The sequence below is a fragment of the Nicotiana tabacum genome, chromosome 22, assembly GCF_000715075.1.
Source record: "Nicotiana tabacum cultivar K326 chromosome 22, ASM71507v2, whole genome shotgun sequence".
NCBI lineage: Eukaryota > Viridiplantae > Streptophyta > Magnoliopsida > Solanales > Solanaceae > Nicotiana > Nicotiana tabacum.
Genome location: NC_134101.1, coordinates 187553201 through 187625289, shown reverse-complemented (window position 1 = coordinate 187625289; position 72089 = coordinate 187553201). Strand labels below are relative to the sequence as shown.

General features: G+C 38.8%; 3 protein-coding genes across 8 annotated transcripts; 1 reads left to right on the top strand and 2 right to left on the bottom strand.

The window, feature by feature from the left end:
- Positions 1 to 13269: 13269 nt before the first annotated feature.
- On the top strand, positions 13270 to 16434 carry LOC107765952 (putative protein FAR1-RELATED SEQUENCE 10). Of its 3 annotated transcripts, none has more exons than XM_016584648.2 (3): positions 13270 to 13391; positions 14916 to 15506; positions 16040 to 16434. In XM_016584648.2, the coding sequence occupies exons 2-3, from the start codon at positions 14928 to 14930 to the stop codon at positions 16247 to 16249; spliced, it is 789 nt and encodes a 262-aa protein (XP_016440134.1). In that variant the 5' UTR covers positions 13270 to 13391; positions 14916 to 14927; the 3' UTR covers positions 16250 to 16434. The 3 variants fall into 3 exon arrangements, with proteins under 3 accessions (XP_016440134.1, XP_016440133.1, XP_016440135.1); XM_016584647.2 differs by having other exon boundaries at positions 13381 to 14001; XM_016584649.2 differs by lacking the exon at positions 13270 to 13391 and adding an exon at positions 13481 to 13617.
- Positions 16435 to 16682: 248 nt separating this feature from the next.
- Positions 16683 to 25998, bottom strand: LOC107765953 (putative CRM domain-containing protein At3g25440, chloroplastic). 4 transcript variants are annotated; one of them, XM_075243460.1, is made up of 5 exons: positions 25672 to 25998; positions 25299 to 25571; positions 18159 to 18566; positions 17467 to 18017; positions 16683 to 17333 (listed from the first exon to the last, which is right to left on the bottom strand). In XM_075243460.1, exons 1-4 carry the CDS (start codon positions 25981 to 25983, stop codon positions 17481 to 17483), a joined length of 1530 nt encoding a protein of 509 aa, XP_075099561.1. In that variant the 5' UTR covers positions 25984 to 25998; the 3' UTR covers positions 16683 to 17333; positions 17467 to 17480. The 4 variants fall into 4 exon arrangements, with proteins under 4 accessions (XP_075099561.1, XP_075099563.1, XP_016440138.2 ...); XM_075243462.1 differs by having other exon boundaries at positions 25299 to 25593; positions 25672 to 25920; XM_016584652.2 differs by having other exon boundaries at positions 16683 to 18017.
- A 34603-nt stretch (positions 25999 to 60601) lies between these two features.
- On the bottom strand, positions 60602 to 61842 carry LOC107765954 (calmodulin-like protein 3). The gene has a single exon (XM_016584653.2). The coding sequence runs from the start codon at positions 61553 to 61555 to the stop codon at positions 61097 to 61099; it is 459 nt and encodes a 152-aa protein (XP_016440139.1). The 5' UTR covers positions 61556 to 61842; the 3' UTR covers positions 60602 to 61096.
- Positions 61843 to 72089: the final 10247 nt, after the last annotated feature.

Sequence of the window (72089 nt, the reverse complement as noted above, 5' to 3'; positions counted from 1 at the left end):
GGAGCACACTTAGAATCAATAAAGCAGAGGAGTCCAACAGAATCCCCAGCAAGAAACAACAAGAGTTCCAAGAGGAATACGAAATAAGCCAAATGCCCAAGATTCGCCAAGATATCAAGACAACAAGAAATGCAAGGGCATGATCTAGATAAGATTTTTATAATTCCTGTACCATAATTTAGCTTTTTGTATTTTCTTTAAAGTAAGGTGTAATAAGGAGGTCAGCAAGCAGTAAAAACAGCATGAAGCAGCAGTAACATCACAGTACCACGGTAGTCCCAGCTACCCAAAAATTCCCGAACTACATTGACCTGATTCCTTTATAGCCAAGGATATGTAGGAAACCTTTGAAGCAGAGGTTCGGTCAAATCTTTCAAAAAATGCTTCCCACGGAGTATTCGAACGGGCAAAAATCGCTCGTGTCCGCTCACTTTATCTTTGTACGAAAACTCTTCAAGTTTCCGCACAAAGAGGGGCAGCTGTGAGCACGTAATTTTTGCCTTACGAAAACTACTCCTAAAATAAATCAAAAAATAAAATAAATTTCTTTTACTATGTAATTTTTTTTTTTGAATTTGCGTGGTGTTAAATATTTGTGTTATGTCCGTAAATGTTTATTTTATCATAATAAAATGAAAAAATACATGTTTCATATATATCTAGGATTTAAGTACGCATTTAAGAGATAATTTAAATAAAATCACAAAAAATATGCATTCATTCTATTTTTAAATGTGTTACTGTGTGATTAATGTTTTGACTATGTGTTAAATAGTTGTTATAGATTAATCAATATATTTTTGTGAAGTTAAAATTGTTTTATAATTAAAATTGAAATTTAAATTAGAAAAATAAATTAGTTGAAAAAGGAATAAAAAATCGGACCTGGATTTAAATCTAGGCCCAATTACCCCAACAGCCCAATCCAACATCCCCTGTCCGGTCCAATTTAGACCAGACCAAACGACGTCGCTTCTGGATTTTTAATCTGGGCCGTTGATTCATGTCAATCAAACGGTCCAGTTCAGCCCCTTCACAAAAGGAACGACGACGTTTAGGGCAATCAAATCTGAACCGTTCATCCACCCTGATCCTACGGCCTCAAAAACTCACCGAGACCCGATCCATTTCACCCCCGGGTTGACCCCTTTCCCCAACTTAAACCAAACGATGTCGTTTGGTTAAGTGGATTGATCCTAGCCATCCATTCTACTTGATCCAACGGACGATACTAACCCACCCCACCCCTATATAAGTCCCCAAGCCTTACCCGGCCCCCAACTGAACACCCCCCCTCCTACACTGTTCATCATCGTCCCCCAGACCCCCCACTCCTAACCCTAGCCGCCTTAGGATTCCACCGCCTGAAACCCGGCGGTATCAACGCCGTCGGTCACCACCTTGACACCCCAGAACCCTCTGAACACCCTCTATCCGTATATGTTACCTGCTTGGTTCGAATCTCCCTGGAGGTTCTCGAATCTTCATTTGAAGATTCGAGCCAAGTTCAGACTTGAACCAATCAACTCCAAATTAACACCATGGCTTCCCCTAACAACCCTTGTTATGGATCTGAAGATAGTTTGGCTCGAATCACTTCAGAGCTTCTCGAATCTTCTTTTGAAGATTCGAGTCAAACAAAAATTACCCAGATCTGTTCCAAAGTGACACCAAATAACCCCTAGGCTTCCCTCACCCTTGTGTCGTACTTGGTTTCTCTCGAATCTAACCAGAAATGATTAGATTCCAAATCGAGCCTTCAGGAAACCTAGAAATACCAAATTTCTGGATTTTTTGTCCAAATTGATTAAAGGATTGAGGTTTAATCGACCTTAGTCGAAGTATTTTCAGTGGAAAATACTTCGACTAAGGTCTGTTTGATTTCAAACAAAAATCCGAAGCTGAATCGAGATCGAGTCTGATTAAAATTCAGAGGTATTTTTCTATTATTTTTGTGTATTCTAAGTATATTGTTGTCTGTGTCAATAGCTTTTTGATTTTTCATATTTGTTTTGATCAATTCTGTCATTTCTGTCTCCTACCTATTTACTTGATCCGAATGTGAATAGTTTCTATTGTTTGTGATTGTTTACAATGTGTGTAATCGACTCGATTAAGTTCGTCGATTAGTTATATTACGAATTTTTCATTTCTGAAAATGTTGACTTAAACAGTCTGATTCTATTGTTTGGACTAATTATTGACAAATGTTGTAAATAGTCAATTGATTAGTATTCGTCAATTAAATCATGTTTGTTTATGAATTAGTGAATTCAAATGTATGCTGTATTGTTGTTTTCTAAACGGGACATTGTCAGTATATTGACAATGCTCCTGTATTTGTTTGCTTTTAATTCAGTTTTGAATTCCAGTTGAAAGAATCCTGCATGTTCTGTATAATGTTAAGTTTGTTTTTATTCAGTTGATAATTCCCTGTTTTAATTCAGTTTTTGTCAGTCAGCTATTAGAGATGTAATATACTGTTTCAAAATCATAGGATTGGTTATAGCTGTAAATCAGGAGATAGCTAAGTTTGTACAGATTTTAGAAACTGTTTTGCTATAGGTTCTGATTTTTCAGTAATAACATCAAGATTTCAGGGGCATTTCTGGGAATGAGCAGTAAAAAACAGGGTGTTAGTACTAGTATATTATAATGTAATGTTAGTGGCTATTAGTTAATGATACTAATGGGGAACAAGGGATAATGGGCTGCTGAAAATCAGGGAAAAGGTTTTACATAATGGGATTTTCTGTTTTTTTAAAAGAAGAAGGGGGTCCAAGAAACACTTAAATTGCCTAGGACCAGCCCTGTATAAATACAGGAGCTGGACAGACAGTTCAAGGACAGAATTTTGAGTGAGAAAGAGAGAATTTGAAGAGAGAAAAAACAGAATTTTGAAGAAAAAACAGAATTTTCATAGAGAACTTCTAAGGGCAGAATTTTTCAGAAGGAAGATTCTAAGAAAGAAAAAGAAAGGCAGAGAGAATTTTTAAGAGAGAATCTTTAAGAGATTTTGAGGGCTGAGATTTTAAAGAAAGGAAACCGAAAATAGAACACTCACATATACACTCACACACAGATACAGCAGCAGAAACAGAAAATCAGAAACAAACTGAATTTGTAACTGAATAAAGGCTGAAATCTGAAATATTGTTCTTGTGTTGAATATGTTCAATTTTGTGTGATTCCACTGTTCAGTTAAAATCTGAAGTGTCTTTCAAAGTATCTTACTGTGCATCTGGGCTCTTCGAATCCTATTCTTGATCAGATTTACTGTGTTATCAGTATATTCTACTGAGTGTGTTACTGCTGTAACTGCTGAAACTTACTTCTTCTACCTCCATTTTCAGGTATATGTCCTTTAAATTTTAAGTTGGAAAGAGATTTCAGCATGACCCATCAATGAAGTTTGAATTGAAATGCTATTGCCAATTGTCCAAGTTCATTATTTTCATTTCTTTTATGATTAATTAGTAGTGAACTCAATTTGATAGCCATAGGTTAAATTGTCTTATTTTGAAGTTCATATAAAACTTTGTAATAATGTTATCCATGTCAATTTTCATTAGTTAAGTTATCTATGAGTTATGTAAATAAGAAGCATGGTAGAAGGTTGGTTTTATTTACACTTCATGGTGTTGTTAGATAGATATAGCATAATATAGCATTATCAAAGAAAATATGCTATAAGTTTATCTTGTTAGTTAATTAGTTGTTGTTTAAAGCTATATGATGATTAGCTGCAATTTGTCATCTTTTGGCATAATATTGGTAGTGTTCATAATTTATAGTTGAAGGATGTATTAGTATAATCCGTATGTTCAAGAGTGTCAAATATAGTAAATAATATTGTATGCAATATCATTTTATTAAGTCAACATTATTCTCTTTCTTAGTAATAAAAGGCTTAGGAACTTATACAATGCGAAAATTAATATAGTTAGTAATAATTCACATAGATTGAGAATCAAATTGGTTTGATTATATCTATATCTATCCTAACTCAGTCATAGGCATAACTAAGTAAGTTAATTTCATCTATTAAGATTAAAACGAGTATGTGAAAATAAGTTGAGTTGTATATATACAAATGGCAACATTTTAAATCAATGGTAATTAAAAATAGAATTTGTATTAAGTAATCATGAAAATTCCCGGAAAATATTTCCTTCCTTTATGAATCATTTATTTTCGGTTTCAAATGCAATTTATTCTTTGGCATATTTATATATGTCACATTTGTTTTAAAGTTAGTACTAATCATATTTTTATTCTGTCTTTTGAATTTGAATAATTGGAATGAATATGATTTATATTCGGAAATTATAATCAATGGTTGATATTTAATAAATTGTGGATTATTTTCCAAAAATTTAAAGAATATCTTAAAACAAGATTTTTCGTGATATTACAAACATTTTTTTTTTTAAAAAATTCATAATATCATTATAAATATGTTGCGCAATTAGAGATACGTTCGCGTACCCTAATTATACTTTTAAAAACAAAACTTCGGATTATGCATATGCGCAATTTCGAGCGAATATTTAATAGAAGGATTTTTCTAAAGGCGTTAAATCAATTTCATAAAAATCCGATATGTACGGTTCATTATAAAAAAAAAATAAATATTCTTGATTCAAAACAATCTCGGAGAAATGATTGCTTAATATATTATAAAAAATTATTGTGTACACGTACGCGTGACACAATTCCGCATTTTTAATTTATAACACGAATATACGTACGCGTAATTCGATTCAAAGAAGGTTTATTATTCATAATAAGTATAAGCAGTAGTAAAATCAGAAAACATCAATATTTAATAAAATCAAGTTGATTAAGCCAATAATAAAAACAGTTAAGCGACCGTGCTAGAACCACGGAATTCGGAAATGCCTAACACCTTCTTCCGGATTAACAGAATTCCTTACTCAGGATTTCTGGTTCGCGGAAAAAAATAAACAGAGTCATATTCTCCTCGATTCAGGGATTATAATTGGTGACTTGGGACGCCTCAAAATTCCCAGGTGGCGACTCTGAAACAAATAAACAAATCCCGTTTCGACTGTCCTTTAATTGGAGAAAACTCCCCACGCGCCCCGCGGGCGCGGGAAAAAAAGGAGGTGCGACAGGTATCTCCTGTGCATTGACAGCTTGTGATTCCCTGGATGAGGTGCGAGATGTGATTTCTGTGTGTGATGTTAGGCCAGTCTAGAGGACTTGAGGCCAGATTTTGTCTGTGGCTTGAGTACTGAAATTTCGATTGTGTGAGCACATGCATTTGGGACTTATATGTCTGTTTTTGTCCTTACTAGTGGGATTTGTGACTAGATGACTAGGGGTGAGTATGATTTGATTGCGAGATGTGTTCAAATTGTTTGAATGTGACGGGAAGAGTTTGCAGAGGATGTAGCAAGGATTATTGAGTGTTTGACTTCTGTCTTGAGTTGGCATATGGCCTCGAGCTATGGGTGTATTGAAGGACCTCTCGTGTAGTTTAGTTGTGGAGTGGAGTAAATCTTCATGTTGTGTTATGAGTTCAGACTCAGAGGGAGGTTAAGTGATTGTGTAATAGTTATGATTATCGAAGAGTATAGAGAGATACCATTTTGAGGCTAAGCAAGTGGATTATCACCTGCGGGATGTTCTAAAGTTTGTGTGATCCTTATGTTGTTGGTTGAAAGTCCTCTTTTACCAGTGAAATATACGTGTTGCAATTTGAGTTTGGATCACTTATGAGAGTTAGATTGATTGTTACGAGGGTGAATGCGAGATTTGCAAATGGTTTAAGGAGTTAGATGGGTTGTGTTGCATGTGCTTATGAAGGATTTAGCTTAATCTCATCTAGTTGGGGCGGCTCAACCAGTTATTGCGGCACAGGCCGATGACATGCCTGCCTTGTCTTTGAGGCTTTGCTGAGATTGGACAAGTTGACCAAGCTATTTCCAGTCCATTTCAGTGGTACACCTTCTGACCCACATGATTTTCTCAACCGCTGCTATGAAGTATCGTAGAATATGGGAATAGTTGAAAGCAATAGGGGTTGATTTTACTGTGTTTCAGATGATGGGTTCCGCCAAGAGGTGGTGGAAAGATTATGTATTTGCTAGACCGATTATGGTTCTGTGTGAAGATGTGGACGCATTGAGAAGATCACCTAGTGAATCATGTAGGGGTGCAATGGACCTTGGCGTCTGGTTGATTTATATGAGTTACAAAGGTCAATAATGTGGATTATTGGACGTTGTGACCCATGACTTCACGCCAAATGGGGATGTCTACTATCAATGAATGGATCGAATGGTCGTATGTTATATCAGTCTTGACCTGAAATGTATATATATATGGTACTAAAAGGCTCCCCAATAATTTACACATATTTAAGGCCTGAGACATGCAAGGGATAAGGTTAGGACTTGTGGTATGTCTGTCTCCTTAATAATCCAATACTTCAGTTTCAAAGAAGTTAGAAAAAAAAACAACTTTACAATTACAGAAGGTTTTCTCAGTGTGGAAGTCAAGGTTGTAGATTTTGGGGTGCTTCAGAGGAAGTACAGTGGTTAACGATCTTTTGGACTATGTAGTTCGTGCCAAGATTTATCTTGATGGAGCTATACTTTTGTGATCATTGTGCATAATTAGGGAAAAAAGTTACCCCAAAGAAGAATCGAAGAGTATATGAATAATTAGGTTAGCTCAGTAGTGTTGAGTCAACATAGCAAAAGAAGAAATTAGTCACCGGTGTTTGTAGCAAGCCTATGAAGAGGGCAGACTAGCCGATGCAACACTACCTACATGGCTTAGTTCTCGGAAATGTTTTTGAAGGAATTTGTCTCCTGGATTCTCTGTAATATGTGGTATATGTGGTCTGAACGATTGTGTCAGGTCACCATGACAGTGTCAGAATATGTCATCAGGTTCAATAAGTTAGCTGTCATACCCCTACTTTGGTTCCTACAGCCAGAGAGTGAGTTCACAGACTCATTAAAGGACTCAATTATGATATTGAAATTTTGTACAACTCGGGAAGCTACAGGTTGATGGTTCATCTCGGCTAGTAGTAGAAATTGCCAAAATGTTAGAATGTGTTCTAGATGAGGGAAAAAAGGAAGCTAAGGAGTGATTTTAAAGGATTCAGCGAATTCTACTCTACAACTACAAATCATTATGATACGGGCTTGGGCAGCCGGCCAACCCAGTCAATATATCTGATTACTCGGGGTGCTCCAGTAAGTTCTTTTAATGCACTACCGACACGAGGTTCATCTAACGGTTATTCTAATTATCTAGCATAGACTCAGTATGAGCAGCTGAACCCTTAAAGAGATTGTTATGAATGTGATAGTACTAGGCACATCATGGGGAAATTGTCCTAGACTTGGGAGAAACATATTTTATAAACGCACTCACGCTACGTGCCCCATTGGAATTACTACTCCACTTACATGACCAGCCAGAGGTAGGGGTCAGGATGTTAGAGGTGGAGGTAAGACTTCTAGAGGTGGAGACTCAACCCGTTGATATATTTTCTATGGTATGGCTGAGGTCGCAACACCAGATGGTGTCGTTACAAGTACGGTCTCGAATTATTATAAAGTAACAAATTTCTTAACTTGATTCAGTTCTGAGTATCGAAGCAAGTCCTCCTATTGTGCTCCACTTATGAGTGAACTTCGTAATTCTGAAATCTGCTTATGTGAATACTCCTGTTGGGAGATTCGATGGAGATAGTATGTCTATCATTATGTGTTGTGATTTTGTTAAACGGAAAATTATTCAAAAGAAGAAAATGGAATGTTCCAATTTGGCACGATGTGCATATTACTTGTGGTACAGAGTTGAGGATGAGATCCTTGTATTTTATATAATGTGAAATATTTAAACCGGGATATAAGCTGCGGTAGATGTTATATAAGGACGAGGTCCTTGTGGTGAAAAAAAATTATGTGTTTAAATGCTCCCTTTGTGAAATTAAAATTTGTACTATAGTACTTATAGGGTGGCATGCCTATTAGACTCATTTGAAGAAAATTCTTGTATGAATATATTTGTGCATAATTTGCCAGATTTGTATTGTAATTATTGAGTTTTAGACTACGAGGTGAGTGCCCGAAGGATGTAAATTGTTACTCGTTAATTCGGGTAAGTAATTATAAGATATTCATGCCTTGTTGTTATTAACTGGAGGTTTGAAACAAAATTTTGTTAACATGAGGTTAACTGGTGATGTTGTAATCTTTTATGAACAACTATTTAGACCAGAGATGTGGTTATGGTCATACATATGATGTGTTCCATGTCAAGATATCATTGTGATAATGTCGTGCTTGTAATACGGAGATTAGTGTTATTAATATATACTTTGTGGTACTTTGTTGGGTTGTGGACACGTTGTTAGGAGTTGTTTTGGTGTTACGCTGGCAGGTGGATAGGCCCAATTACAGGGGAGACTCTGCCGAATTTTTTGAAAAATTTGGGAGTTAGAAAAATTTGGGATATTGAGATGTGCAAAGAAAGAGATAAGTTACATTATGTGTTTAAGGACATGCTCTACTTCTCATTTGAGGACGAATGACCCTAAGTGGCGGAGAATGTAATACCCCGTATTTGATGGGTGCATAGGCACGAGTTGCTATAGCTAGTCGAGACTAATATCGTGTGTTGATGTAAAAATCAGACCTTTCTGGAAATGATTGAAGTATAAGAAATTTGGTCTTCAAGTTTACAAATATGGATAAAGAAAATAATCTCAATTGAAATGGTGTTGTCGGACTTATGTCGAATGCGGTAATGTGGGATCAATAGCGAATATTTGTGTAGAAGTAAAAGAATCAATTTGGTAACCTGAGAATAATTCTTAGTACGTTCGAGGACGAACGTTTGTTTTAGAGGTGAAGAATGTGATGACCCAAAATGTCATCTTTAAATTAAATAATCATCTCGGTATTTTAAGACCTTGAAAAGCGGTATCAATAATTTCTCGACTTGCGTGCGCAGTCCGTATAATTTTTCGGAAGGTTTTTATGTGAAAAATGGATTAAATTGTGAACTAGAGATTTAAAAACTCAATTGAGTTGACTTCGGTCAATATTTTGAGCAAGCGAACCCGGATAAAAGTTTTGACCATTCCGGTAGATCCTTATCATGATTTGGGAATTGGTCATATGCTCTAAATTGAATTTGGAGGTCCCTAGATCAAATTATCGCCATTTAACGGAATCTAGAAATCTAAGCTAAAGATTTCTTAAGTTTGACCGGAGATTTGACTTTTGAGAAAAAGACCCCGAAATGGAATTTTGATGATTCCAATAGTTTCGTATGGTGATTTTGGACTTAGGAGAATGTTCGGATTTGAATTTGAAAGTCTGTAGGACAATTCAACGCATTTTGGCGAAAGTTGGAAAGTAGAAGATTTTTGGAAAGTTTGATCGAGGGTTGACTTTTTGATATCGGGGTCGGAATCCAGTTCTGAAAATTTTCATAACTTCATTATGTCATTTATGACTTGTGTGCAAAATTTGAAGTCAATCGGACTTGATTTGATAGGTTTTTGCATCGAATATAGAAGTTGGACGGTCTTAGTTTCATTAGGCTTGAATTGGGGTGTGATTCGCGGTTTTAGCATTATTTGATGTGATTTGAGGTTTCGACAAAGTTTGTATGATGTTTTAGGACTTATTGGTATATTTTGTTGAGGTCCCGAGGGCCTCGGGTGGATTTCAGAAGGTTAACGGATTAATTCGGACTTGAATTTAGCTGCTGAAATATTTTGGGCAGCTTCTGCATTTTTCGCACGTGTGAACAGTGACCCACATCCGTATACAGTATCTATGAACAGTACCCGTGAACAGTACCGTAAACAGTACCCGTGAACAGCAGTATGTGAACAGTAAACCCGAAAAATTTCTGGACAGAATGTAACTTCCCATTTTCCATTTATACCAAATTGGAGCTCGGGGAGAGGCGATTTTCGGGAGATTTTCAAAGAAAACAATGGGGTAAGTGTTGTTAACTTAATTTTGTTTAGATTACACCGAATCTATTACTAGTTTTGGCATTAAATCTGTGAATTTAGTTGGAAGAGTTTGAAAACCCTCTCAGATAGATTTGAGGATTTGAGGGTCGAAATGTTATCGAAACTTAGTAATTTTGGTATGGTTAGACTCGTGGTTGGATGGGGGTTCATATTCCATAATTTTTGTCGGGTTCCGAGACGTGGTCCCCACGGGCGAATTTTTAGTACAATTTCGGATTTTTAATGGAAATTGTAGAATTCCATGTGGAATTAATTCTTATTATTTTTATTGACTGAATCGAATTATTGTGGCTAGATTTGAGACACTTGGAAGTCGATTTGAGAGGAAAACGCATTGCGGAGTAGGATTTTGCGCGAATTGAGGTAAGTAACAGTTATAAATCTGGTCCTGAGGGTATGAAACCCCGGACATTGTGTCGTATGACTATTTTGGAGGTGACGCACATGCTAGATGACGGGCGTGTGGGCGTGCACCATAGGGATTGTGACTTGGTCCGTCCCGCGAGACTGTGGAATTAATTGGCCTATTGTTTAATACATGTTGCCTCTGTTTTCATAGAAATTGACTGTACTTCATGTTAGAAATCATGTTTAGGCCTTATGTGATCACTGTTGAGACCTGCGAGGTCGTGTACTTGCTGAATTAGTTGCTAATTGCTGTTTTGTACTTAGTCATAACTTTTCTTGCTTGTTATGCCTCTGTCTCTTGCTGATCATTGTTGATATATGATATTACTTATGTTTGGACTTTTTATATGATTTCTGAGAGCCCGAGAGACTGGAGATAATGATGACTGAGTGAAGCCGAGGGCCTAAGTGTAAGGTTATTGATACTATAGCACGTGAGTTGTCCGTGTGGATCCAGATATTATATTATAGCACGTGAGTTGTCCGTGCGGATCCAGATATTATTATAGCACGTGAGTTGTCCGTGCAGCACATGAGTTGTCCGTGCAGTTTATAGCGCTTGGCTTGAAGGAGCCCCTCCGGAGTCTGCACACCCCCAGTGAGCGCAATCAACTATATATATGGATCGGGCTGCACGCCGCAGCGGTTATTATAAGGTACCTACTGAGTGTGAGTGATGATTGATGAGAGTTGAGCCATGAGGGACTGGGAGGCTTGCCCGAGGGGCTATATATACATACATACGAGTGATGCTTTGCCCGAGGGGCTTGTTTTGTGAAATTACTGTCCTTACTCATCTTTATACTGAGCCTCTATTAAAAATGTTAAACAAATATTTTGAACAACTTTCATTGAAACTGGAATTTTTACGAGATGTTTGGAATTAAATTACTGATTTGGTTTTGTTATTTCCACTGAGATTTTTAAGTTATGAGATGAGCTGAGTGACTGTTGCCTTGAGAGGTTGTATTTGTTTTCAGTTAATTGCTGCACTTAGTTGCTATTTATCCTTGTCGTACATATTTATTGAGTATTTGATATCTGGTTTATTTGACTACGCACTGATGAGACTTAAACTATTAAATTGAAAGTATGGCTATTCTTAAGTTATTGAGATAACTGTATTTGCATAGCTCGTCACTACTTCACAGTTCCATATTTATTTCTGTTACTTACTGAGTTGGTGTACTCACGTTACCCCCTGTACCTCGTGTACAGATCCAGGCACTTCTGGTCACAGTGGTTTTTTATTGAGGAGTCAGTCTCAGGAGACTATTGAGGTAGCTGCATAACGTTCATTGACCTTGACTATCCTTTCCTTTCATGTTGTACTGTTCTATATTTCAGACAGTGTTTTATCAATCGGATGTTGTTATCATTTAGATGCTCATGCACTCAGTGACACCGGGTTTTGGGGATGGATTGTTTAGTACTTTTGGAGTGATATTTTGTTCTAAAAGATTTTATTTAATATTAACTGTTTCCGCCTTTATTTAAAAAGTTCTACTGTATTGAGATGTTGAGTTGAGGCTTGCCTAGTACCACGATAGGCTCCATCACGACAGGTGAGATTTTGGGTCGTGACATTATCATTGGGTTGTTGTTATACGAATTTTACGTTATCTTAAGAGTATTTCATCGCATGGCCTGCATTTAGCTCGTCACCCATCCACTCTCTTACATGGCTATTGTGATGTGGATTGGGGTGGTTCTGTTGACTGTCGTAAGTCCACCAATGGTTATGCTATTTTTCTTGGAACTCATCGGGCATTAAAGAAGCAACGTGCAGTATCTCGTTCGAGCACTGAGGCAGAGTATCGCGCACTTACTAATGCAGCCTCCGAACTCACATGGTTGGAGTTTCTACTTTGGGAAATTGGTTGTTTCTCTTCGTCTACTCCTGTGTTATGGTGTGATAATCTTAGTGCAACTTATTTAACTGTTAATCCAGTTTTTCATTCTCGAACCAAGTACATAGAGATCGATTTTTATTTTGTTAGAGATAAAGTGAAGAACAAAGCACTCTCAGTTGGCTATGTTGGCTCAAATGATCAAATTGCAGATGTTCTCACCTAAGGGCTGTCTAAGTTGCCCTTCTATAGTTTAAGGGACAAGTTGATCGTGCTTGCCAACCCTGCTCAACTTGAGGAGGTGTGTAAAGAGTAGAATCATACTATACCTGAAACTATATGTAGCCTGTTGTATTTAGGATAGTTCATTACTTGGTGTCCAAGTGCTGTAGTTTAGTTAGGACTCATAAGCCTCCTATGTGTATATATATTGCTGTTATAGATGCAGAGAGATCTGCAGACTCTTATCATATATATAAAATCAATGTCACTCGTAACCAAATAGTCCCAATGCCCTTATGATCTCAAGTGTGAGTTTGTTTGTGTGCTTGACTTGTATGTTTGTGCCTCCTTCCCGTAGTTATAGTATGTACCCTCTATCTCCTCTCATATATGTTGGGAGTTTTATTTGGTACATAAAAATAAGTATCTCTACTTATGTGAGAAATTATTTTAAGTGAACTCAAATTAAAGATAAAATTGAGTTAACTCTAATAAAGTAGTATCTTTCCGTCCCAATTTATGTAACACGTTTTGCTTTTTGAAATTCAATTTTTTTAATTATGATAGTTTATTTGAACATAGAATTTTAAGTTTTTCAAAATAGAATTTAGATTTTGAAAACAACGACTCTGGAAATCTAAATACCGTCTAAACCTATTACATGGATAATTAAACTAAATATCAGAAAATTGCTCTCTCACCAATGTATAAAATCTAGATTGGAGAATTTATTGGAATGTATTACATCGCCTTTAAGGGGTCACATTTGAATATTTGGAAGCACAAGATAAAAGAAAAAAAACAAAAGCTCCTCATCTGGAAAAAAGAAAAAGTCACTGTAGCGGCACATGACCTCGATGATGTCGTAGGTAAAGCAATTTCTCTCTATTTCCTCTTCTTATCATTCATCGTTTTAGTCGAAAGAGTTGGTTAGCACTTCAGAAGTTGAATTGAGTTTCTTTCTTCACTCTGTGGACGCCAATTCCTGAAACATTATAGACCCACAAACTCCTTTCTTGCTCCTGTGTTCTTAATTAGATTTAGAAACCCTGATCAGTCAGTAAATAATCAAGCTGGAATCTTTTGGATATCCAAGTAAATAGGGTTTCATATTGCTCTTCTAATACTTTGTCCACTTATCATTTTTTTTTCCAGTCTAGTCCTTATTTTGTTAGCTTGAGCTTGAATAATCTTGCCTTACCCAGATTGATATAGGAGGAATATTTTAGTTTTATGACTCCTTTTTAGAATCTTTTGTGGATGTATTAGCGGTGTAAGGCTGCGTACGATAGACTCTTGTGCTCCGGCCCTTCCCGGACCCCAGACCTTCCATAGCGGGAGCTTAGTGCACCCGTGTGCCCTTTTTGTGGATGTATTAGGCTTTGTTGCTATAGTTAAAATTTAGCTCAAGAAACTCGACTATTAAGCTTTTGGGCTGAAGTTAACTAGGTGGACTTGGAGATATTTTGCTTGGTTGAGGTGAGAATGGTGTGAATTAATGAGTTGTTGTAATTGTGTGTATTGACCATCTTAAAAGGGAAAATGGACGGTTCTGTGCTGGCATCTTTTCCCCCTTTAATGAATAAGAATGTGAATATTATGCAAGCTTGTGTTTGGAGAAAACTTTTTGATTTTGTTTTTCTTGTAACAATTGTGCTCTGAGTTGAGCTTTTAGCTTTCAGTGACCTAATTTTGATGCATTTTCCTACTTCTTTGCTTGTTTAATTTGATTAATGAAGGGAAACAGAAGAGTAGAACAATGCATATATTGCTTTTGTTCAGTTCAAGCTTTTGATATCTGACGGCGGGGCCTGTAGGATAACCATATGAATCTATTCGAGAAACTTTTGTGCGTGTTGGTTATTCCTAATCAATTTTAATACAATTATCATGTGTGCACACTACTTCCTCCTTGTACTTGACTTGATTATCAGTAATACCCTGAAACGCTTCTAGAAAATGTATGTGAAGGAGTATGATCATCGTTAGATTTTTGTCATGTCTGATAGGCAAATCCTTCTTAGTAAGTCCTCAAGTTTCAGAAAACAGGAATGACAGCTTGATGGATGATGCATATCAGATATATTTTCCTCATTTCACGTACTATTTTATTCTCCGTGTCATGTCTGATAGGCAAATCATTCTTAGTAAGTCCTCAAGTTTCAGAAAACAGGAATGACAGCTTGATGGATGATGCATATCAGATATATTTTCCTCATTTCACGTACTATTTTATTCTCCGAGAGCATAAAATGCTTTATTTTGCAATTTCTTTTCCTTTTCTACGTCTGTGGTCAAAATGGTGCACCATGAGTCCATGAGATTGTTTCTGTTTATACTTATTTTCATTTTGTGCTTTCCTCTTGATTCCTTTTTCTGCTCCAAATATGCAGGAATGATGGATTATGGGCTTTTATAAGTCTGATGTGGCAATGGGGAGCCCATCTAGCCCTGCATTTGGTTTGGATGAAAGAAAAGATTTTCCACCAGTTGAGAGCAATGATGATCATGGTTATTTTGACGAAGAGCTCACGACAGACATGGATATGTATATCGCTGAAGATGATAAATGCTTAGGGCATTCAAATGGAGAACAAACATCAAGTGACGATGCTATTGAGCCACAGATTGGCATGGAATTCAACTCCAGAGATGATGCTAGAGACTTTTACATGGCATATGGCAGGCGGATAGGCTTTACCGTGCGGATTCATCATAATCGACGGTCTCGGATCAATAATGTGGTTATTGGACAGGATTTTGTCTGCTCGAAAGAAGGTTTTCGTGAGAAAAAATATATTCACAGGAAAGATAGAGTTCTTCCTCCGCCACCTGCAACTCGAGAAGGCTGTCCTGCCATTCTAAGAGTAGCTTTAAGGGAAAGCAAGTGGGTTGTCACAAAATTTGTAGAAGAGCATAATCACGCTTTAATGTCGCCGAGTAAAGTTCCGTGGCGAGGATCTACAAAAAAATTGGTCAGTCAGGTAAATGTTAATAAGCAACTAGGCATTCAACAGAATTATGTATGATGCATTTGACAAGTTACGGTTCTACTATGAATGTCAATACACATACTAAGTTGACTGACAGACCAGTTTCCCACGGAGGACATTTGAGTTCATCTACTACAGCAAGCATACTTACATATACTTCTGTTATATATGTTTGAAAGAGGGAGAATGACTCGATTGGCAGGCCAATTTATCTGTGGTCTATTTTGTTTTTGCTACAAGGAAATGCACTATACAACAACAACAACATGCCCAGTGAATTCCCACAAGTGGAGTCTGGGGAGGGTAAGATGTGTGCAGCCTTACCCCTACCCTGGAAGGGCAGAGAGACTGTTTACGATAAGGAAATGCACTATGTTGGAACTTAATCATTCTGCTATTGCCCCTACTCAAAGCTGTTGAAATATCTTTTGCCTAAGATGATCTCTTTTTTTCTGTGGGAGAATTCACCACACGTGATCTTATATTTTTTTTTCTTCAGTGACTTACAATTTTGCTTGTTTTAGGATGAGAAGGATCAAAGAATTCGAGAGCTGACCCTTGAACTTTATAATGAGAGGCAGCGATGTAAGCGGAGGTGTGCAGCTTACCAAGAACAACTACGAACGTTGTTGAAATTCATTGAGGATCACACTGATCATTTATCAAGAAGTGTTGAAGAAGCAGTCCAGCGAGTGAAAGAACTTGATAATGAACGGCTAGAGGAGTCAGATTAGCATACCAATAGCTTGTACACATTTGTTTTCCTTCTCTGATTCTAACTTGTTACTTTAGGATAAGTAGGAGTTATTTTGATCTGGGGTTAAGCTACTTGAATGTAAGGGCCAAAGAAACTTTGTATTGTATTATCATTTGCTGGAATTCACTTGTAATTGATGAAATAAAGTAGCCTTATAGACGAAGACGTTTTCATCTGTTCGTCAAGTACTTGGGACATGCTAAAACCTAATAGATTAAGACTAGGGGAAAACGAAAAGAAATAGAGAGACCGTTGCTTAGCTTTCTTTTGAACTTGCATATATTGAGAGAGGAAAGAGGAGAGAGATTATTATAGAAGTTTTGAGACCACCTGCGGGTGCATTGCAATCATTGTGTCATTTCTGCATTGACAATCATTCTGTCATTTCTCTATTTTTCACCAGACATGGAATGCAGACCATGATTGGATATACATTAATAGAAACCAAAATCATGAACCCTGTTTTTACAATGACCTCACTTTCAGTCAATTGAGACTGAAATGTACAGTATACTGTAATTGACGAGATACAAGGCTTTGAACAACATCGAACTACTTTTGGTGATAGCAGTAAAGACGGAAACATGCTTGGTACTGCTTCTCGCAATACCATTGAAAAGCATCTCCAGCTGAAACATGTGAATCTCTACTCAAGCCAGGAGAGGAGGTAATCAACCTTCAAAAATAAGTAGTCTTATTCCCATACAAATCCTCCTAAACAAGACAAATCTAACCACAACGAAATTACACCAACCAGTGAGTACTCCCAATTAACTGATTATACAACCAGCAGGCCCTCTGATTTAAGCCCTTTCAGCAATCCACCCCGGCTTCTGTGTCAAGTCAAATGAGTGCCAATCTTGTAATCCTTATTCACCAGAAGAGCTTTGTCAAGCCTGTTTCTCTCCACAACCAATCTATGTATTCTTGTTTACGACCAATATGTAACCAGATTGTACACCATCTTTCTACTTCAGTACTCTAAAAAGACCTTGGATGGATGCAAACAAACCGCGGAGATGAATCTTATTAAAGTTGCTTCGTCTCACCCGTCAGAAGAACTGTTAATTTAATATTAGTCAATGAACCCTGTTACAGTACAAAACCCATTGGGGAAGAGGGATTCCTTGGTTAGAGGCTCTGCTCAATAGTTAATTTGTAGCCTGAGAATACCAAGTAAAGGTGATTGCTTACGCATATACAGGCATTCATCTCTTCTTCTTCTTCTTCTTCAAAAGTGATGTGGCTTGCAGAATCATTCTATCAACTTCATCAAGATCTGGTGTGTCCGCATCTTTACACACAGATTTCTCTTTCCTCGAGTTGGAAGATATCTGACGCAAATGCTCCTCAAAATCCTGTTCTTCTCCGTTGCTGTGTACATGAAATTTTTCAAACTCATCCAAATAAAGAGGTTCTTCAGTTTCGTCTTCATCCTCTTCGTCAGAGTCCGTTTCAAAAATATCCGAAAGATCTTCCGAATCTGAAACGATATCGGAATATGTTGTGGACTCACCTTGTTCATCATTTTCAATCATCATCTGTTTGAGCTTATTTGATGCCTCAGTTCGAAGGTCTGAACGATCTTCATGGTTAGAATTCTCAGAGCCAAGCAAGTGTTTATCTTCAGGAGTACCACTTTTATTTTCAGCCTGCAGTCGAAGCAGCTCAAGATCCTGCTCAAGCCGCGGAATGTATCTCCTGACAGCTCTCAGGCCATCTCGATATTTTGATTTATCCAAGGCCTGTAGACATGGAGTAATAACAAGAAAAACAGAAAGGAAGGGTTAGAGGCCGATAAATAAACAGTTAATATTCAGAAAATCCAGCAGAGGCAAACACTGCAAAATTGCATAATAAAGAAATAATAGATGCCTATGCAGAACCTTTTTCCTAGAAAGAGTACTTCTTGGAGACATTATTTCTGTTGGAGGTTGGGAGTAATTCTTCCCCCTGTACATTATAATGGTGTTGTCATCCTGTATATCAAGAACAATTCCACCACTTAATCTTGCAAGCTCTGCAGCAATTTCCTTAACCTCCTCCCGAGAGAATGTTTTGACCACCACTTTTAGAGTTTGGTGCTTCTTCCAGTGCAGGTGCATGTTAAGGATCACACCTTGGTATATCCCACGTCTTCCAACTGGCACATAATTCTTGTACTTCTCTCCCATTTTCAGAAAGTAAAAGTGTTCTTCTGGAGTCAGTATCTCCGGGTCATGGGTAGCTTCTGACTTTTCCTTGGGCTCAACTTTTTTAAGAGCTTCAAGAAGCCTTTCCTCTTTCTTCCGTGCCTAAGTAGATTAGAATCGGCAACCTGGTGAGGACTTCAATTGTAATTAAGGGTACGTATATAACAAAGAGCAAGGTCCATTACCTCCACATCATCATGACAGTTATATTGTATCACGAAAAACCAACATGTAATGAGTCATATAGTGGTTAAATCTTTACCATATCCGCGAAAGAGAAGAAACTCAGAGTCATACAAAATACAATTATACCCTTGCAAAAGCTGAAATGTTTAGCTGGACTGAAACCATGCCACATTTTCCAATCAATGTAATAATGGCATCTCACCTAGAGTTGATGAAACCTATCTCATCCAATAATTATCAATAAAAGCAGACCTTAATTGACCACGAAATTCTCCTTGATATCAGAGACATTTTTTTTATGGCGGTGGTGTTTGGACCGCTTGCACACACCTCGACTAATTCCACTGGGCATCTGCACCTCCCACCAACATGGTAGCTCTACCTACCAAGGCTGGATAGATGGGAAAATAAACACTCTTTTTAATCACCTAGTGTTATCTTACTCAAAAGAAAGAAATCACCTAGTGTCATTGCCTCTGCTGAGATTGGAACCTGAGACCGCGTAGTTCTCCCACTTCATTTATCACTAGGCCACACTCTTAGGCGCCATTCTTTCTTCTTCTTTTTTCCAAACATTGGTTTTAATAGAAATTTATTTGTCAAGTGTGATTATTCTCAGCCTAAACCACAGCGTCCACCATTCAAAGAACTTTTACATTTTTATACGTGTTGTTTCATTCCCCTTCCCATGGTTTAAAGTAATTAATTGATCTTATTAAATAAGCTTGACATGGATCACATAATAATGGCTTACGAAATTATTGTAGGGACAAGGGACAAGATGAAAACAGTTTACATTGGCAAATTGACCATGTAGCTCATAGTTCACACAAGACACTGCCCATTGCCCAAGTTTCTGCTTATTTTATAGCATTTTCCAGTGCGCTTGACCGCTCAATTAGATGCAACAATGAAGTTTCTCTATTAAATAATAAATTTATACTGTATACCAGCAACCTTTTGGGGCAATGTCAGGTTATAGCCTCAACTTATCTCAACAATAGGGAGGATTTAATTATAATTGTAGGGAGATATAGGTTTCAAAGATAACATGCGAGGTGGTATAATTTCATGGCTAAGACCATACATGGGGTCATCGTCCTAGTCCACCTAAGACTTCCCTATGCGGATTAGAGCACGACATAACCCGAACATTCATTAAACATAAACTAGATTAATACTGAAAGTCTTCGGTGGGGGGTATCAGGTGCTCGGTGACATAGTTGAGGTGCACTCAAGATTTGCCCGGTACCACTGCTATAAAAATGTTAATACTAAAAGTCCTCATATTATTCAACCTCAAGAATAAAAATGTTAATACTAAAAGTCCTCATATAATTCAACCTCAAGAATAAAAATGTTAATACTAAAAGTCCTCATATAATTCAACCTCAAGAATAACGTAGTTTAGCAGACATGGAAACAACTGACTAAACTTGTAGCAACTCCCTGTGGAGGATGTCATTTAACAAAACTAATATAATACATTGAAAGTTAAGTATTTTCTTAAAATAATTTTTGTAAATAGACTAAATAACTAAATTTTAAAAAAATTTTAAAAAAAACTATTGAAGAATTTCTTCATGAGATTTGAAAAAAGAATTCAAAGTGTACTAACAAAATATTCTTTGAAACTAGTTTAGCAAATTGTTATTACAATTTATTAGCATAATGAGCAAGGGTTCAAAAAGCAACATTTCACAATAATAAAATCAAATGTTTATTTCATAAAATCCTCTATAAAATAAAGTGTAAGATTAATTTAAGATGGCAGCACCTATTTGAATAAATCACCATATACGAAGATATCAACCACCTCGTAGAAGAATATTTTGCACACAACATTATTCAAGACTTAAACTAGGCATGAAATTCAAACATTCAAGTTTAAAACTAACTATATAAGTCCCCGTTCTAAAGTGAAAATCAAGAAGTAAACTAAATACTTAACAAGACTTGGGCTTGCATATCCCTCAAAATAGACAAACCGTTTACCAAATCAAATTATAATATAATAGCATCATGACCAACAATCATTCAAAATTACAAATGTAAATATGTCATATGGATCATGTACAAGACTACAAGTCCCAAATCTCTACAATAATATACATGCTTTTGCAAATATGATCTTCATGATAGCTTCAAGACTTCTATGGCCACCCTAGATTCTCTTATGGTATATCATGTACGATAGCAACGAATTATCACCAAGTATAAAGTTTAGTGGCACAAAAACTTTGGATTTGGAGCCATTAAATTCTCTAACTCTCATCTAAAATACAAATAGATCATATGAAATTAAGATATACAGATTTAGCTAACCTTTCATGTTAACAACAACCTAGGTCTAAAAAAGAGAGCATGAAAGAAATTCATAAAATGAATTTATCAAATCGTCATCAAGTACTTAATAAGAGTATGATGTTCAAAGTGAATCAATTATTAAACCATGAAGTAGTCCAAGAGAAAAATCAGTCCAAGATACTAACATCCATAATCTCAAGTGTCAAGAAAGCTCCCAAAGCTAATTCAAGAATTTTTTTATCAAATTGTCAAATTCGCCCATCACATACTTCATGCAACCACATTAAGCATAATAGAATAACACGAAGGACCGAGACACCAATCAAGTAGTGTCAAAATCCAATAATCAAGAAAATCAAGTACCATGTTAAAAATGGATTTGCATTCTTACTTGCAATGAAGAAAGTCCATAGCTAAGATGAAATGCAAATCCAAGATGGGGCAAGATCACTATAGATTCTAGAGACATGGAACTATAGGTCAATCTGACAATCTCTTAACTTTCTGCAACATTTTGAATCACCTTAATCCGATTTCTAGAAAATAAAAAAATAAAAAAAAGTTATGCTTAAAATACTAAATGCTTACTGTTCAAAAATGAGGTCAAACTCTTAGTTTTCAAATTCACTAACTAAAAGCTTAACTACTTCACCACACAGATTGAGTAAGAAGCTCACCACAAGAGAAAGAGAGTTTCTCTCCAACCAAAACCTAGGGCTTCAAAATGATCCTTAACTCATATTGATTCTTGAAAACAAAACCTAATTTATCTTTCAAGTGGTAGAGATTAAGGATTTTATGCAGTAAAGTTTTGATTTTGATGAGAGCGGTATTTTATGGATTGAGCTCTTCATTAAAGGGTTTGATAAATGAAGAAAAAGATGACTTTTTGGAAATAAGGGGCTACAACGTTAATGCCCTCTCAAAGGCTAAAAAGTTGTACCTTTTTTATTTGAGGTAAAAATTAATCTCAAGGATCAAATACCATCAAGGATCGGTTAAAATTTTGCTTCAGACAGGCAAAAATCCTATGTTGATTTTAAGAGACGTGAAATTGAGCATCAAGTAGGTGATAAGGTATTTTGAAAGGGCATTAACGTTGCAAGCCTACTTTACCAAAAGTCATCTTCTTCTTTTTCCTTTATCAAATCTCCCATTAAAGAGTTCAACCATACAAACATTGCTCTTGCTCTGATTAAAAACAAAACTTTATTGCAAAAAATCCTTTGTCTCTACCTCTTGAAAGATAAACTGAATTTTGTTTTCAAGAATCAACATGAGTTAAAGGATTAATTTGAAGCATTATATTTTGGTTAGAGAGAGACTTCTCTTTATCTCGTGGTATGCTTCTCGCTCAATATATGTTAGTAAAATAGTTAAAATTTTGGTTAGTGAATTTGAGACCTTAAAAACTAAGAATTTAATCTAGTTCTTGAACTACACAACATTCGGTATTTGAGCAAAACTTTCTTTCCAAAACTCGGATTGAGGTGATTCAAAATTCTATAGAAAGCTAAGAGATTGACCTACAACTGAAAATCTAACTTTGTTGTTTCCTGCGTAAATATGAGCTGCAATACAAGGCATAATTGTTGCCCAGATTTTTTTCTTTCAAGAATTAGGAAGAGTTCTGACCAATTAGGCCCCCTTCTGATGATACTCATCATGATTTGTCTTAAGTACCTTTAAATTTCAAACCTTAAGTGAGCACTCGATTATGCATTTAAGGTACAAGAGATACTTGTACAAGCTAAGGAGAATTCTTAAAGAGATCGACAAAATCGCTTGATTCTTAATTTAGAGCATCTATACTTCCTTGATGTTTGGTTAAGCTTTAGGAACCCTAAATCTGCAAGGATTGCCCATAAACTTGAATTTTCCATTTAATTTATTTTTTTGGAGTATTTTGAATAGTTTTACATTCAGTAAAATTTGTCTTTAGTTTAAGTTGTATGAGTTTGTTGCTACTTTAGTACCCTATTTGCTATTTTAATTAAGAAAGCATGTTTTGAAACACTTCCATAATTTTGCTACCATTGAGGGTACAATTGTATAGTTAAGTATATGATAAAATTGTGTTGGTATCATGTAAAGTACTTTTGTAAGACAATCTAACTGCCTACATACACGGATTGCTTGAGCATTGTTGCATTCTTTTTGGAACTTTGTTCTTCTTGTGATAGTGACGTTGTCGCTTATATTGGCATTCCTCTTGATACTACATGGATCTTTCTCCATTTTGATTTTAGAGTTGGATTTCATCTTAACTATGGACTTTGTCCATTTTAAGATAAATGAAAATTTATTTTAAACATGGTACTTGATTCTTTTGATTATTAGGTGTTGACCCTACTTGATTCGCGCTCTCATTGTTTCTTGTTATCCAATTATGCTTGATGTGATTGCATGACGTATGCGTTGGGCGAATTTGACTATTTGCCAGATTTTTCCTTGAATTAGCTTTGAGAGTTTTCTTGACAATTGAAATTATTAATACAAAACTACTTCATGGTTTAATATTTGATTCTCTTTAAACATCGTACTCTTATTAAGTACGTGATGATGATTTAAACACATTATATGTATTTCTTCTTGTACTTTTTTTGATACATAGCTTATTTGTTAACATGAAAGGTTAGCTAAATTTGTATACTCAACTTAGTTTATATATTCAAGTTTGTTATGAGCTATTTATATTTTAGAAGAGCATCGGAGAATTTAGTGGCTCCAAACCCAAAGTTTAAGTGTCACTAAGTTTTATACTTATTTTTAATAACTATGGTGCCTGGGCCAGCTTGCGCGCACCTCAACTAATCCCACGGGATACTTGCTACTTCCTGCCAATAACAGGTACCAGGTAACTCTATCCACCAATGCTTGAACAGATGGGAAGAAACCACCCATCATTTTTTTATCTCCTCTAGGATTTGACCCTAAGATCTTATGGTTCTCAACCCACTTCATTGACCACTAGGCCACACCCTTATGTGTCCACTAAGTTTTATACTTAGCAATAGTTTGTTGCTATCATAGGTGATTTACTAGAATAGAAATAAGGATGACAATACAAAAAAGACTTTTAGAAGCTATCATGAAGATCACATTTGCATATGCATCTATATTTTTGTGAAATTGGGGACTTGTACATGATTCATATGACACATTCAAATGTAATTTTGAATGAACGTTGTCATGATGTTATTATTTTATAACTTGAATTTGATGACTGGTTTGGCTATTTTTGGGGTGTTCAAGCCAAAGTCTTGTTATGTATTAATTACTAATTAGTACTTGATTTGCACTCTGGGAACAAATAGGGACTTAATTAGTTAATATTAAAGACTTGAAAGTTTGGATTTCATGTCCAATTGAAGTCTTGAATAATGTTGCATGCATAATATTCTTTTATTAGGTGCTTGATATATTCATATAATGATCTATTCAAACAAGTGTTTCCATTTTAAATATTCTTACAATTTATTGTATATGAAATTTTACGAAATAAACTTTTGATTTTAGTATGATGAATTGCAGGGTAAGGCTTCGCACAATAAACTCTTGTGATCTGGCCCTTTCCCAGAGCTTAGTGCACCAGGATTAGGAATGACGAAATGTTGCACCTTTTAGAACCCTTGATCACATGGGCCTATTAGTTTCGTATTTGTTAGTACACTTGAACTATTTTTATTAAATCTCATGAATAAATTATTAAATAATTTTTCAATATAGTTAGTGTGCAAATTTAGATAAAACTACATAAATACATAACTTTCAAATTTTCAAAATATCACAATATGACCCTCGAGACTACCAATTTGGGAATAGAAAGAGTACTAGGATAGCACACATAAGCACAGACATTTAGGTAGATAATAAGTCTCTTTTCACAGAATGCCCTAGAGTAAACAAGGATCAAGAGATGGCATAAAAGGGTCAAAGGGGCCCAAGAGGTTGGAATTTCAAACATTTGAAGCCACCATAGTACATTGATATTTCAAACACTTTTTTTTATAGGTGATATGTCGCAATCTCCCAGTTTGTGATGTATTTTTCCTTTTAACATGTCCCAAAAGAATATTCTATTTTGTTATTTAAAAAAAACTTAACTTTAAACTTTCTATTTTTTTCCTTAATAAGATATTTATAAGCACACAAATTTATTGGTTTATTTTATAAACACAAGTTTTGAAAGTATTTACTTTCTTTCTTAAACTAAATTGGAACTAAAGCCATGGAGGGAATCAGCAACAAGTAGATGTTGGGAAAAGTTACAGTCTTGATATTTTAGACATTTTTCTAGAAAGTTTCCTACTTCTACTACATAAAGTAAAGAAGATTTACCTTGCTCAATTTGTAAAGAATTTTGTTTTCTGCAGTCATTCTTTGGAAATCTTTCTTCTTCTTCCACCTGAAGAACTTTAACCACCTTACAACCTGTCTTTTTCCCTTCAATTTCTTCCTTTTGATTTTACCTTCTCCAGAACTCTCTTCAACAACAGCAGCTGATTCCAGAGCTTTGCCAAACGTACAGAAAACCCGACCCGAATATACCCATCCAAGATCCCATTTTTGTGCTCTTATGTGTGACCCAGCAGCGACTCCTCCAAGAAAAACCTTGCATTTTGCAGTAAAAGGACTACTAAACTATGAGACTTTTTGCAAAACTATTTGTGTCTATGTATGTATTTTTGGAAAGAGAGATAAATTAAGATACCTGGTTCTTTGTTGGGGTAAGGAATGGGATAAGAGAGGTTGAAAGATGAAGGGATTGGAAAAGAGATGTTTGAGCTGCTGTGATTTGCAGATAGTCCCCGTTAACAAACTTCTTCCCACCATTTTCACCGTTCTTTCTGCTCTTCGGCGGGAACCAGAAAACCGGAGTTGCGTTTTCCAGACATTTCAATGGGCTTCTGTTAATGCGTGTGGGCTTTACTGATAAAGGGGTAGAAATGACAGAGTAAATTGCAGGCGGTGTGGGCTTTACTGATAAAGGGGTAGACATGACGCAGTAAATTGTCACGGCCATTTAACATATACCTATTTTATTAAAAGTTTTTAATCGCCCCAATTTAACATATATCTATTTTTTTTAAAGTTTTAACTTGTACCAACTTTTTAAATAACTTCAGCTCATTTCTCCTCCTCCTTCTCCTTCTTTTTAAATAATTACGTAAGTTAGTAGACAAAATAATTTTTAAATATTTCCACGTAATTCTGTTCTTTTCACGTTTGTTGTTTCCAAAATTTATGATTTAGATACTGTTGGCAATCGGATTATTTTATAGTAGTAATACACTATGAAAGAATAAGGTGATTATTTATCTAGTATGTCAGAAAGCTTTTTCAAAAACTTCAGCTTATATAATGCTGAAGTTTTTACAAATGAACTATAACTTCAACATCTGCTGATGTTTTTGAAAAAGCTTTATGACAAAATTAATGAATCCAGGACAAAAAAACTTCAGCTTATATAGTGCTGAAGTTTTTACAAATGAATTAAATAACTTCAGCATCTTCTGCTGAAGTTTTTGAAAAAGCTTATCTAGGACAAAAAAACTTCAGCTTATTTAGTGCTGAAGTTTTTACAAATAAACTAAATAACTTCAGCATCTTCTGCTGAAGTTTTTGAAAAAGCTTTATGACAAAACTAATGAATCCAGGACAAAAAAACACTTCAGCTTATTTAGTGCTGAAGTTTTTATAAATGAACTAAATAACTTTGGCATCTTCTGCTGAAGTTTTTGAAAGGACAAAAAAACTTCAGCGTATTGCCTTTACTACTTCAGGCCCGTCTACTAGAATCCTGAAGTTTTGCGTGATTGCCTTTGCTACTTCAGCCCCATATACAGAAGTTACGCAAAAAAGTGGGTACACTTGTAATTTTTTTGCAAAGCAGGCACAAGTTAAAACATGACCCAAAAAGCGATTATAGATGTAAATGCCCCGAAATGACACTAGATAGCCACTCTAATAAGGGCTGCTATTTAAAAATGCACATAGGGAACCACCCACTGCCCACTATGATCATTGTGGAGTGAAAAAAAGAAAATTGTCTTCATTATTACCCCTCCACATTTTTATTTATGTGTCATACTTTTTTTAAAAGTTGTTTAAAAAATATAATAACATTATACATTTAGTAAATTTTTAATTTAACATTTTAGTTTTATCTTTAATATCAATCTCTTATATACATGGCATAACATGTTTAAGACCAAAAATTCAAAGGTTAATTTTAGTAAGTTATATGTGTATGAGGTAAATTGGTTGATAACAAGTGGTCGAATGGTAAGATGACACGTGGAGTCGATGATAAACAAAGGACGAGTCGAAAAACAATTAATACCGAATGCTATGTGTGTGATCAGTACCGGATGGATTCCGAAGGGAATGTAGACGGCGACAGAAGTTCAAGATTCACCATCGGACAACATTAAATGAGGAAATAGTGGAGTGAAAAGACTGAGTTCGGAACCAGGCTTGTTATTTTCTTTAATTTCAACTGCTAAATTTAACTTCAGTCTTATTTCTTTATCGTTTTTGAGTCAAATCAATTCGTTTGTTTATAAACCACGTTACAAATTTAACTGTACTATTTTATGAGTAAATAGTTTGGCGCCCACCGTGGGGAATAGACAGTTGCGTAATTGCTTTGATCCATACGTCTATTGCTAATAAGTTTTAGTTTTTTCCTTAGTAAAATTCATATATGGCAGCTAACAATGTCATCAACGCATACAACGTTGAAGCACGCATTCAAGGGGAAGAATTGTCCTAGTGCGGTGACTTAAAACGAAGGTGTCGAACAACCCCAATTCGCGAACGTCAGATCCTCGGCATGTGCAGAACCCAACTCCTAATGATGCAAAGGAGGAACATGTTGTAGAGACGGTCAAACTCCTGAGGAAACAATAGAAAACAGTCATGGATCATATCTCAAGGCAAGATCGGGTAATGACAGAGTTAGAACAAGCATTGATAGGTGCTTCCAACAACGCAAACGTAAGGGGACCAATCCCTCCCAGTGTTCCCATATATCAAACAACTCAAAGAATCTATAACAACATCCAAGGAGCAAAGTAGGCTTCAACGAAGCTGGAGGGACCGGTAGTGGATCTGGGAATAGCAACAGAAGTGATCCTTTCAAAACCGCGCTCATGAGGTTCACGAGAGAAATGGACAAATGAATGGATTAGAATGCGAAGGAGTTTCACGCTTGGATGGAATAGATTTCGGGTGCACCACTAGTTCTAAAGGGTCTAGATTCAAAAAAGTACACGTAGTTGCCATTTAAGCCAAGTGCAGCACCAAAGATAGTTCCAAAAAGATTCAAAATACTAGACATACCAAAGTACGATGGGACTTCGGATCCACAAAAGCCGATCACAAACCTACACCATGGTTGTGAAAGGAAACGATTTGGCTCAACATGAGATCGAGTCGGTTTTGTTGAAGAAGTTTGGTGAAACCCTCACAAAGGGGGCCCTGACATGGTACTCTCTTTTACCCAAGCATTCAATTGATTCTTTTGAAATTCTTGCAGACTCGTTCATTAAGGCCCATGTAGGAGCAAGGAAGGTTCAGGCCAGAAAGGCATACATATTTAGAATTGTGCAGGGCGAATCCGAACTGCTGGGATAATTTATGATCCGATTCTAGAAAGAAAGGATGATGCTACCGGCGGTTCCAGATGAGTGGGCAGTGGAGGCATTCACAAAGGGTCTAAATCTATTGAGTTCTGATGCCTCCTAAAAACTGAAGGAGAGCATGCTCGAGTTTTAGACAACCACATGGGTAGATGTCCATAACCATTATGAGTCAAAAATAAAGATAGAGGACGATCATCTTGGGTCTTCGGTATTGGCTAAGGCACGAGGTCGAGACCAAATCCAGGACAGGTTTAAGAGCAATTTTGATGCTAATCGGTAGACCTCTAAAAGTCATTTTCTACCGTACGAGAGGACTAATGTTCATAAAGCAAAGGGTTTCAGAAATCGGTTAGAGTTGTTCCCGACAGAAGAGCTGATCATGGCTGGAACAGCAGGTCGTTGCGAGAGAAAGAGGTGCCACGGGCCCTAGACTCCGCATATCCTAGGTTATCGGATTACAACTTTAATATCAGCCTAGTAGAGTTGGCATCGACGATGAGAAATATCAAAGAAGCACGGTTCCCAAAGCCAAAACGCTTAGATCTTAGCCAGAGGGATCCCAATTTATGGTGTGAATACTATGGAACTCACGGCCATAGAACTAGGGACTGCCGACATATTCGCGAAGAGGTGGAGACATTGTTGAAGAATGGCCACCTTAGGGAGTTTTTAAGTGATTGAGCCAAAAACAACTGAGGTCGAAGCGGGGACAATGCAGAGCCTTCGAAGGTAGTAGAAAGGGTCACCTCGGATGACTATTAACATGATCTTCGGAGAACACAAAGTCAATGGTGTAACCTTTTCAACAGTGAAGAAAATGAAGATATTGGTGACTCACAACAAGAGACTCCGGGAAGTCGCAGAAGATGATATCACCTTTACGGAGGAGGACGCTGACAGACTTCTCTTGCCATACAATGATGCTTTGGTAATCTCTCTCAATGTTTTAGATTTCAAAATTAAATATTTTTTAGTTGACCCATGAAGTTCGGCCAATATAATATAATGGAGAGTTCTGGAGCAAGCAAAGTTAACCAGGAACATCGTTCCGGTGACATAACTCTTAGCTGGCTTCAACTTGACAAGCGTGACAACTCGAGGAGAGATTTTGCTGCCTACATATTCCTAAGAAGAAACGAAGACTACTCTATTCGAAGTGGTGGATAGCGATATATGTTACAATGTAATCCTCGGAAGGTCGTGGATACATGAGATGAAAGTTGTACCTTTAACATATCACCAGTTATTGAAATTTCTGATATCGGAGGAAATCAAGCAAATAAGAGGAGACCAGCCGGCACCAAGGGAAATGAATGCGGTGATTGTGTCCAGCAGCAAGTGGAAAGATTCCAACAAATAGCAATTACATAAACCAATTCCTTCTCCCTTTTCGAATGAAGATGATACGAGCGAGGAGTTATCGGAATCCTATTAGGTTCCGAGATACTTTCAGGTATCAGAGGAGACGGATGAGACCAAGTTGATCGCACAAGAACTTGATCAATTAACCTTGTTCGAAGAGTTTTTGGAAAGGAAGTTTCATTTGGGAACATTGTTAAATCTTGAGCTCAGGTTAGAATTTATAAATTTTCTTAAATCTAACATTGATTGATTTGCGTGGTCGCACTCGGATATGACATTTATCCCATTAGAGGTAGTGGTCCACAAGCTAAGTCTGGATCCAAACTTTCCACCGGTAATTAAGGCAAAAGAAATGCCTCATAGCGGAGGTCAGGAATAAGTTTGTTAAAGAAGAGGTAACCGACTACTTAATATCGGTTCAATCCGGGAGGTAAAGTATCTGGAATGGTTAGACAACGTATTATATTACCCAAAAAGAATAACAAATTTAGGATATGTAGACAATAAAAATTTAAATAAGGTGTGTCCTAAAGACTCATTCCCGCTGCCAAACATTGATCAAATGTTGATGCGACAATTGGCCACGAGCTAATGAGTTTCTTTGATTCTTACTCCGGGTACAATCAAATCAAGATAAATCTAGTGGATCAGGAAAAAACTTCTTTCGTAACAAACTTTGGAACATATTGCTATAATATGATGCCTTTTGGGCTTAAGAATGCTAGAGACACTTATCATAAGCTTGTTAATAAAATCTTTGAGGTTCAGATAGGCAAAACAATGGAAGTATATATCAGTGACATGTTAGTCAATTCTTTAAATGCAGGATATCATTTGAAATACCTCCAAGAGACTTTTGACATTCTGAGGAAGCATAACATGAAACTCAACCCGGAGAAATGCGCGTTCGAGGTTGGGTTCAGTAAGTTCTTGGGGTTCATGGTCTCGCAAAGAGGGATTGAGGTAAATCACAACACAATCAAAGCCATCGAGGACATTCCGGACAAATTGACAAGTGTGAAGGAAGTACATAGGCTGACCGGAAGGTTGGCGGCTCTAAGCAGATTTATCTCAAGATCCTCAGAGAAGTGCCATCACTTATTTTCACTTCTAAAAAACACGAACAATTTCAAATGGACTCTGTAATGTCAACATGCATCGAAAGACCTAAAAAGGTACCTGCCATCCCCCCGTTACTATTAAAATTGGGGAAAGGCGAGCAACTGTTAATATATCTAGCGGTCTCGAAAGTAGCGATAAGTTTCGTTTTGGTCCGAGAGGAGAAAGGTATGCAATTTCCTATTTACTACGTTAGTAAAATATTGTCGGGAGCAGATACTCGTTATCCGCACCTCAAAAAGTTAACCTTAGCTCTCGTAGTTGCCTCTCAAAAGCTTAAGCCTTATTTCAGTGCCACCGGATAGCCGTTGTCACAACCTTTCCCTTAAGAAATGTCCTTCACAAACATGAGTTGTTAGGCCATTTGGCTAAATGGGCAACCGAAATTAGCAAATTCGACATTGGGTACAAACCCAAGACTGCAATCAAGTCACAAGTTTTGTCCGACTTTGTGACCGATTTTAATCCCGGGTTAATGCCCTTGGATGCTAAGTAAGCGGTGTTGGTGTCGAAAACGGAATTGGGAGTTTGGACCCTATATACGGATGGCGCTTCCAATGTAAGAAGGTTCGATCTGGGGATAGTTCTAATCACACCCTTGGGGGAAACCTTGAGGCAGACCATTAAAATAGTTCTGTTAACTAACAATAAAGCCGAGTATGAGACTTTGGTTGTAGGACTAGAACTAGTCCAAGGACTAGGATCCGAGGTCATTGAAGTGAAATATGACTCCCAACTGGTAGTAAACCAAGTGTATGGGATTTTCGACACATAGGAAAAACACATGCAATAATATTGGAACAAGGTTCAGGAGTTGCTTGCACGATTCAGAGAATGGTCAATCATCCATATTCCAAGGGAAGAAAATATGGAAGCAGATGCATTCGTTGATTTAGGATCATCCGCGGAAATGAAAGGATCCGATTATGGTACGGTCGTCCAACCTTTACATTCGGTGTTGGACGTAGATGGCTATTGCGATGTAAATTTGACCAACTTGATCTAGTACTGGAAGAAGGAGTTTATCGAGTATCTCCGGCATGGTAAATTACCCGACGACCCAAAGGCGTCCTGGGCACTGCGGACCAAAGTAGCTCGTCACTACCTCGTGGATGGGCAGTTATACAGGAGGTCATTCCAAGGACCTTTGGCCTGGTGTCTAGGGGCCTCGGAGGTGGACTACGTGATGAGGGAAGTCCACAAAAGAGTTTGCAGGAATCATTTTAGTCGAGACGTTAGTTCTAAAATTGATCAGGGCACGTTATTACTGGCCCTGGATGGAATAGGACGCAAAGGCATTCGTTCAAAAATATGACAAATATCAACGTCATGTGTAGTTGGTGCATCAACCGATAGAACTTTTACATTCGGTGTTGTCCCTGTGTCCATTCATGAAATGGGGGAAGAACATAGTTGGTCCTCTTCCATCGGGCCTTGGAAAAGGTACGATTTCTTTTAGTTTTATCTAATTACTTCACCAAATGGGTTGAAGCATGTCCTTACCAAAAGATTGGTGAACGCGAAGTGGTCGACTTCATATGGGACCACATAATCTACCGATTTGGAATATCGAAGGAAATCGCTTATGACAACAGACAATAGTTCATAGGTTCATGCGATGACCCAAAAGGTAATCACTTGTTTTAAAATGAATTCTGCAATTCGAGGCCTTAAAAACCTCTTTCAACATTACCTCAATTTGCGTGCGCAGTCCGGGCGCGTATCCAGGAAGCCATTATGTGTAATGTGTGAAAAATGATGAATTTTGACTTTAAAATGGATTTATGTTGACTTCAGTCAACATTTTAGGTAAACGAACTCGGACCCGTGATTTGACGGTCCCGAAGGTTCCGTAGAAAAATATGGGACTTGGGCGTATGCCCATAATCAAAATACGAGGTCCCAAGCTCGAGAAATGAATTTTTAAAAGAAATTGTTTTCTGGAATTATTTATGAGTTTTGAAAATGAAATGCGTTTAGAATTTGATGGTATCGGGCTCGTGTTTTGGTTTCAGAGCCCGGTACAGGTCTTATATGTGATTTAAGATGAGTCTGTGAAATTTGGTAAGAAACGGAAGTCGTTTGAGGTGATTCAGACCCGTAGTTGTGAAAATTGATACTTTGAAAGTTTTGAAAATTTTCTTAGATTTCTATGCTAAATTCGTTGTTTAAGTGGTTGTTTTGGCGATTTGATCGCACGGATAAGTTCATATGATATGTTTGAGTCAGTATGCATGTTTGGTTTGGAGCCGGGAGGCTCGGGTGAGTTTCGGATGGGTTTCGAAAGGTTTTGAACTTAGGAAAAATTGCAGGTTTTTGCTGTCTCAGTGCACTGAGGTTTTGTTCTTCGCGTTCGCGTAGTCCCACTCGCGAACGCATAAGGCAATTTCCTCAAGTGCCAGTTTGCTCTTCGCGAACGCGGAGCTTGGGACGCGAACGTGAGGCTGTGGGGGGAGTACCCTTCGTGAACGCGTCCAGGCACTCGCGAACGCATAAGGCTAATGGCCTGGGGGGAGGGGGTTCACATTTGTTCTACGCAAACGCGACCATCTGACCGCGAACGCGAAGGCTCCAGGAGCTAAAGCTCTGCGAATGCAAACCGATGAACTCGAACACGAAAGTCACCTATGACTGACCCATCGCGAACGCGATGAAGGCCTGCCCAGTGATTTTCAAACAGTAACAGAACACTCGGGATTTTACCAAAATTTCATAAGTTCTTCTTTGAAACTCCAAATTGGGCGATTTTTGAAAGAGAACTTCACCACAAATTCATAGGTATATAATTTTAGACTCATTTTCTTCAATTTCCATTAACACCCATTAGAGTTCTAGGCCTAAATCATGTTCTTAAGGGTAGAAAATTTGAGATTTGGGTAGAGTTAAGGCTTTTTGTATAATTGGAATTTAGACCTCGTTTTGGGGTCAGATTTTGAAACTAATTACATATTCAGGCTCGTGGGTAAATGGGTGACGGGTTTGGTACGAACCTCGTGTTTTGACCAAGCGTGCCCGGGGTCGATTTTTGACTTTTTGGGAAGAATGATGGGAAATCTATAATTAAACATTGGAATTGAATTGTGTAGCGTTTATTGATGTCATTAAGTCAATTATGTCTAGATACAATTGATTTGGAGCCAAATTCAAAAGGGAAAGCGGTGTTTGAGGCTTGAGTTGGCCGTGGAAGTTCGAGGTAAGTGTTTGGTCTAACCTTAGCGGAGGGATTAAGAGTTGTGTCCTATTTGCTACATGTTACTTGTTGAGTACGACGTATAGGCATGGTGACGATTATCTATACGTTGGTGTCAAGCATGACCATGAGTCTTAAATTGAAATTGTTGTGTTCTGAATAAATACTACGAATGCATAAGTTGTTGATTCTCTGTGTTGAACAAGGATTATGATTATCCTCGTGGAAATTACTTATGATTGAGTATTAGTGCCGGTTGAGGTAATTAGATGTTGGAACAAGTTTGGTTATAGCTTATTCTCCCTTACCGGGACATATTTACTTATATTGTCGATTCCCTTGCTGGGATAGTGTTGTTTCTTTATTGATCCCTTGCCGGGACTCTTGTTGGGATTGGTGTTGAACTGTATATGTGGATTGGGTTGCACGCCGCAACAATATTATATTTGGATCGGGTTGCACGCTGTAACAATATTATATTTGGATCGGGGTTGCACGCCGCAACAATGATATAATTGGGTCGGGTTGCATGCCGCAACAATAATATAATTGGATCGGATTGCATGCCGCAACAGTGATAAATGATATGGATCGGGTTGCACGCCGCAATAATGTTATTATGTTTTGGGATCGGGTTGCGCGCCGCAACAATTAATAATACAAATGTTTATGGATTGGTTACGAGTTCCTTACTGTTTTGTTGTAAATCCTAAATTGCCCTTATGCCTTTTTCTTAATTTACTATTGATATTGATATTCCCCGCAACATGTATCCCCTCCCATATTTACTTGTTTATTCCTGTTTTATTTTCCGCTGCAAATTATATAACTGCATAGGTTTATTTGGTAGTCTGGTCCTAGCCTCGTCACTACTTCTCCGGGGTTAGACCAGGCATTTACCAGCACATGGGGTCAGTTGTGCTGATACTACACTTTGTACTATGTGTAGATCCGGGAGCGGCAGCTTTTGGACCATAGCATTGGGTGGCTGCCTTCAGTCCAATTAGAGATGCCGAGGTAGTCTTGCAGGCGGCCGCAAGCCCGGCATTCTCTTCTATCTTTATATGTATTCTATTTTTATTTACTTCAGAGACAGATTGTACCTTTCTTTCCAGACATTTGTATGTAGTATTTGTAGTTGGTCCGTGATATTGTGACACTGGATTCCAGGTAGAGATGTATGATGGTATTGTCATACTGGTTTGGCTAAGTTATCAGATTAAGTCTTTCGCATTTATTTATTTATCGTTAGTATTTCACTGTTGATCGCATGTTAATTTAAATTGTTAAAAGGGCTGAATAAAAAAGTTAGTGATTCTATATTACGCGGTTTGCCTAGCTTTCACGAGTAGGTGCCATCACGACTCCCGAGGGTGGAAAATCCGGGTCATGACAAGTTGGTATCAGAGCTCTAGGTTACATAGGTCTCACAATTCATGGACAAGCTTAGTAGAGTCTGATGGATCGGTACGGAGACGTCTGTATTTATCCCCTAGAGGCTACAGAGTTAGGAAAAACTTCACATTTATTCTTTCCTATCGTGCGGTTTGGTTTCTCAATGCTAATTGAATTTCTACTCTGTTCTTTCATAGATGGAGAGAACACGCGCTTCCTCATCCACTGATCAGCAGCCCGAGCCCCCAGTAGCAACTCCCACGAGGGGTAGAGGGCGAGGCCGAGGCCGTACTAGGGGCCGAGGTAGGGGCAAAGCTCAGCCCAGAGTAGCAACACCAGCGGCGGAGCCTCAGGTTGACTTTGATGATGAGGTTCCGGCCCAGACCGTTCTGGTGGGCGTAACTCAGGTCCCAGAGAGGTTTATTACTACCCTAGTACTCCAGGATGCTCTGGTCTATCTAGTGGGCCTCATGGAAAGTGTCACCCGGGCAGGCTTGCTCCCCGTAGCCCCAACCATCTCTCAGGCTGGAGGAGGATCCAGACTCCTGCTACTCGAACTCCGGAGCAGATGACTCCCCAGTTTCAGACTCCAGCAGCTCATCCAGTTGGAGCAGTTCAGCCGGGGTGTGGCAGCTTGGACCGATGATGGAGCAACTATGTCTGCCGATGCTTTGTGGAGATTGGACAGGTTCACCAAGCTCTTCACTACAATGCACCCCCAGCTCCTATCAGTGCACTACCGCTCCAGAGTTTTCGGGGTTGTTATTCAGGTTGCCAGGGTTAGTCTCACTTTCCTCAGCCGCAACACTCAGGTGGATGCTTTGAGTGTGGTGAGTATGGTCATATCCGGAGGGCTTGTTCGAGATTGGTGGGTACTCAGTCGTAGCAACAGGGTTCCCGTGCTATGGTTCAGGCACCAAGTGTTCTGCCGCCCGCTCCGCCAGCTAGGTGTGGGGGTAAAGGTGCTAAAGGTGGAGGTAGAGGTGGAGCTCAGACCGCTAGAGGTAGAGGCCAGCCAGCTGCAGGCCGTCCCAGAGATGTAGTCCAGGGTGGTGGGGCCCTGCCCCGATGTTATGCTCTTCCAGCCAGGCCTGAGGCTGAGGCTTTCGATGCATTTATCACAGGTACTGTTCTGGTTTGTGGTAGAGATGCTTCAGTTTTATTTAATCCAGGGTTTACATACTCTTATGTGTCATCTTATTTTGCACCGTATCTGGTTATGCATAGTGATTCCTTGAGTGTCCCTGTATATGTGTCTACACCGGTGGGTGATTCTATTGTGGTAGATCGAGTCCATCGCTCATGTATAGTTATGATTGGGGGTCTTAAGACTCGTGTGGATTTATTACTCCTGGATATGGTTGATTTTAATGTCATATTGGGGATGGACTGGTTATCACCTTACCATGCTATCTTGGACTGTCATGCCAAGATTGTGACCTTAGCCTTACCAGGTTTACCTCATTTGGAGTGGAGAGGGACTCCTGATCATTCTACCCGTAATGTTATCTCTTATGTGAAGGCTCGACGTATGGTCGAGAAGGGGTGTTTGACCTATTTGGCATATGTTCATGATTCTAGTGCCGAGGTTCCTTCTATTGATTCTGTGCCTCTTATTTGTGAGTTCCCTGAGGTATTTCCTTTAGACCTTCCGGGTATGCCACACGACAGGGATATTGACTTCTGCATTGATTTGGCTCCGGGCACTCAACCCATTTCTATCCCACCGTATCGTATGGCCCTGCCTGAGTTGAAAGAGTTGAAAGAGCAGTTGCAAGACCTGCTTGAAAAAGGTTTCATCAGACCTAGTGTTTCGCTTTGGGGTGCGCTGGTGTTGTTTGTTAAGAAGAAGGACGGATCGATGAGAATGCGTATTGATTTTCAGCAGTTGAACAAGGTTACAATCAAGAATAAGTATCCGTTGCTGAGAATTGATGATTTGTTTGATCAGCTTCAGGGTGCCAAGGTATTTTTGAAGATTGACTTGAGATCTGACTACCATCAATTGAGGATTAGGGCATCCGATGTCCCTAAGACAGCTTTCCGCACTCGGTACGGGCATTATGAGTTCTTGGTGATGTCATTCGGGTTGAAAAATGCCCTAGCAGCTTTTATGGATATGATGAACCGAGTGTTCAGGCCTTATTTGGATTCGTTCGTGATAGTCTTCATTGATAATATTTTGATCTATTCCTGCAGCCGGGAGGAGCATAAGCAACATCTTAGGGTGGTTTTCAGACTTTGAGGGATAGTCAGTTGTATGCCAAGTTTTCGAAGTGTGAGTTCTGGGTGAGTTTAGTTGCATTCTTGGGTCATGTCGTATCAGCAGAGGGTATTCAGTTGATCCGAAGAAGATAAAGGCAGTCAAGAACTGGCCTAGACCCGCATTAGCTACAGAGATTCGGAGTTTCTTGGGTCTACTATCGTTGGTTTGTGGAGGGGTTTTCGTCTATTGCAGCCCCGATGACCAGGTTGACCCAGAAGGGTGCCCAGTTCAGGTGGTAGGACGAGTGCGAGGCGAGCTTTCAGAAGCTCAAGACAGCTTTTGTCACACCTCTTTTTTCCTACACCCCGAGAGGGAGTGTAAGGGAGTTTTTCCAATTAAAGTGACGATCGAAACGAGATTGTTTTATTTAAAATTCAGAGTCGCCACTTGGGATAATTTATGGTATCCCAAGTCACCAGTTCAAATCCCGAATCGAGAAAAAGGTTGACTCTATTTTACAGTCCGCGAACACAGAAATCCAGGTAAGGAATTCTGTTAACCCGGGAGAAGGTGTTAGGCATTCTCGAGTTTTGTGGTTCTAGCACGATCGCTCAACTGTTATTATTGGCCTACTTATCTGATTTTAAAAACATTTTTATACCTATGTGCTTTTTAACTCTTAAACTGCTTTTATTCATTTTAGGAAGAATTCAACGTTATACAAAACACGTCTTTGGATCACGCCACATGAAATGCACCCGCGATCCGCGACATATTTTATTTAACATTGTTAGGATTTGGATTTGGGTCACATGAAATGCACACCCGAGTTTAGGGAGGTAATTTTAAGTTATGCGACTAAAGCAAACTACGAAATTCATTTTTAGTATCTAAGTTATAAATATGTGAGGGCCATGAGCAATTTAATTATGGATGGCACACTTCAATCTATCCTTAAGGAATCGTAATTATGTCACGCGCACGTGTCCACAATCACGACGATATATTAATAATGCGCCTGAAGGTTTGCCTACCCGGGTGTGGTGGGCCTAAACATGCTCCTACCGATTTTAGACAAGTAAATAAACAAAAGTAATAAAAATCATCACATGCCCAAATATTCAATTCTATCTACAAGCCTATAGTCCATTATTTAATTTGTTTGCTAAACAACGCACAAATCAATACCAGTTTATCACGATTATCCCCAACATCCCAATTACTGTCTCCATTCAACTTAAGCTTTAATACAAAAATTGTTGACAACTAAAATTTCAAACAAAGACAAGACTCAAAGAAATGTGAAACGAAAATTTGCAAATCATTCACAAAACAATCATTAAAGCATGAATTGCAAACAAATGCAAACAACTCACGGGAGATAAACCAAAAACAAAGGAAAGGGAAAGAATGAACCTAAGATGAATCCCTATTTTATATTAAACAATAGAACTCCAAATCAAGTGCACATCAACAAAGTTGCTTCAAGCTCACGAACCCGGACCAGAAATCCCTCTACTCTGTTTTCTCTATCTATTTTCCATGTGTGTGTATAATGAGTGTGTGTGTATGTATTTTTGAGAATGAAGGGAGTGAAAACATAAGAAGGAATATGTAAGAAAATTTGAACCCAAGCGATGAAGAAGATCGGAGTTGTAGGTGGCGAACGACGTCCTCCGTTTTGTTGGACTGAAAATTACCGTTCCACTCACTCTCGTCCCCTCCCCTATGTGGAATTTGGGTGCTTGCTGTTTGCTAAGTGTTTGTTCACCAGGTGCAAGAAATTGAAGGTTAGCTAGTTATGGTGGAACATGGAATTGTTGAAAGCAAGATCTAAGGAGTCACTCTGCGGTGCTAGGGATTCATTTTCTCCTCCCCGTTTTTGTCTTCCCTCTTTTTTTTTTGGTAGTATAGGTCTTTGTATTTGTTTTATAGGGTTTTTTTTTTAGGTTAGGGGGTATAGGCCTAGGAATTATGGGCTTGAGTATTATGGGCTAGGTCCAAAATTAGGCCTAAAAATGGGTTGCTCGAACCCAAGTTTTATTCTTTCTCCGCGAACGGGACTAAAATACGACCTCATTTATTAATTAGTCCTACTTAAATAAAATAACTATTAAAATAAGATTGACCGTTAAAATAAATTATTTTTTTTTGGAATTTTCGAGATACAAAATGACTACAACAGATACATACCAATTTTTTTTTTTGTAATTTTCATTTTTCTTGTAATAAAATAAAGTAAAAGAGTAAAAATGAGTTGAAATAGCTATATTAGGCCTAAATTAAATATTTATATGCTAAATATAAAAAATCTTGGGGAGGGTCAAAAATCACATGTCTACAGCTGCCCTCTTTGACTGGAAACGCGAAGAGTTTTCAGACAAAGACTGACTAGACAGGTTTTTGACCCGACCCTTATTTGGGAGAGACTAAAACTGAGAAAAGGGGAATGTGACTGAGCCCTGGTATCTGAGCTGCCTACGTATCTTTGGCTATAAAGGAATCAAGCCACGTGTAGTTCAGAGGTGAGTGAGATGATGAAGTATACCGAGGTGGAGAGCCGATCGAGGTTCCGTCTGAGGCTCCGGTTCGTGGTCCCGTTATTATATCAAAAATCAAAAATGAAAAAGACTAACTAAGCCTATTAGCTACGAGTTACAAGATTCCTATGTATGAGTCTTTTGAAACTTAATTTTAAGTCTTGGTTGGTTCTTCATACGGACTCTGATCTGAATCTTGATGCTTCTTAGTCGCAGGTGTTGGTTCAATCTTCTTCAACTTTTCAAACCAAGACGGGACATGCAGAGCTTGTAACCTCAGCCCTGTCTTGAGCAACTCACATCTTTCATTAACTTCTGCATTTGGATTCACTTCTTGTTTTTCTTTTTGTTTTTTTCTTTTTATTCTGGATTGTGACTAACTTATGTTGATCATCTTGGACTGCTGACTCGCATTCTTGATGCGAGCTTCTTTTGTTGTTGACCTGAATTGCATTCTAAATTGAATTCTCTTATTTTCCAGGCGGGCGCCTGATTGCTGAACTTGAACCGTCTTCTCTTGTTACTTGACTCTGTTTTCCCTTATACGTTGAACCATTTTCCTTTGAAACTTGAGTTGTCTTCCTTCGAAACTGCTTTCCCTTGAAACTCGAGTTGTCTTCCTTTGAAACTGCTTTCCCTTGAAACTTGAGTTGTCTTCCCTTGTTCTCCAGGTGGGCGCCTGATTACAACAAAACAGACAAAACAAAAGAAATTTTTCTGCTCTAGTTTGCACTAGGAAGATTTGTGAGTTGTTAGCAAAATTGTAAACCACTTGTACTATTGATGCATTGATGAGAGTAAACTAAAGAATAGACTAGGAAAACTATAAACTAAGCTTGACTAAAGTAAAAACTCACCCTATTCTCCAGGCGGGACCCCTGATTTCAAGAAAACTAAACATTGATAACTTAAGAAAACTAACAATTGACCCATTTTTTTCAAATCCATACTTTTTCTTTTTTTCAAAATATTCTAGGAGAAAATTCGTCAGACTAGGTTTTCTATCTTAGGAGGAAATTCATCAGACTAGGCCTTTTTTCTACTTCTTTTGGTATCTTAGGAGAAAAGTTCATCAGACTAAGATTTCTATCTTAGGAGAAAGATTCATCAGACTAAGATTTTGATCCTAGGAGAAAGTTCAACAGACTAGGTCTTCTATCTTAGGAGAAAAAATCATCAGACTAAGATTTTGATCCTATGAGAAAATTCATCAGACTAGGTCCTTTTTCTTTTTTTTTTTGTTTATTTTTGGTATCTTAGGAGAAAGATTCATCAGACTAATACATCTATCCTAGGAGAAAGTTCATCAGACTAGGTCTTCTATCTTAGGAGAAAAATTCATCATACTAAGATCGTGATCCTGGGAGAAAGTTCATCAGACTAGGTTTGCTATCTTAGGAGAAAAATTCATCATACTAAGATCGTGATCCTGGGAGAAAGTTCATCAGACTAGGTTTTCTATCTTAGGAGAAAAATTATCAAACTAATATTTCGATCCTAGGAGAAAGTTCATCAGACTAGGTTCCCTTTTTTGTTATCTTAGGAGAAAGATTCATCAGACTAAGATTTATATCCTAGGAGAAAATTCATCAGACTAGGTTTTCTATCTTAAGAGAAAGATTCATCAGACTAAGATTTATATTGGGAGGAAAATCCATCAGACTAGGACTTTTTATCCTAGGAGGAAAAATGTGAAGATCAATGATAATATTTTATGCACAATAGCAAGACAAATAAAAGCAAAGATTTGAGAAACTTCCCTTTGTCGGCTCTTCTCGTCTTTTCTTTTTCTTCTCTTTTTTTTGTTTTTTTTTCATTCATTTTTTCTCTCTTTTTGAATCACTTTCCTTGCACCGCTTTGTTCCTGTTTCATACAAAGAAAAATTTGTCAGTTTTGAAAGTGGTGGTTGGTTTGTGGCCGTGAATCTTGGGCAGCTTGGCTTCTGCTCAATCAGCTTGACTCGGTCTCAAAAGACTTTTGTTCTGCACCAACTCTGATTGTTTCACACCAGTACCATTTGTATTTGCTGCTCAAACATCCTTATCCCAATTGAAGATCTTTGCTTAGGTGACCTTTTCCGATATCTTGAATGACTTCCTGCTTTTGAGCAACTTGTCTGTCAGAGAGAATCACCAGTTATCTTTGCTTGCGCCAAGTAGGCTGACAAGAGTCTTTTTGGGGAATCCTTTGTATGAATCCTCAAGGTATATTGACGGAAACAACTTAGTGCTGGCCAAATTTGCTTTATGCAATTGAAAAGCTGGTAGCAGATTTTGAAATCATTTCTTGCTTGTTTTGACAAGGATCGACTCGGAGTGAAGGACACAATGATGCAAAGAAATAAGTATTAACAAGAATTCCCCTGTTGGAAGAGTTCTTTTTTCTTCTTCTTTTTTTCTTTTTTCTGTTTCAATAACTAGCCTTAATGATCATGACATGTATTTTGGACTTAACGACCGATCTACCAAACTAATCCAATCTTCCCCTTATACCATTCTTATGACCTTTGAAGTCAGGCTTGTTTATGCCAATTCTTCGCATCAGCTTCACGACTCACTTTCGACAAGTAGTTCCCAAGGGGTTTTCACCAACAAGTCTCTCTCATTTATTCATCTCTGCTTACCGTCGCCTTACAGTGCCCGTGGAGGTTTTCACTAGTAAGACTCTCTCATTTTTCTTTTTCTCACTTTTTGTGAGTAACTTGACAGTGCTATATGTCGTGTGACAACCGTTGCTCATTGCATGCTTCTTTTGGCATTCTTGAAGGCATATCGGGAGATCTTTATTTGGAAGGTTTTTGATAGGGTTGGACGAAAAGCTGATATGAGGACAGACTAGAGATGACGGGGTTGTATACTTACATCTTTTGGAATCGACTCTTTTAAAAGTGAAATAAAATCTCTACCCCAGTTTCAGATGCTGGGGATTTTTGGATTTTTCTATTTTTTTTCTTTTTCTTCTAAATTCTTATTTGGTTGGACCAAACCATGAGGCTGCCTACGTATCCTTATTTTAAAAGAATCAGGTCTAACGTAGTTTAAACATCTGACCTAACTAATTTTCATCTTTCTTTCTGTTTCTCTTTTCCTTTTTCCTTTTTTTCTCCTTTTTTTTGTTTTCCCCAGCTTCTATTTTGAGGGCATGGACCTTTGACAATTCCTTTTTTTTCTAAACTTTCTAAGAATTTCTCCAGTTTGTACTCTTGGGACATGGATTTTTTTCTTTTTTTTTTGACTCTAAACTTGATTCCAAAAGAGGGTAGTCAAAGAAAAATAACACCGGCTCAAAAGGGGTAGCAAAGGATATAAAGTGTTTGGGTAGCATAAAAAGGGCCTCTCTACCTCAAGAACGTCAAACATGGTATCTTTTCACGATCACAGCATTGACGAACATGTCTATCTTCTTGGTGTGTCGTGGTCACAAGACATTTTTTCATCCCTTAGTGACAAACTTTCCAACAAACTTCAATTAATTAAACATCCTCAAGCCCGATCTTCACAATGATTTGAAGGTGAATTTTACTCGACCTTAGTTCCAAAGTATTCCAACTCTTTATTTATCCTCAAAAGTATTTTTTTTGTGGTTATCGAATTCCAGATTAAATCAGTTCCTAAGATCTGGCCAAAATTTCCGCATGCATGTCATGTCATTAAAACTAGCGAGAAAAGAACTAGAAATAGAATGACACAAAAAGACAAACTGTATTTTATTGAGTAAAGGATGAAAGGGTTTTACAACTAAACAAGCAACCTAAAATTCGAGTTACAACCCTAAAATAACCCGAATAATGAAAATAGCAACAAAACAGACAAACAAGACTCACACAAACAGAATGGAGGGATAGAAGGTTTGACTCAATAAAACAAATAAAATCTGGATCACAACCCTAAAATAACCCAGATAATAGAAAAAACATCAAAACAAGCTACCAAGATTCCTTCCTAGTGAGGAGGGAATGACTTTTCAATTGCTAGGCTTGGCATTTAGCCACAAATTTGCTCATCAGAATCAGCAGAGCCTTCTCCAATTTCAACATCATTAACTTCAGTTAGCAAGTTCCCGAGAGGATTATCATACTCCATGTCACCAGGCATCATCCCCACAAAGTGTGCATCATAATGTGCAGGTAAAGGATTCTGTGCGATATTCTGGGTGTCACTATCTTGGATCACAATCAGGTTTTCCTGGATCATCCTTTCTATTTCTCTTTTCAAATCCCAACAACTTTCAACATTGTGCCCCTGAGCATTGGAATGGTATTCACACCTTTTAGAAGGGTCAAAGCTTCTTGCACGTGGGTCCACATGATTTGGAGGAATAGGTGCAATAATGTCATAATGCTTTAATTTCTCAAACAAGCTTGCATAGGACTCTCCTATTGGTGTAAAATTATCTTTCAACTTTTGTTCCCCTCTATACCTCTGGCCTGAATGTGGGTTATAGGGTACCTGAAAATTTTGTAGAAGCTGGTGGAGATTTTGTGATGCTCGTACTCGCCTTCTGAGGTGTTTTGGTGGCTGGACAACATACTGATGTGGAGCGACAGAGTATTGTGGGTTCTGAGGTGGATAGAAATGCTCAGGGGAGTCACGGGAAACCTGATGAGGCTACGCATACCTTCGAGGTGTTTTCCTGGGACCTCTTCTCAAACCTGTTGTCATCATGACTTCTTCAACCTTCTCATTCGTGCCACTGAAATTATTAGATTCAACCTGGACAGCCCGAGTTGCGGTTTTAAGAACTGCTTGACTTATAATTTTGCCTGTCTTAAGACCATTCTCTACCATTTCTCCCATTTTGATTGCTTCCGAGAAAGATTTGCCCACTGCGGACATCATGTTTTGAAAATAATCTGGCTCTTGAGCATGAAGGAAGACAATGATTAGCTCGTGGTCGTCCATGGTTGGCTTAACTCTAGCTGCTTGCTCTCTCCATTTAATGGCATATTCCCTGAAACTTTCACTTGGTTTCTTCTTCAGCTTTGAAAGGGAAATGCGGTCTGGGGCAATGTCGATGTTGTATTGGACCTGATTGACAAAGGCCTGTGCCATGTAATTCCAGACGTACCAGCGATATGTGTCTTGATCCAAAAACCATTCGGATGCTACTCCAGTAAGGCTTTCCCCAAAATAAGCCATCAACAATTCTTCGTATCTTCCCGCACCTCTCAGTTGATTGCAATACCTTTTCAGGTGGGCTATGGGGTCTCCATGTCCATCATACTTTTCAAATTTGGGAGTCTTGAAACTAGGCGGCAAGTGGACATCGTGGAACATGCATAGATCTTTGAAGGCAACACTCTTTTGACCTGCCAACCCTTGCATGTTTTTCAACCGTTGTTCTAAGCTTTTCACTCTTTGGATCATTTCTTCCTGTACCAGCTTTTGGGCAGGCTTCTTAATGTTTGCAGGAAGATCAAACGAGTATGAGTGGTACTCAAGAGAGTGGTATTGCTCTTGTAGTGTAGCAAATTATGACTCATGACGAGGCTGTCCTTGACCACTGGCTCATGCTTGACACATTTCGGTCATTTGTTGTTTCAGTATTCTATTTTTCTCAAATACAGTAGACTCTGGTTGAACCCTCTGACCCTGAGTCTCTTGAGCACTTGTAACAACTTCGATGTCAGTTATCTTTTTTCTTTGGATCTTGTGTTTCTAGCTTACCACAAACCGACCATCTCAACTTTCATCACAATTCAAAACAAAACATGTTAGAATGGACTTAGTCGGTCCTTATTAATATCAATATTTTTTCATTTCTTCATTTTTTTTCTTTTTAATGGTGATCGAACCTGATGTGGGTTGCCTACGTATCATGTGGGAACATGAATAAGATCTTGCGTAGTTCGGGAAGATTATGAATAAAGGAAATAAACTAACTTTTTTTTTTTATTTTGAAATTCGTTTTTTTTTTCCGAAAGAAATACTTACAAAGAAGAAAGAAAATATTTTTGGATTTCAAATTTTTTTAAGGATTTTTGAAAAGAAAGACTTCTAAAGAAAAGAAAAAAAATATTTTTTTGACTTTTAACTTCTTTTTCTTTTCTTTTTTTTTTCTGAAAATTTCGAAAGAAAAACTTCTAAAGAAGAAAGGAAATATTTTTTGGAATTTTACTTTGAATTTATGAAAGAAATACTACAAAAGAAAAGAGAATTTTTTTTTGAATTTGCAAAAAAATATTTTTGGATTTTGAGAGAGATTAGAAGAAAATATTTTTGTATTTTTTTTTAAAAAAATTGGGGTCTAAAAGAAAGACTTTCTAAAGAAAGAAGTAAATGAAAATATTTTTTGGATTTGTTTTAAAAAAAAATGGTGTCTAAAAAAAAGACTTTTCTAAAGAGGAAGTAAAGGAAAATATTTTGAATTTTTTTTGAAAATTATGGGCCGAAACCGATGAGGTTTGCCTACGTATCTCACATCCGATGAGAATCAGATCCGCGTAGTTCGCCATTTTTGACAGAACAGGGAAACATGACTTTTTGAAAACATTGGATTTTTTTTTTTTTTTTTTGAATTTCGGGAGAGTTTCAAAAATTTCAAATACCTACCTCTCACTCTTGATTTTTTTCCTTTGATTTTTTTTGATTTTCTTTTTTCTTTTTTTATTTTTTTATTTTCTTTCCCTATTCTAGAAGCTGGTCAACATGCAAGACGAAACAAACAGATGCGCAAGTAGCACGTAAGATGCATCAGGATGGTCTTTTTAATTTGGGTACACCTGTCTTAAACAGACCCAACCCCTGTGTTGGGTCCCCAAAGTCAAATCCACGTGATGCAAGCAAGCATTCCTACTAGGGATCCGGCATGAGGCTGTGTTATACTAGGTTTAAAAATCTGGGTGTATTGTTCTAGACCTGGCTTACCCGAGCGGACAGCTCGAGCCAAGGGGGGCAGCGTACCGTACCGGGAATACAGAAGCTTCACTGGCTTTGCAACTTGTCCGAACCTCGTTCTAAAATTTGGGATATGACTCTAACAGAAGAGAAGTCACACGAAGTGCACACTCCTCCATGATTTAGAAGACTCAGAGAGAAGAAAGGTTTCGTAACAATTTATATACAGTTCAACCAAAATCAAAGCGATAAAAAGTGGTATTTAGCACATTAGACTCAAACATGTAAAAATCATATAACAAATAAAAGCCAATCATAACAACTATTCTAAGCTCGAATTCTTGAATCCTGAACCATAGATTATGAGTTCTTATCCCCACCAGAGTCGCCAGAGCTGTCACACCTCCTTTTTCCTACACCCCGAGAAAGAGTGTAAGAGAGTTTTTCCAATTAAAGTGACAATCGAAACGGGATTGTTTTATTTAAAATTCAGAGTCGCCACTTGGGATAATTTATGGTGTCCCAAGTCACCAGTTCAAATCCTGAATCGAGGAAAAGGTTGACTCTGTTTTACAGTCCGTGAACACAGAAATCCGGGTAAGGAATTCTGTTAACCCGGGAGAAGGTGTTAGGCATTCCCGAGTTCCGTGGTTCTAGCACGGTCACTCAACTGTTATTATTGGCCTACTTATCTAATTTTAAAAACATTTTTATACCTATGTGCTTTTTAACTCTTAAACCGCTTTTATTCATTTTAGGAAGATTTCAACGTTATACAAAACACGTCTTCGGATCACGCCACATGAAATGCACCCGCGATCCGCGACATATTTTATTTAACGTTGTTAGAATTTTGGATTTGGGTCACATAAATGCACACCTAAGTTTAATAAATAAAAGAAAATGCGGCTAAAGCAAACTACGAAATTCATTTTTAGTATCTAAGTTATAAATATGTGAGGGCCATGAGCAATTTAATTATGGATGGCACACCTCAATCTATCCTTAAGGAATCGTAATTATGTCACGCGAACGTGTCCACAATCACGACGATATATTAATAATGCGCCTGAAGGTTTGCCTACCCGGGTGTGGTGGGCCTAAACATGCTCCTACCGATTTTAGACAAGTAAATAAATAAAAGTAATAAAAATCATCGCATACCCAAATATTCAATTCTATCTACAAGCCTATAGTCCATTATTTAATTTGTTTGCTAAATAACTCACAAATCAATACCAATTTATCACGATTATCCCCAACATCCCAATTACTGTCTCCATTCAGCTTAAGCTTTAATACAAAAATTGTTGACAATTAAAATTTCAAACAAAGACAAGACTCAAAGAAATGTGAAACGAAAATTTGCAAATCATTCACAAAACAATCATTAAAGCATGAATTGCAAACAAATACAAACAACTCACGGGAGATAAACCAAAAAACAAAGGAAAGGGAAAGAATGAACCTTAGATGAATCCCTCTTTTATGTTGAATAATAGAACTCCAAATCAAGTGCACATCAACAAAGTTGCTTCAAGCTCACGAACCCGGACCGGAAATCCCTCTACTCTGTTTTCTCTATCTATTTTCCGTGTGTGTGTATAATGAGTGTGTGTTTATGTATTTTCGAGAATGAAGGGAGTGAAAACATAAGAAGGAATATGTAAGAAAATTTGAACCCAAGCGATGAAGAAGATCGGAGTTGCAGGTGGCGAACGACGTCCTCCGTTTTGTTGGACTGAAAATTACCGTTCCACTCACTCTCGTCCCCTTCCCTATGTGGAATTTGGGTGCTTGCTGTTTGCTTAGTGTTTGTTCACCAGGTGGAAGCAATTGAAGGTTAGCTAGTTATGGTGGAACATGGAATTGTTGAAAGCAAGGTCTAAGGAGTCACTCTGCGGTGCTAGGGATTCATTTTCTCCTCCCCGTTTTTGTCTTCCCTCTTTTTTTTTGTAGTCTAGGTCTTTGTATTTGTTTTATAGGGTTTTTTTAGGTTAGGGGTATGGGCCTAGGAATTATGGGCTTGAGAATTATGGGTTAGGTCCAAAATTAGGCCTAAAAATGGGTTGCTCGAACCCAAGTTTTATTCTTTCTCCGCGAATGAGACTAAAATACGACCTCATTTATTAATTAGTCCTACTTAAATAAAATAACTATTAAAATAAAACTGACCGTTAAAATAAACTATTTTTTTTTGGAATTTTTCGAGATAAAAAATGACTACAACACACTAATGAAACTATTTTTTTTGTAATTTTCAATTTTCCTGTAATAATTTTAAGTAAAAGAGTAAAAATGAGTTGAAATAGCTATATTAGTCCTAATTAAATATTTACATGCTAAAATATAAAAAATCTTGGGGAGGGTCAAAAATCACATGTCTACAACTTTGACTACGACACCGATGTTGGTTTTGCCCACAAGTTCAGGGGCATATACAGTTTATTATGATGCATCTCGTATTGTACTTGGTGCGGTGTTGATGTAGGATGGCAAGGTCATTGCCTATGCTTCACGACAATTGAAGATTCATGAGAACAATTATCCGGTTCATGATTTAGAGTTGGTATCCATGTTCACGCGTTGAAGATTTGGAGGCATTATCTGTATAGTGTGGCATGTGAGGTGTTCACGGATCACATGAGTCTGCAGTACTTGTTCAAGCAGAAGGAGTTGAATTTGAGGCAGAGAAGGTGGTTGGAGCTGTTAAAAGACTATGATATCACCATCTTATAACATCCGGGAAAGGCCAATGTGGTGGCCGATGCTTTGAGTAGGAAGTCAGCCAGTATGGGCAGTCTTGCTTATATTCCGATCGGTGAGAGGCTACTTGCTTTGGATGTTCAGGCTTTGGCCAATCAGTTCGTGAGGTTAGATGTTTCTGAGCCCAATCGCGTGTTATCTTGCACGGTCGCTCATTCTTCTTTATTGGAGCGTATCCGAGACCGGTAGTATAATAATCCCCATTTGTGTGTCTTAGAAACACGGTGCAGCACGGAGGTGCCAAGCAGGTTACCTTAGGAGATGATGGAGTTATGAGATTGCAGGGTCGAGTTTGTGTGCCTAATATGGATGGACTCCGAGAGTTGATTTTAGAGGAGGCCCATAGTTCCCGGTACTCTATTCATCTGAGCGCCGCTAAGATGTATTAGAATTTGCGGCAGCATTATTGGTGGCAGAGGATGAAGAAAGATATTGTTGCTTATGTGGCTCGGTGTTTGAACTGCCAGCAGGTTAAGTACGAGCATTAGAGACCTGATGGTTTGTTCCATAAGATTGAGATTCCTGAGTGGAAGTGGGAGCGTACCACTATGGACTTTGTTGTTGGACTCCTACAGACTCAGAGGAAGTTCGATGTAGTATGGGTTATTGTTGATAGGCTGACCAAGTCAGCACATTTCATTCCTATGGCAGTCTCCTACTCCTCCGAGAGGTTAGCTGAGATCTATATCCAGGAGATTGTTCCTCTTCATAGTGTGCCCGAGTCTATCATTTCAGATCGAGGTACGCAATTTACCTCCCATTTCTGGAGAGTAGTTCAGCGAGAGTTGGGCACATGGGTTGAGTTGAGCACAACGTTTCATCCTCAGACGGACGGGCAGTCCGAGCGGACTATTCAGATTTTAGAGGATATGCTCCGAGCTTGTGTCATTGACTGTAGAGGCTCGTGGGATCAGTTTTTGCCTCTAGCAGAGTTTGCCTACAATAACAGCTACCAGTCGAGTATCCAGATGGCTCCTTATGAGGCTTTGTATGGTAGGCGGTGTCGGTCGCCAGTTGGATGGTTTGAGCCGTGGGAGGCTCGGTTGTTGGGTACGGATCTAGTTCAGGATGCCTTGGACAAGGACATGATTATTCAGGATAGGCTTCGTACAACTCAATCCAGGCAAAAGAGTTATGCCGGCCATAAGGTTCAAGATTTGGCATTCATGGTCGGTGAGCGGGTATTGCTTCGGGTGTCACCTATGAAGGGCGTGATGAGATTTGGAAAGAAGGGCAAGCTTAGCCCTATGTTTATTGGCCCGTTTGAGATTCTTGATCGAGTGGGAGAGGTGGCTTACAGACTTGCGTTGCCGCCGAGCTTATCAGCCGTGCATCCAGTGTTTCATATGTCCATGCTTTAGAAGTATCACGGTGATCCATCCCACGTGTTAGATTTCAGCATTGTCCAGTTGGACAAGGACTTGTCTTATGAGGAAGAGCCGACAACTATTCTAGACCGGCATGTTCGTCAGTTGAGATCGAAAAGCTTTCCTTCTGTTTGTGTTCAGTGGAGAGGTCATCCTGCTGAGGCATCGACCTGGGAGTCCGAGTCCGATATGCAGAGCCGTTATCCCCATCTTTTCCCTGACTCAGGTACTTCTTTCTTATGTCGGTTCAACGACGAACGGTTGTTTTAGAGGTGGAGAATGTGATGACCCAAAAGGTCATCACTTGTTTTAAAATGAATTCAGCATTCCGAGGCCTTAAAAACCTTTTTTAGCCTCACCTCGATTTGCGTGCATAGTCCAGGCGTGTAGCCGGGAAGCCATTATGTGTAATCTGTGAAAAATGATGAATTTTGACTTTAGAATGGATTTAAGTTGACTTCAGTCAACATTTTGGGTAAACGGACCCAGACCCGTGATTTGACGACCTCGGAGAGTCCGTAGAAAAATATGGGACTCGGACGTATGACCGGAATCGAATTCCGAGGTCTTAAGCCCGAGAAATGAATTTTTAAAGAAAATTATTTTCTGGAATTATTTATGAGTTTTGGAAATGAAATGCATTTACAATTTGATGGTATCGGGACCGTATTTTGGTTCTGGAGCCTAGTACAGGTCTTATGTGTGATTTAAGATGAGTTTGTGAAATTTGGTAAGAAATGGAAGTTGTTTGAGGTGATTCGGACCCGTAGTTATGAAAATTGATACTTTGAAAGTTTTGAATTTTTTCTTAGATTGCTATGTTAAATTCGTTGTTTAAGAGGTTATTTTGGCGATTTGATCGCACTGATAAGTTCATATGATGTTTTTAAGTCAGTATGCATGTTTGGTTTGGATCCCCGAGGGCTCGGGTGAGTTTCGGAAGGTTTTGAACTTAGGAAAAATTGCAGGTTTTTCTTGTCTCAGTGCATAGAGGTTTTGTTTTTCGCGTTCGCGTATCCCTACTCGCGGACGCGTAAGGCAATTTCCTCAAGTGCCAGTTTGCTCTTCGCGAACGCCGCGAATGCGGAGCTTGGGACGCACATGTGATGCTGTGGGGGGAGTACCCTTCGTCAACGCGTCCAGGCACTCGCGAACGCGTAAGGCTAATGGCCTGGGGGGAGGGGTTCACATTTGTTCTACGCGAACGCGGCCATCTGACCGCAAACGCGAAGGCTCTAGGAGCTGAAGCTCCGTGAACGCGAGCTGACGAACTCGAATACGAAGGTGACCTAGGCCTGCCCCATCGCGAACGCGATGAAGGCCTGCCCAGTGATTTTAAAACAGTAACAGAACACTCGAGATTTTACCAAAATTTCATAACTTCTTCCAAACTCCAAATTGGGCGATTTTTGAAACAGAACTTCACCACAAATTCATAGTTATGTAATCTTAGACTCATTTTCTTCAATTTCCATTAACATTCATTAGATTTCTAGGCCTAAATCATGTTCTTAAGGGTAGGAAATTTGAGATTTGGGTAGAGTTAGGGCTTTTTGTATAATTGGAATTTAGACCTTGTTTTGGGGTCGGATTTCAAAATTAATTACATATTCGGGCTTGTGGGTGAATGGGTGATCGGGTTTAGGTATGAACCTCATGTTTTGACCAAGCGGCCCCACGGTCAATTTTTGACTTTTTGGGAAAATGATGGGAAATATATAATTAAATACTGGAATTGAATTGTGTAGCGTTTATTGATGTTATTAAGTCAATTATGTCTAGATACAATTGATTTGGAGCCAAATTCAAAAGGGAAAGCGGTGTTTGAGGCTTGATTTTGGCCATGGAAGTTCGAGGTAAGTGTTTGGTCTAACCTTAGCTTGAGGAATTAGGAGTTGTGTCCTATTTGCAACATGTTACTTTTTGAGTATGACGTATAGGCATGGTGACGAGTATCTATACGTTGGTGTCTAGCACGACCGTGAGTCTTAAATTGAAATTGTTGTGTTCTGAATAAATACTACGAATGCCTAAGTTGTTGATTCTCTGTGTTGAACAAGGATTATGATTATCCTCGTGGAAATTACTTATGATTGAGTATTGGTGCTGGTTGAGGTACTTATATGTTGGAACAAGTTTGGTTATAGCTGATTCTCCCTTACCGGGACGTATTTACTTATATTGTCGACTACCTTGCCGAGATAGTATTGTTTCTTTATTGATCCCTTGCCGGTTCTCTTGTTGGGATTGGTGTTGAACTGTATCTGTGGATTGGGTTGCACGCCGCAACAATATTATATTTGGATAGGGTTGTACGCCGCAACAATATTATATTTGGATCGGGTTGCACGCCGCAACAATGATATAATTGGGTCGGGTTGCACGCCACAACAATAATATAATTGGATCGGGTTGCATGCCACAACAGTGATAAATGATATGGATCGGGTTGCACACCACAATAGTGTTTTTATGTCTTAGGATCGGGTTGCGTGTCGCAACAATTGATAATACAAGTGTTTATGGATTGGTTAAAAGTTCCTTATTGTTTTGCTGTAAATCCTAAATTGCCCTTTTGCCTTTCTCTTAATTTACTGTTAATATTGATATTCCCCCGCAGCATGTACCCCCTCCCATCTTTACTTGTTTATTCCTGTTTTATTTTTCGCTGCACATTATATAACTGCACAGGTTTATTTAATAGTCTGGTCCTAGCCTCGTCACTACTTTGCCGAGATTAGGCTACGCACTTACCAGCACATGTGGTCGGTTGTGCTGATACTACACTCTACACTATGTGCAGATCCCGGAGCGGCAGCATTCGGACCTTAGCTTGGTGGCTACCTTTAGTCCAGTCGGAGATTCCGAGGTAGTCGTGCAAGCGTCCGCAGGCCCCGGCGTCTCCTCTATCTTTATATGTATTCTGTTTTCATTTACTTCAGAGACAAATTGTACTTTTCTTTCCAGATATGTGTATGTAGTATTCTTAGTTGGTCCGTGATATTGTGATACCAGATTCTGGGTAGAGATGTATGTTGGTATTGTCGTACTGGTTTGGTTAAGTTATCAGATTAAGTCTTCCGCATGTATTTATTTATCGTTAATATTTCACTTGATCGCATGTTAATTTAAAATGTTAAAAGGGCTAAATAAAAGAGTTAGTGATTCTATATTATGCGGCTTGCCTAGCTTTCACGAGTAGGCGCCATCACGACTCCCGAGGGTTGGAAATCCGGGTCGTGACAGTTCAAAAAGTCACAAAGTTTTTAGAAGGGTTAAAAATCAAGAGAATAACATCTTCACCGTGCCACCCAAGTGCTAACAGACAGACGAAATCAACCAACAAGGTAATTATTCAGAACCTTAGGAAGAAGTTAGAAGGTGCTAAGGGCAAGTGGCCCGATGAGCTACCAGGAGTACTATGGGCATATCGGACAACAACGAAGTCGAGCACAGGAGAAACACCCTTCTCACTCGTGTACGGCACGAAGGCTCTGATATCGATAGAAGTGAGGAAGCCGACTTTAAGGTTTTCCTGAACAAACGAAGAGGCAAACAATGAAGCGTTGCTGGTGAAGCTGGACTTGCTCAATAAACACCGGTACTTGGCGTACGTAAGGATGGTGGACCAAAAGCAAAGGATGGAAATATATTATAATTGCCGGGCCAATCTTCGCTATTTCAAAGTAGGAGATTTGGTTTTGAGGAAGATGACTCAGAGCACTCAGGAAGTCAATGCTGGGAAACTGGGACCAACATGAGAAGGTCCTTACCGGGTTTCAGCTATCACCGGTAAGGGATCATATGATGGAAAGTCAGGATGGTGTAAAATTACCCAACAATTGGAACATGACTCACCTCAAAAGGTATTATTGCTGATGGATCCTACCAATATTGAAAGTATGTGCTGCACTCTTTTCCCTTCGACTAGTTTTGTCCCAATCGAGTTTTTCTAGCATGGTTATTAATGAGGTGGCAACGGAAACCATACTATGAAGGAAATGTCATTGGCGAAGGAAAGACCTTTAAATATCAGGGCACTAAAATTTTCACATCGATTGTAAACGACTATGTGAATGGTCAAATAATCTTTGGCTCGATGGCAAGTCTTGCCTTCCATTATTAATAAAAGGTTATTTAACCATTCACAAGTTGTTTCCACTGGTGATGCAGCAATCTGGGTACAAGACTTCTAGTGCTTGAGTTTGCATGCTTCGCATTCGAGCACTGGGGGAAAATATCATCTGATACGACACCAAAAATTCCACAAAATCGGGACTGCGACAACCGGAATCAATATTTCATCAGGACTTGGGATTGCATGATCAGCCCCGTAGAAATAAGTTATACAAGTTTGCCACATGTATTGGCAGCTTTATGTACTTAAGCAAACGAATGCCTATGTAACTTTAAAAATAGAGGGAATAAAACAAAGTCCTTTTTTTTATCTTGTTTCTTGTCCAAATGATGAGTTAATTTTATCGTTTGAAAGTTAACAAAAACTTCAAATTCTTGTGCCGGAATGAACAAGAGACGTCCTCTTCAAGAGCACCGTAAACTTAAGGTCCCTCTCTTATGAGACCCTTATAGTAAAGGGAAGGTTCCAGAAGAATTTATGCCCGTAATCAAAAGCTATCAGATGAAAAAATATCCTTAAGCTTTAATCAACTAAATATAAAAGGGATATTTTTGCACAACACTTAAGAAAAAAAATTCTTTTACTATCACTTACCGAACTTGATGAAATGTTTGGCATAATTACTAAATATTAAAAAAATTATACATCATTGCTGGCAGAACCCCAAGAAAGAGAAGAATCTATGTTTCCCCGGTAGAGGAAAGTGGATTCACTACCGGTTCAGGTCCTTCATCTTCTTCAATCTCCCCTTCAGTTCTCGAATACTCGGAACCGGTATTTGGGGAGTCAATCACAGTGGGCCAAGAAGGAAGGTTTTCACGAGCGGATAACTCCAGTTCCCAGGCCTGGGCAATGCAATCGTCTATGTTGACGATGCCCACTTTGGCCTCCTCCAAGGTCTTCCTCTTATATGATATATGGCATAGGTCTTCCTCTTTCAGATTACATGGTGCGGAAACGGGAGTCAAGCTCAACATTTGTAGTTGAGTGATGCAAATTTTGCTCCATGGCCCTCTTAAGCCTCTCTTCCATCCAGGCCCTCTTCTCCTCGGCAGTAGTGGCCTTCTCAATTTTGGAGCATAAGTTGGCCTTCACGTTATTGATTTTCACCTCGAAGGCAGACTCGTGCTCGGCGGCGGCGATGGAAGCATCGTGAATGGCCCACTTAGCCTTAGCTTCTTGAAGCTTTTCATGTAATTGAGCAGCTTATTGGATGTGGGCCATTCTATCTTGCTCGCTCTGCTATAACCGACCCTCAAGCTTGTCCATAATTACATCTTTTGTCTCCAGCACTGGGAGGCGCGCGACAAGCTGATTCTTCTCAGCTAAGAGTTGATCTCACTTGGAAGTAAGTCCTTGTTTATCAAGGATCAACCTTTGTAGGCCTTTAGTATCAAGAAGATTGGCGTACAAAAAGAAGGTTGAAGTTAGGATTACCATTATAACACATAAGCAGAAAAGAAGATATGAAGAAACTAGTATGGTACCTACGCCGAACAATACATACTGTTATTTATCAGGCACTCCCTAGAAAGGGAGACTATCTTCTTCCAATCCTTAGTCGAGGCCAACAACTTCATATATTTGGCAAGCTTCACCGTCCTGGAGAGGAGATAACACTCCTTCAAAACTGAAAGGGTGGCGCTTCGCCACCCCTGGGATCTTGAGAAGGTATGACATAGGTTCTCCACAGGTTCCCGTGGTCAGGAGATCGAAGAGAAAAGGCATCCCTTTCTTTGTCAGCTGGTGATAGTGGAGGATATATAGTTGGTGCTGGTGGCGAAGGGGCAGCTGGCATCATTAAATTGGTGAGAAGTTGTTGGTGTACAAGGAGTAGAATAAGTGGTGGCAGAAGGAGTGGCGGTTGTTTTTTGCTCAAGAGTTGAGGACATAAGAAGTCCAGGGTCCGAACTCTTAGGATCAGAGACAAAAATAAGGGCCGGGAAGCAAGAATCAGCATTCTCAACTAAACCCATTTCACCTCAAAGCGCCTGGACCTCATATGTCGATGGGTGTTGGAGCTCTCCCGGTTGAGTTGATGAAGATCTCTTTGAAAGGAAGCTTCTTCATCACTAGCTTCTCTTTCATCAACGAGGACCATTTTGGCCGGCTTAGATGGTGTTTTCTTTGCTCTTTTTTCCTAACTTCCAGCCGAGGAAGAGCGTCTTCTCTTCGATTTCTAGTTCTCGAACTAGGGACTTTGATAGGAGGCACCTTCACTAGAGGCTCGACCAGACCTACGAGCTTTGCTTCGGGCAAGGCATTTTGCAACACCATCCTGGCCTCCTCAAGGTCATCTAAAACGTCAACTTCGGGGTAGATGACAGAACCCCTCGGAAGCCCTGTATTATACAAAAATGGGGTTAGCAATTTATTCACGAGATTTCTTGTGTTCGAACAAGGATAAAAGAAAGAAGGACTTGGCTTACCATGGTCTTTGGCTTTCCACCCGTATTTGGAAGCCATTTTATTCCATCGTCGAGATTCTAGTGTTGTAATATCCTTAATTTTTTGAACCCATTGGTCCAGGACTTGAACATGTGACGGTTACCATGTGGTAGCTGTAATAAAGGAAATAGAAATCAGCAAAAGCGGAAAATGACCTTTTCACGAAGAAAACCAAAAACTTACGAGAAAGGTTCCATGTGCACGACTCGGGAAAGGATAGAGTTGTGGTTGGGATGATGTCCCTGGTAGAAATAACGACGAACTACTCCATCCATCCACGGTCGTTGTCATCGTCTATGCTGGTGAAGAGAGCATGATGACAACGCTTGCTAAAATTTATTACTCCCCCACGGAAAATCTTGGAAGAGTAAATGTTCATTATATGTGTAAGAGTTAGGGTTTTTCCGGTCTCAGTGCACAATTGTTGAAGGCAAGCCACCATCCGCCATATAATTGGCCTATTTGTACTAAGCAGACCTGATATTGGTGGCAAGACTTCAAAAATATTGGGTCGAGCCCTTCACTCAACCCTAAAGAGAATAGACCCAAGGTAAAAGGATACGTATAGACATACATAAACTCCTCCTTGGAGTAGGTAACCCGCTCTACCATATTTGGAATAAGGATTTCAATATTGGGGCAGTTGCAGTCCTCCTTCACAATTGGGATAATGGGAGGGCGAATGGAGGAGGGAAACTTGCGAGTTGGCCAAAATCGGCGGCCTTAAGAAGCTGCAGAAGGAGCTTTTTCTTGAAGGTTGTTTGTAGTGCTGAGCTAAAGGGGTATGATGGTGCAAATAGTTGGAGGTTCAGACTCAACGTCAACCTCCTTGTCTTTGTTTTTCTTCGGGCTTCCACCGAAGAGAAGACCAGTATTACCAAAGGAGGCATTGTATGAAGACATGGTGGTAAGAGGTTTGTAAAAGAAAAAGTTCTTGCTGAAAAAGTTGAAGGTTGTTAAAGGTTTCTAAGCAGATGCAGAGAAGAAGAAAGACTTATGAAAGTTGTGAAAGTAAAGAAGTAAAAATGATAAGTACCAGAGAAGTTATAGCCGACAAAAACATGATCATAATTACCTAAAAAACCGACGAAAATATTTGCTATATCGTGGCGCAAGACGTGTTTGGGTTATTAAATGCGAGAAGACGTGCGTCCTTGCAAGTGTCAGAGACTGTTCAGGAACTTTCCCTCCAAGCAAGGAATCTTCACCTACTTCCCGGCAACACTAAGCTGCGTCACCGGAAAGTAGGGTGACTATGTGTATAGGGTAAAATTGGTTGATAACAAGTGGTCGAATGGTAAGATGACACGTGGAGTTAAAGATAGACAAAGAACGAGTCGGGAAACAATTAGTACCAAATGCGACGTGTGTGACTGGTACCAGATGGATTCCGAAGAGAATGTAGCCGGCAGTAGAAGTTCAAAGATTCTCTATCGGACAACATTTAATGAGAGAATATTTGCTAGCGTTAAATGAGCATCCGTTATAGAGAATATTTGAATTCAAGGCTTGCCGTTACATATTCATCAATGACACTTTTATTCTCATTTATAGAGGAGCTTGATCTTAGGATCTTGTTTTCCTAGGTAGAACTATAAATAGTGGGGTTAACAGCATTGTAAAGATACGGAACTCTCTATACACAAAAGCCATACTTTATTATTTTGCTCTCATACTTTACTATTTAGCTCTCACTTTAACAACTTCATCGTTGCTTTATCTTTACTTTCACTTTTGTTCTTGGAAAAGGCTGAATTCAGAACCAGGATTGTTATCTTCTTTAATTTCAATCGCTAAATCTTAACTTCAGTCTTATTTCTTTATCATTTTTGGGTCAAATCAATTCGCTTATCTATAAATCACGTTACAAATTCAACTTTACCGTTTTACGGGTAGATAATATGCACATTTGTTTTAAGATCACATGATTCAAATTTTATTCTTAAATTCCATGCCCCTACAAACTAACACACATCAAATTAAACATGAGAGTGATAAAAAAAGTTAATTTTTCTTAATTTTTTATTTTATTTTATGTACTATCTCTTTTTGGGTGAGGCGAGTGACCTAATGAAGTTGAATAAAGGACGTTCTTTGTGAGATTGAACCTTACATCTAAGTGATGCAGGTTATTGAAAAGGATAATATCATTCTTCTAGTTGAAGTAGAAGAAACGGAAGTTCATCTCTAGCTACAGTTGGCAAGTAGATTACCATGAAGGACTTAAAATTATGTCGATAAACCATTCTAATTAAAGCATAAGAACCCCTTAATTTCAGTTCTCTCTTTTGCATTAGCATTTTGACATTCTCTATCGGAAGTGGAGTTTGGTTGCGTGCAGTCTGGTAATTAGCATTTCACTTCCAGTGCTGTCAATGATGCTCGGTATTCAGGTTAAATCTCATTTGGGACCAGAAGTCCTATATTCAAGAAGTAGCAATTCTTGTCAAAAGGGAAACCAAAATGCATATTCCAAAACAACTTTTGACATATATTTTCTTGTCCTAAATATGAACAAAGACTGTCTTTTTGTGGAGGAGTTTGCAACTTTGCGCTAATAACAATAGTAAACCGTGCAGATGTCCTTCTGTAGAACGTTTAACAATTAAGCTTTGAAAAAATGAACATTAAGCTGAATTGAATTGAATGAACATGTAAGCAAATAGTACATTCCCCTCAGAACAACCCTAGAAAGGATATAAATACAAGACAATAATGGAAATAAAGAACACACCGTTGACATTTAACAACACACGCGATACAATGTCGCATCAATATTAGAGCTACATCTTACATATAGGACGGATGAATAAATCACAAACCCTAAATCAATACAAACCAATTCATGCTGTTGACTTCCTTTGATGAAGAAAAATATAAACAAGAACAAAGAAAAAAGAGATGAAAAAGTCATAATACGTGCAAATGTATTTGATCAAACTATTTAGGAGATAAGACGTGCGCATTAGCTCCAGATTAAGTTTTCTCGTATACAAAAGGCTAGCTGATTCCTGGCTTTTTTTGTTGACATCTACATTCTAAATTTCCAAATGTAATTTGGATACACCATTTCTTGAAGCAATCAAATGCTTTAATTTCTTCTTCTTTTTTAAAAGATTATGTCAATTTGAACTCAAAGAAGCAAATCCACCACGTTTCATCATTTGTCTAAATTCCTTATAATCAACCATTCCATCACCATCCACATCAACTTTCATGATCATTCTCTTGCAATCTTCAAGTGTTCTTCCTTGTTTCAAACCCAACGATGACAAAACGGATCTCAATTCCTCCACCGTTATGAATCCATCGCCATTTTGATCGAACACGTTGAAAGCTTCTCGCATGTCTTCCTCTTCGTCCCTCTCGTCCATTATCGACTGATACAATGTCCCGAATTCCTCCATGTCTACGAAACCATCTCCGTTTACGTCAATCTTTTCGATCATTTGTACGAGTTCTATTTCAGGAATGTAAATTCCCAAATTCTGCAACGAATCGCTTAGCTCCTTCCTTGTAATTTTCCCATCTCCATTTCGATCAAACATATGAAAAACTCTACGTAGCTCTGCTGGATCCATTTCTTGGATAAAATAGCCGAAACCAAATAAATGTAACAATAAAATTAATGAATACCCTTCTAGTTTTTTTCAGAAAGGAAACAGGAAAATTCAAGGTGATTTACAATCTTAATTTACTTGAATTGAAAAAGGGAAGAGAAAGAAAAAAGGGGTTACAAGTTTGATGAGAAAATAAGGAGCAATTAACTGGGGAAAAGTTTTAGAGAAGATGTTAATATACCGAGAGAGGAAGAGAATTGAAGGTGGAGAAAAGGAGGATGGTTTTGAGGATAGCCACTAATATCGTTGAATAACTGATTTAGAATTTGCACGGATTTGTTCGAGATTTTTGCTTTAAGATTGACGTCTAAATGAATTTAAAAATATCAGACCTCTTCTTCTAGTTATAATAATCAGTTTAAGTACTTATCATATAAAGACATTAGGAAATTAAGTTGAGGAATATTTGAGGAATGGATTCTGGTTGGCATCTTTGAAAGAGTGTAACTATGAAACTTGGATCTATATATTTTAGACGTGAGGTGACGTCTTTGATGTATTGAAAGTCAACAACAATAACAACGACCCAATTAAATCCCATTAGTGGGATCTGGGGAGGGTAGTGTGTACGCAAACCTTATCCCTACCCTGAAGGAATAGAGAGGCTTTTCTAAAAGACTCTCAGCTCAAGAATACAAAGAGACAATATCAGTACCACATCAGAAATCATAGGAAAAATAGCAACAACATGAAAACCAAAAGATAGATACAAAGGAAAAGCGATAGCTAGTAAATAGACCCGGCACTATGAGAAACGAAAGAGTAGTAAGACACAACATTGCCACTACCTGCCACTACCTACCTAAGAAAAACTCTACCAGACTAGTCTCACAACGGTACAAAGTAAGGCAAGACTCAACTACCTCCTAACCTACTGTCACGACCCTAAATTCGGATTCGGTCGTGATGGCGCCTATCGTGAAACAAGGCCAACCGACACAAACCCCCAATCCATTTAAACAGTTATAATAATTCAATTTAAGTCATTAATAAGTGATAAACCCCAAAAATACAGTGAAAATGGAGGATACGATGGTACTCCTCAAGCCCGACATCGGGTAGTCACCAGTCATGAGCATCTAAATATCCGACTAAGAGTATGAAAAAGGAATACTCAGTTTATTACAGAACTAGTACAAGGAAAATAAGATAAGAGGGAGAAGCACTGGGCTGCGAACGCCGAGTAGCTACCTAGTGAACTCCGAACCGCCTGCTGGAAGCAATCAGCACTCGCTAGCGGGACTCGAGACTCCTGAATATGCACACAGAGTGCAGGGAGTAATGTGAGTACTCCGACTCAGTGAGTAATAAATTAAAGGAAGCTGAGCGATAAGAAAACATGTAAAACACAACGAAATATTACAAAGAGGAAGTATAAAACCAATTCAATGCAATAAAATAGTGAAAGCTCGTAAAAACACCTTAGTTCATTGAAAAGCTCTTTAAAACATCTTTTAGCAGTTTAAACGAGTAAATGAAAAGCATTGAGAAAAGATAGACACATAAAATCAGCCCCTCGAGCAAAATACCACCAGAATCAGCCCTCGGGCTATCTCACAATCACTCGTATCAGCCCCTCGGGCAATAACATGGAACAACATCAGTCCCTCGGGCTATATCACATATCACACTGGGTACCCGCGCTCACTGGGACCATACAGACTCCGGGAGGGGCCCTTTACGGCCCAAGCGCAATAACAAGCCATCTCGTGGCATAATCAAATAGGCTCTTGGCCTCATATCAAGCCACCTTGTGGCTTCACAAATCGGCCCTCGACCTCATAATTATGAATCAACTCAATACTGCTACGGCGAGTAGCCCGATCCCATAATAACCTTACCACACAGGCCCTCGGCCTTACTTAGTTAGAAATCTCTAAAAGCCACTTGGGCACAGTAAAATATGATGCTCAGCCCAAAATATCATTTAAAAGATGTCAAAACAGAGTAAATATGGCTGAGTTATGAAAAACAGTAGAATATAACATGACTGAGTACAAGTATAAAGTCAAAACAGTGAGGAATAGTAGTTCAAATCCCCTAAGGGTCCATAATAGTTGGCACGAGGCCCAAATATGGCATTCAACCCAAAATATGATGATAGCAAACAGTTTTCAATCAAATACGCAGTAAAACAGTCATGCGGGATGGACTAAGTCACAATCCCCAACGGTGCACGACCCCACGCTCTTCATCTAGCGTGTGTGTCACCTCAAAATAGCACAACGATATGAAATCCGGGGTTTCATATCTTCAGGACAACATTTATAATCATTACTCACCTCTATCCGGTCCAAACTCTATCCCGCGATGCCTTTGCCTCTCGAATCGGCCTCCGGATGCTCTAAATCTAACCAAAATCATTACATAACCATCAAAATATGCTAAAGAGACAAAGCCCACTCGAAAGAAATCAAATTACAACACAAATCCCGAAATTAACCAAAACCCGACCCCGGGCCCACATCTTGGAATCAGATAAAATTTACATCAAAGGAACCCTTATCACTCTACGAGTTCATTCATATCAAAAGTACCAAAATTCGACCACAAATGGCCCCTCAAACCCTTACTCAAAGGTCTCCAACACCCAAGCCCTAATTCCCAATTTTAACCCTTAATTTCAAGCCAAATTAGTGAAATAACACCATAGGAACGAGTTTAGGGTTCGAAAACTTTACCTCTATGAAATCCCTTTGAAATCCTATTCAAATAGCTCCCTCAAGCTTAAACCCGCATGAAAATGGTGAAGAATAACTCAAAAATCGCGAAGGAAATCTTTTATACCTTCTGGCCCAAGATTTTCGCACCTGCGGTCCTATTTCTGTTCCTGCTGTACCGCTTCTGCGGTCCAAACCACCGCATCTGCGATTTTCACTTAAATCGCCATGTCCACATCTGCGATGCAATGCCCGCACCTGCGCTATCGCAGGTGCACTCCCTTAGCTGCTTCTGCAGTTCCAGCTGATCATCTTCTTGGCCGCATTTGCGGCTCCATTTCCACTTTTGCGAGCCCGCACCTGCGGTCCCCTAACCGCATGTGTCGTTATGACAGCAATGGGAAAACTTCAGCTGCCAAAAACCAACTCAAATCTTCTGTCAACCATCCGAAATCACCCCGAGGCCCCCGGGACCTCAACCAAAAGCACAAACAAGTCATATACCACTATTCAAACTTATACCAATCTTCAAAACACCTCAAACAATATCAAATCAACCAAAACACATTAGATTCAAGCCTAAGGTTCCAAAAATCTTCTGAATTACGCTTTTAATCAAAAAGTCTATCAAACCACGTTCGAATGACCTAAAATTTTGCACACACATCCCAAATGACACCACGAACCTACTGCAATTCCCCAAATTCCATTCCGACTCCTATATCAAAATCTCACCTATCAACCGGAAAATGCAAAATTCCAACTTTGCCAATTCAAGCCTAAATCTACTCCAGACCTCCAAAACACACTCCGATCACGCTCCTAAGTCCCAAATCATCTCTCGAAGCTATCTGAACCATCAGAATTCATATCCGAGCCCTATTTTACATAAGTCAACATCCGATTGGCTTTTTCAACTTAAGCTCACTCAAAAAAGACTAAGTATCTAAAACCTCACCAAAACCCTTCCGAACCTGAGCCAACCAACCCAATAACACATAATACCAATAAACACAACAATAAGAAGCAGAAATGGGGGGAAACAGAATGGTAACTCATGAGACGACCGACCGGGTCATCACATCCTCCCCCTCTTAAACAAACGTTCGTCCTCGAATGAGTCAAGAAACATACCTGAAGCCTCAAATAGGTGAGGATATCTACTTTGCATCTCCCGCTCGGTCTCCCAGGTAGCCTCCTCCACGGGCCGACCTCTCCACTGCACTTTCACTGAAGCTATATCCTTTGACCTCAACTTTCGAACTTGACGCTCCAAAATAGCTATTGGCTCCACATCATAAGTCAAATCATCATCTAACTAAACCGTGCTGAAATCCAAAACATGAGACGGATCGCCAACATACTTCTGGCGCATGGGAAAATGAAATACCAGATGCACACTCGACAAGTTGGGTGGCAAGGCAAGCTCATAAGCCACCTCCCCAATCCTCCGAAGCACCTCAAAAGGCCCAATGAAAAGAGGACTCAATTTACCCTTCATCCCAAATCTCATAACACCCTTCATGGGCGAAACCATCAACAAGACCTTCTTACCAACCATGTAGGACACATCCCGAACCTTCTTGTCAACATAACTCTTTTTTCTCAACTGCGCTGTACGAAGCCTCTCCTGAATCGCCTTCACCTTGTCTAAAGCATCCTGCACCAGGTCTGTACCAAATAGCCTAGCCTCACCCGACTCAAATCAACCAACTGGAGATCTACACCGCCTCCCATACAAAGCCTCATACGGAGCCATCTAAATACTCAACGGGTAACTGTTGTTATAAGCCAACTCTACGAGCGGTAGAAATTGATCCCATGACTCTTTAAAGTCAATGACACAAGTGCACAACATGTCCTCCAATATCTGAATAGTGCACTCGGACTGCCTGTCCGTCTGAGGGTGAAAAGCTATGCTCAACTCAACCTGAGTACCCAACTCACACTGCACAGACCTCCAAAATTGCGAAGTAAACCGAGTGCCCCTATCTGAAATAATGAAAACTGGGACACCATGCAAACGAACAATCTCCCGAATATAGATCCCTACCAACCGCTCTGAAGAATAGGTAGTACATACAAGAATGAGGTGCGCAGACTTAGTCACCCGATCCACTATCACCCAAATAGCATCAAACTTCTTCAAAGTCCGTGGGAGCCTAACTACAAAGTCCATGGTGATCCGCTCCCAGTTCCACTCTAGAATATCCATCTGCTGAAGCAAGCTACCCGGTCTCTGATGCTCATATTTCACCTGCTGACAATTAAGACACCGAACTACAAATCCTACAATGTCCTTCTTCATTCTCCTCCACCAATAATGTTATCTCAAATCCTGATACATCTTTGCAGCACCCGGATGAATAGAATACCGTAAGCTATGGGCCTCCTCCAGTATCAACTCCCGAAGCCCATCTACATTGGGACACATATCTGGCCCTGCATCCTCAACACCCCATCATCACTAATAGTCATATCTCTGGCATCATCATGCTGAACTCTGTCCTTAAGGACAAGCAAATGAGGATCATCATACTGGCGCTCTCTGATGTGATCAAATAAGGAAGACCGAGAAATCACACAAGTCAATATCCGACTGGGCTCCGAAATATCCAATCTCACGAACTGATTGGCCAAGGCTTGAACATCAACTGCAAGAGGTCTTTCCCCAACTGGAATATATGCCAAACTCCCCATACTCACCGCCTTCCTACTCAAGGCATCAACCACCACATTGGCCTTTCCCAAATGGTACAAAATATTAATATCATAATTCTTTAGCAACTCCAACCATCTCCGCTACCTCAAATTGAGATCCTTCTACTTGAACAAGTGCTGGAGGCTACGATGATTAGTAAACACCTCACAAGACACACCATACGAATAATGCCTCCAAATCTTCAACGCGGGAACAATGGCAGCCAACTCCAAATCATGAACAGGGTAGTTCCTCTCATGGGGCTTTAACTGACGAGAAGCATAAGCAATAACTCTACCCTCCTACATCAACATACAGCCAATACCAACTCTCGAAGCATCACAATACACGGTATATGAACTTGAAGCTGATGGCAACACTAACACTGGAGCTATGGTCAAGGCAGTATTGAGCTTCTAAAATCTCTCTTCACACTCATCCGACCACATAAATGGAGAACCCTTTTGAGTCAACTTGGTCTAGGGCAATGCGATAGATGAAAATCCCTAAACAAATCGGCGGTAATAACTCGCCAAACTAAGAAAGCTGCAAAACTCTGTGGCTGAGAACGGTTTGGGCCAACTCTGAACTACCTCTATCTTCTTCGGATCAACCTGAATACCCTCACTGGACACCACGTGCCCCAAGATAGCCACTGAGCTAAGCCAAAACTCACACTTGGAGAACTTTGCATAAAGCTTCTCCTCCCTCAATCTCTGCAACACAACTCTCAAATGCTCTGCGTGCTCCTCCTGACTACATGAGTACACCATAATATCATCAATGAAAACTATGACAAACGAGTTGAGATAAGGCCGAAACACGCTGTTCATCAAATGCATGAATGTTGCTTGGGCATTGGTCAGCCCAAAAGACATCACCAAGAATCCATAATGACCATATCGGGTCCTAAAAGCCGTTTTAAGAATATCCGAGTCCCCGATCTTAAACTGGTGATAACTTGAACGGAGATCAATCTTGGAGAACACTCTCGCTCCCTGAAGCTGGTCAAACAAATTATCGATACGAGGCAAATGATACTTGTTTTTGATTGTTACTTTGTTCAACTACCCGTAATCAATGCACATTCTTATCGTGCCAGCCTTTTTCTTTACAAATAGAACAGGCGCACCCCAATGCGACACACTAGGCCAAATGAACCCCTTATCAAGGAGTTCCTAAATCTGTTACTTTAACTCCTTCAACTCCGCTGGTACCATACAATAAGGTGGAATAGAAATGGGCTGAGTTCCCGACACCAGATTGTCACACCTCCTTTTTACCTATACCCCGTAAAGGGTATAAATATAAGGGAGTTTTTCCAATTAAAGGACAATCGAAACGGGATTGTTTATTTATTAAAAATCAGAGTCGCCACTTGGGATAGTTTAAGGTGTCCCAAGTCACCGGTTTAAAATCCCGAATCGAGGAAGTTGACTCTTATTTACGGTCCGCGAACAAAGAAACTCGGGAAAGGAATTCTGTTAATGCGAGAGAAGGTGTTAGGCACTCCCGAGTCCCGTGGTTCTAGCATGGTCGCTTTTGATTATACCTGGCTTGCGAAATTGTTTACTTACTCATTTTGGAACCTATGTGCTTTCACCTCTTAACTGCTTTTAAATTAAACATTATCTTGAAACGGGTCACGCGTACGTGTACCCATTTTTGGCGCGTAAAAATTATGTCATGCATACGTGTCCATAATTAATAACGCTTATTATTATTAAGAAAGTTTAGCCTAAGTTACGCGAACGTATACTCCGATTTTGTTTTTAGAAATCGTAACCGTGTAACGCGAACGTGTCCACAATCACGATAGTATTTTAAACGGCCCTAAAGGTTTCTCTACGAACATTTGTTATTTTACATCTATATTATGAAATTAACACAAGATCCATTTGCTACTAAGTATCTAATTATGGTTTGCCTCAAATTCCCTTTTTAAGACCCTAATTAATGAAACACTAAAGTGCTTGACGCTTACTTTAGGAGAATAATTCAAACAAATCCTTTCCAATCAACAAGGCTTCATTAAACCATTTTATTAGCAGAAGGGCCTGAATTAAACATGCCCAAGCTTCTGAGCAACGAACCTGCCTCAACGCGGGAAGACTCTTTTGATTTAAGAGACTCCGATAATGTTCAGGCCCAAAGGCCCAAATATTTTGGCAACGCTAGCTGCTGGCAAGGACTTCAGGATCGAATCCCTGAAGCCAAAATCTAACAATGACCTTGCTCATAACCTTTTTAACCATTTAGGAGGGGAGAAAATGAGTTGGGGGCATGAATAAGAACCTCATACAACAATCAATAATAATCCCTTTTAACTGAGGTGTAAACTGTACGAAAACATCAATTGGTTACAGTTAAAATCAAGCAAACTATACATACATATCTTAACACATGAATTATAATAAGAAAACAATGGTAAAAACAGCAGAAGCTAATAGAATCTAACATTTAAACAAGATTTCTATTCAAATTCTAATTCGAACATCCAAATCTGCATACAAATTCAGTCTGGTTCCAACTTGTGGCACTTCATTTGTTAGCATGAAGAAATACCTGGGAGCACAAATAAGAGAGATGTAATAAGATCAACAAAGAGCAGTAGCAAGAGCAAGGGTCAGCAGCAAAGCCCAATCAACAGAACCAACCAGCCGCTCAAAAATTAAATTTCAAACCCAGAAAGTGAAGTAAACAGCTAGAAACTAATTCAATCCAAACAATGGACTAGGAATAACTTCAACCAAGCTGGTTTTAGTTCATTTCTAAGGTCAGCTAGTCAGAACTTGTTGCACCACCAGGAAAATTGCAGAAATTAACAGAAAACTCAATGAAACAGTATTTTCTGAAGTTTTAGTCGTCGAGAATTTGAAGGGATTTTTTAGCTCTTGGATCTGCCTTGATAGGCAAGTTATTAAGGCAGCTTTCAGATATTAGTCTTTGCACATTTGACCCTTTTTTAATTTTTATTATAGCTCAGATACCCTTATTAAAAGAACAGAAAATCAGAACCAACCCCTTCCCCAGCTTCCTAGAAGCTTCTTAGTCTGTTATAGCAAGATTCCCTTAAGTGACTTACCCAATTTACCCCTATTACCCATGTATTTTACCTTGAAGCCCGGCCAGACTTGAACAAGGGCTTTGAATCCCTGAACGGGCTCAATGCTTAACTAGACATGGGCTCAGACTCAGGCCAAATAGAATGCCTTTAATCATGAGATCTTAGACCGACCTCAGAGCCCAAAGACGAAACCCAAACAAACTCAGAAAGCTTAAAAACCAAACAAATTAACTAATTAACAATCACAAACAGTCGGGGAACTAATTAAGCTCAGTGACCAAAACAAAGACAAAAATGAGAAATTTAAGCATGGCACTAATGAAAGTTAACCATACCATAAACTTCAAAAAAAAAAGAAGATGAAAAGCCAATGAAACAGATACAAACGCAAAATCAATCTTAGAAGGAAACTAGGTTTAGCACCTTGTTCGAATTTCAATCAAAGTAAAAAAAAACTTAAAGAAAGGGAGAAGAAAAGAAGAGTAACAGAAGGTAAAATCTGGATAGAAAAGAAAAAGGGAAAGAAACTTACCCTAGTAAACCTGAAATGGCATCAAACATCTTGATTTAAACGAAACTGATGCTAATCACTTGTTCTTTGTCAAGAACAAATGAGCGGCATCAATTCGCGTTGAATCAGACCTTAAACTCGAACAAATCGGAGGCTTAAGGCCATGCATGCCCACATCTTCGACGGAATTTTTAGGGTTCGAACTCAGATTTGAAATTTGGAGAGTTCTGGGGTGATTTGAGGGAATCTAAGTGGGGATTTAGAGTGAGGGAGAGGCGGGGGTTCAGGGGTGTATTTTGGGGTCGAACCAAGGTGGCACCTCCACCGGAGAACACAGGGGCGGCGCTAGGGTTTTTCTTTCAATCCAAGATTCGAGACGTTCTGGGCTTGTTCGATAGAAGGTGCTTGTAGATTTGGACTGAGAGAGTTGAGGAGATTATTTGGTGTTAATTTGGGGTCGGTTCGTGGTGGCGCCGCCTCCGGTGGTGGGGGGATTTAGGGGCGGCGTCATTAGGGTTTGCAGGGGTGGGTTGTGAGGGAGATGAGTGAGGGGTAGGGGGAAGGTTTGGACATTTAAATACTAAGTGACCCGGGCTTCAGGACCGTCCGATCAAGAAACCTCGACGGTCCTAATCGGTTGCCCATGAAATGACGTCTTTTGGTTTGGAGGGGGGGGGGGAAACCAGACCGGGTTAAGGTGGTTTGGGCCGGGTATTGGGGCAATTTGGATGGTTTTCAGGGGTGTAGGGGTTTGGGCTTGGATATAAATCAATTAATTTGGCCCAAATTCCCTTTCCTTTATTTTAATTCTTTCCAATTTTCTAATTTCCTCTAAATTAAAATTAAAATTAAAATAAACCTAAATTGATTTCTAAGCAAATTATCCTACCAAACTAAATTAACATACTCTAAATAATAATTACCACAATAAATTAAATACCAAATTAAAGAAAAACCACCAAAATTCGAAATTAAAATTAAAAAGTGCAAAATAAACTATTTTTGTGATTTTCCCATTTTTTATAAAACATTAAGTTACTAATTAATTCAAGAATGCAAAATTAGATCCTAAATGCAAATGCAGTGTATATTTGTATTTTCATGAATTAAATAAAACAAACATGCACAGACAAATGCAAACAATTGTCAGAAAATGCCACAAAATCCACAAAAATTGAAAATAATGAAAAGAAGTTATCTTGTTTTGAATTTTATGGGAGTAGCTCATATAGGGCAAAAATCACGTGCTCACAGCTGCCCCTCTTTGCTCGGAAACACGAAGAGTTTTCGTGCAAAGATAAAGTGAGCGGATACGAGCGATTTTTGCCCGTTTGAATACTCCGTGGGAAGCATTTTTGAAAGATTTGACCGCACCCTGCTTCCGAGGTTGCCTACATATCCTTGGCTAAAAAGGAATCAGGTCAGTGTAGTTCAGGAATGTCTGGTAGCTGGGACTACCATGGAGCTGTGATTTCACTGTTGTTGTTGTTGCTGCTCACTAAATCCCTTATTACACCATGTCAAAAATAAAAGAAGCTAGACTAGACTATGATCTA

Bases quoted from the DNA above. Each gene is read 5' to 3' on its own strand.
- LOC107765952 (XM_016584648.2), top strand. From the start codon at position 14,928: ATGGGCTTTTATAAGTCTGATGTGGCAATGGGGAGCCCATCTAGCCCT. The intron at 15,507-16,039 runs GTAAATGTTAAT...TGCTTGTTTTAG, and splicing joins CAAAAAAATTGGTCAGTCAG to GATGAGAAGGATCAAAGAAT.
- LOC107765953 (XM_016584652.2), bottom strand. From the start codon at position 25,983: ATGGCCGTGACAATTTACTGCGTCATGTCTACCCCTTTATCAGTAAAG. The intron at 25,572-25,671 runs GTATCTTAATTT...GCAAAATGCAAG, and splicing joins TTACCCCAACAAAGAACCAG to GTTTTTCTTGGAGGAGTCGC. The intron at 18,018-18,158 runs GTTCTGCATAGG...CCATGTCTACAG, and splicing joins GTACTCTTTCTAGGAAAAAG to GCCTTGGATAAATCAAAATA.
- LOC107765954 (XM_016584653.2), bottom strand. From the start codon at position 61,555: ATGGATCCAGCAGAGCTACGTAGAGTTTTTCATATGTTTGATCGAAAT.